Source organism: Astyanax mexicanus, chromosome 21 (genome assembly GCF_023375975.1).
Source record: "Astyanax mexicanus isolate ESR-SI-001 chromosome 21, AstMex3_surface, whole genome shotgun sequence".
NCBI lineage: Eukaryota > Metazoa > Chordata > Actinopteri > Characiformes > Acestrorhamphidae > Astyanax > Astyanax mexicanus.
This window is the reverse complement of record NC_064428.1, coordinates 14,982,242-15,054,330: the sequence shown is the minus strand read 5'-3', so window position 1 is coordinate 15,054,330 and position 72,089 is coordinate 14,982,242. Positions and strand designations below refer to the sequence as shown.

Below are 72,089 nucleotides of genomic sequence, written 5' to 3'. Positions count from 1 at the left end.
TGAAGCGTATTCCTATAGATTCCATTTAAACAATCTGTGGAAGGAGCTCACTAGTTAGCAGTATTGTGCTTAGTATTGTACTAGATCCCTCTGTTCTGATTGGATAATAGGTAAAATATTCTTTTTCTTTAAATAAGATTTTCTAAATATGATATTGTGTTTTTGTCCAGTGATAGTTTATGCTGATGTATTTATACAATTTGGATTTTGAAACAATTCACCATTGCAATATATTCCCTTTATTCCCAATATATTGTTATATACTGTATTGTAACTCCTGCATTGTGATATATATTGTATTGACAGGTTTTTGTATATATATATATATATATACCTCTTTCTCTCTCCATAGAGGTTAGCAAAGAAGGAATTTGAGTTGGATGGAGGCCAAATGCACACACACACACACACACACACACTTTCACACACACACACACACACACACATACACACACACACACACACACACAGTTTTGAGTGCTGATAGGAGCCGCAGTATCTGAAAGAGCCACAGTGCCCCCTACTGCCCACCCCAATCACTACACAGAAAGAAAAAGAGAGAGAGAGAGGGAATGAGGGAGAGAGAGAGAGACAGAGATGGAAAGAGAGAGAGCGAGGGAGGAGGGAGGGAGGGAGTGAGTGTAGACCCATCTGTGCTGAGTGAGTGTACTGAGTGTCTATCTTTATCATGTTTCATTATTATATATTTAAAGCAAACCTGACCGTTAGTGACGTTTATATAAGACAAATTAAAAAATCACGCACATACACATTTAACATATCATGTATTATAATGTGTATTTTGTCTGATTTGTTTCCCATTTTCTCCCCAATTTAAACGGCCAATCACTCAACCCACTCACTAGTGATGCCCTCCAACACCAGGAGGGTTAAGAAGACTAGCACACGCCTCCTCCTCCTCCTATACATGTGAAGTCAGACTCCGCCTCTTTTTGAACCTCCTTAGCCGAGAAGCATCACAGCGCTAAGAAAGCACTAACTCTCGGAGGAAAGCACATGCAACGACTCTGGTGGTTCTGATACAGCAGCTCACAGACGACACAGTCTTGTGCTGATCCACATCACCCTAGAGTAATGAGGGAACAGAGAGAGCGCCGTCTACTGTACTGTACCCACCCAGAGAGAGCAAGGACAACTGTGCTCTCTCAGGACTCCAGCAGCTGATGTCTACAAGCTATCTCTGTAATACAGCTATTGGTTCATTTTGGGTGTAGCGTGAAATAATAAACCAATCAGAGTGTCTCTGTTGCTCATCATTTTCTTTAAGAGTAGAACCAGGTGAGCTCTGACTTTGGAGGATTGCTATTTTAACGGCGCAGCTACCTGGACGTGTCCAACAAACGCTTCTCAGCAGAGGAAACTGAGCTGCTGGTTGACGCTGTGAAGGAGCTCCAGCAGCTCATTTATTACGGGAACAGCAATGTTATTTTGTTGACTATTCTGTTTATTTATTGTTGATGTAAAATTTGCCAAGATAGCGATGAACGTCTGACAGTTTTTTGGCGTCTGTCTAGGTTGTTTTAATTCAGTCAGTGGAGCTCCTGTGTTTTCTGTTACCAAGATAAAGAAGCAAAACTCCAGAAATGTACCTGAACACACCTCATTTCATAACCAGAACACCACACCCATCAGTGTAGATATATTCAGAAGCTCTGCTGCAATTTAAAAATAAAGGAGTGAAAATATATAGAATGTTGCCAGGGTGTAAGATAGCGATGAGCATCACTGTTTTAGTTCACAATAAAATAAAATAATGATAAAATAAACATTATAGCCAGTAGCAGTTTGTAGCTGCTGTAGTTTTATGTTTTTAGTCTTGTTTTACTACAAAGTTGGAACATGAACATATTAAAAATATATAAAGACATACATTCAAACACATACGCCTACATAGTTACGACAAGTACGACAACGGCAGGTCTCGCTTCTGTTTAAACATGGTTCTGCACTCTACACACACACACACACACGCACACACACACACAATATAACACACACTCTACACACACACTTTACTCAATACACACTCTACACACACACTCTACTCAACACACACACACACAGAGCTCCTGCATTAGAGATGACCACGGACATCACTTCTGCATTAGGATGGACGCCAGACATCTCAGACACACACACTTTGTCTTACACACACACACACACACACACTGTCTTACACACACACAGACACACACTGTCTTACACACACACGGCCATTCTGTCTGAACACTGAATAAAATAAATCCCCCGCATTATCGAGCAGCAGCACAATGCCAGAGACAACGCAGTGTGTGTGTGTGTGAGTGAGTGTGTGTAAGACAGTGTGTGTGTGTGTGCGCCTGCATGGACAAGTAAATTACATGAGATAGCAGGAGTGTGAGTGTGTGTATGTGTGTTTTCCACACGGCTTCCTCCCACGGAACGCAGAACAGTGCTTATAATAAAAAATAAATAAATAAATATGTGAACAATTAAAAAAATAATTACTCAGTAATTAAAAAAAAAAAAAGCCGCGCAAAAATTATCTGCGGAAAATAAATAAATAAATATATAAATAAATATATAAATGAACATAAGCGTCGACTCTGAGCCACTTAATACGCAATCATCACGCAGACGAGTCTGATTATTAAAGCCGGGCAATTTCAGCTCCTAATTTTTTTTTTTATTTTTTTTTTTTGACGTTTTTTATTTATATATTTATTTATTTTTTTAATTTTGTATTTTTTTAGGGGCGTAATCAAGCCGAGCGTCCCCAACGACCTTCCGGCCCGACTCGACTCGCCGCTCAGAGCCGGACCAGCCCGGTTATAAAAAGACCCGCCTCATAATTCTTTAAAAACGCCTTCATCAAATAATAAACCCTTAATAAATGAGACATGGGATGAACATGAATCGCTGCGTGGAGGATGACACGTTGCGTAACGCGCCGCGTCCTGTTTTCTGACGTGACTTCTGCTCGTATGAGACGTGTAAAGTGGTGAAACACGTGTTCGGACCTTCACCGTGCTTCACCCGGCTTTTATAGCCGGAGAGCAGTGGTTTATACATGTTTTAATATCTTATAGCAACAGCCTCAGATCAGTAAATGTAAATGTTAGGACAGAAGCATAAAAAAACACAATTATTATTTATTAATTTATTAATATGCATCCATATAGCCATTAGCCCTGCTGTGCTTTAAAAAACACAGTTAGGAAGGGATAGAAATGATCCAGCCATCAAAAAACCTTATAATAACGTTTAGCAAAAGTTTGGTCTGTAATAACTGTGTAGTTACACATTAACAACTGTGTAATAACCATGTTATTCAACTACTGGTGAAGTTTGATTTTTTAACACATATTTTTATTCATTTTGAACTTGGTACATCATTCTTTCAAACAATGTTCAGTTCAAAAAAACTAGGTTAAAAAAAATGGATGAAATTATTGATATTAAAGTATTAAATAATAATAATAATAATAATAATAATAATAATCACAAAACAGCATTATGTACATCAACTATGCATGTTATCTGGTAAAAGAAGGTATGAATATAAGGAATAGAATAAAAACTAATTAAATTAAGGCACATTCTTATTTGTTAGATGTTAGATTTATTTAGTTAGAAGTCAATGTAAAATAAAATAAATTAAAAAAATATGTATATATTTTTAAATTGACTTCTACGTTAAGAAGTTTTTTTTTTCTTCCCTGTAATACTATACTTGGACATATGAGGTTTTTGAATCACAGTCATGGTAAAAGAAGGGACTGGGAATCCTTACTCATAAAACCAATGGTGTTTAAAATGTTTTGTTTTAATAACTAAACAACATCATTAATAGCATGTACTGCGACCACATCATGGTCTCAAGAATTATTTTTATATATATTTAAATTGCTTTACAACATCTGGATTAACCATTTCTAGTTTGAGTTCTATAAACGGAAGATACATTTGCAGATAATAAAGGAATTACATTCCATGAAGAGAATACCTCGTCAACTGTGAAGCACGGGGTGGATGTATCGTGCTTCTTCATGCGTTGCAGCCAGTGGCATTTACAGTGTCGTCAATATGAAGGAAGCGAGGGAGGAATGTATTTTTAAAAAATACCCACAAATCATGCATGTAGTAAAAAAGAAAAAAGAAAAAAAAATATATATATATGTCTTTATACGGGATAAAGATCTTAAATATACCCCTTAACGCTTTAACCCACTGGAGGCATCAAATGTTCCGGCGCTTCAATGTTTCTTTAGATGTTTTTCAAGGTTTTTCTTTGATATATTTGCAAGAATACATCAAAGAAAAATGAATTATTTTCCGAAACTCTCATCCAGATTTATGAGGCTTTAAAAAGGGTCAATATTAATATTTACACCAAAACTCCATCCCATATTTTACTGGCAAAAAAGGGAATTTAAGATCATTATAACACAATTATATAACAAATAAATCAATAGTATTACATATGTAATCTGATGCTTTTTAATCATTTCCATTATTTAAATAAATTTAAAATATATTTCCAGCTGGTAATTGCACCATGTCCACAATTCAGAATGATTAGACCACCAGAAATAGTTAAAACTAGTTTTATTTTCTTTCCCATGTATATATATATATATATATATATATATATATGTATATATATATATATATATATATATATATATATATATATATATATAAAAAATATATATATATATATATATATATATATATATATATATATATATATATTTTTTTTTTTGTGCAAAATGATGAGTTTTTTGACAGTTCTAGTTTTAGAATAAAGCGAATCAAACCGTCTTTATTCAGGCCAAAAGAGCCTCAGTCTGTGCTTTTAGCCACGGTTTATAAAAGAATAAAACTGTCAGATCATTAAACTGATAAAAGCTGCCCAGCTAAAAATACAAAAAAGATATATAAAATATTAAATCACAGTCGTAGCTTTTCATACAAAGCCTTTTTATGACAAGGTCTCAGACCTGCTTTATCTGTAATTACTAACCTCCAGCTGAATTTAATATTTTAGCTTTATACATCATTTCCTCTAACAAACACTCTGAGATCTGATAATTATCTGATAAATAGATAATCAAGGAGTAAAATAACTGCAAAAAGATAAACCAAGAGGTTAAAAATGTAGAAATGCATATTTATTCAGTTAATAATCTGATTATAATCAAATTACTGCAGTTATCTGATTCTTTTATTTAAGAAAAAAATAGGTAAACATCATGCGCCGATTTCTTAGATTTCTTAGATTGGGATCTAAAAAATATTTTTAATAAATCTGATAATTAGTAATCAGATTTATGTGTCCATGTTTATTCTAGTATGTATTATATACTATATTCAGATGAGATTTTTAAATAAACAGTCTTCGACCACATCCAGCAAAAATACACGTCTATACATTTCATGAATAGAACATCATGCCAACTGTGAAGCATGGGGGTGGATGTATCATGCTATAGAATTGTGTTGGGTTGCAGTCAGTGGCATTTGCAGGATTGTCAGTACGAAAGAAGAGAGGGAACAATGAATTTTTATAAAATACCAGCAAATCAGAGATGCAGTGATAAAACAATATTTTTTAAGAATAAGCTATAAGTAAGCCCTTAGTAAAGATTTTTTTATATATAGTTTATATAAGTTTTTATACATGTTTTAATAGATCACACCAATAAACTGATGCTGCTGAATTCTTACAATTTGTAAAATAAATGTAAAATATAAAAAAATACTGTGCATTTTTTTTACAACACATTTTAAATATTTATTTATATTTATATTTATTTACTGCAAATATCAAACTCTCTATTAAAAAGGCTGAATCTACAAAAAAAGAGGAGGAGCTTCTTCATCAGAAAATTACCTAAAACCCCCCAAAGAACCAGCATTTCTTTTATCCTTCAATAATATCTTTATATTAATATATAAAGTAAAATATAATAATAATAATAAAAAATATATATATATATAAATGTTTTAATCAATAGTATTAAACCAGTAAATTATGCTGTTGATCCCTTACAATTTTTATGATGAATTTTAAATATGTTTTGTAAAATTTAAAAGCTGATTAAAAGCTGTGGTTTGAAAGGGCTAAAATTTTGTATTCCTTTGTATTTCTGACATTTTACAAAATTAAGGATACACATTTTAATTGATTTTGAATAACAGAGGAAAAATATCTGTAAACTATTCATCTTTTGCCCTCTTGTTGTAAAATGTGAAATCTACCATGGCCAACATGTGCTCTTTCGGCCACGCCCCCTCAACGGATGTCTTATTGGACGGTCCGGTACAAAAATGTGGAGACAGATGAATGTCCGGTTCTTGGTCCAGTGGAGCACTTCTCTACTGTGCACTATTGCCTTTTTCCATTGATATTTTTATGTGCTTCTCCAAATTTTACCCAAAAAAATATTTTCAGAAATAAAACCTACTTTAGAAACATAAAACACTTGTGGAAAGTCCTAAAAAAACTGTGCATCAAAGAACATCTTAGAACCTTTACAGGCCTCTCAGAAGCCTTTCACAAAAAATGAGAAAGTAGAAAAGTGCCAACTACGACAGATAAAACAGTTTTAGCCACAATGTTTCAATACATAAAGCTACATCCCAAAGAAAAGCTTTAAAAAGTTGTGTCTGAAATGATGGTCTATTTTTTATATTTAAGTATCGCAGTTGAGACAATGTTACAGGGAAGAAGTTATTTTTTAAAATGTCTTTTTTTATTGGTGGATGTAAAACCTACAATAGAAATATAAAACATTTGTGTAAAGTCCTACAAAAAAAACCAACCCATGAACATCTCAGTACCTTCAGAGGCCTTTCAGAAGCCTTTCACAAAAAAAAGAGTTTTAGCTATAAAACATGTGCTGCTAAGACAGGCAATATACCAATGTGCTGCTAAGACAGGCAAAGTAAAGCCTCTATAGTATCTGAAAATAGTGGTGCACTTCTCTACTCTGCAGTATTGCCTTTTTATATTGATGTTTTTATGTGCTTTTTGGAAAGAAAACCTACTTTAGAAATATAAAACACTTGTGGAAAGTCCTGAAAAAACTGTGCATCAACCCAAGAACATCTCAGAACCTTCAGAGGCCTCTCACAAAAAAGAGAAAGTAGAGAAATGCCAAATACGACAGATAAAGGAGATTTAGCTACAATGTTTCAATATAAAAAGAACAATAGAAATGTTAAATATGAGTTGAAAGCAATATCACAGTAAAGAATTAATTTTTTAAACCATTTTAATAGTATATTTATTTGGATGCGTGTGGGTGTGGCTTAAGAGAATTGCTCATACGCTGCTAAGACAGGCAAAGCTAAACCTCTTATACGTATTATATGACTACCAGAACCTGCTTAAGATTAGCTGAGTGAAGATAGTGGAGCACTTTTCTACTGTGCACTATTGCCTTTTTCCAGTGATGTTTTTTTTTTAATGCACTTTTCTAAATTTGAGAAAATAAATCATTTATGGACCGAAATCGTCCATATATAAAACCCAAGAACATCTCGGAACCTTCAGAGGCCTCTCAGAACCGATGTCTTATTGGACGGTCGGGTATAAAAAGGTGGAGACAGATAGAGAAACTCATAGATATATAAGATGTAGTGAAGAGCCACAGCTTCAGACACAACTCCACTCCATCTTCAGCCTGATACATCACATCCTGTATTCTTCACAAATCACTCAAACCCCCCCGCCCCCCGACAGAGAGGTTGGACAGCGTAGTGGATCAGCAGCAGAAGATGAAGAGTGCGGGAAGCTGCAGGACGGAAAGAAGAAGAAGTCGTAACTCTTCCTCAGCAGATCGGTGATTTTAAAACAATGAAGAGTCGACCCGTTCCCCGGCCTCGCTCCAAATCACCCAGAGACGGGTCAGAGGGTTTGGAACACTGTCCCGTGGATTTAAGAGAGATTACTTCATCCTCATCCCATTTCACTGTTTTTAAAATTAGTCTAAAATAACTTCAACAATTTGAGGAAACCGGTTGCCTTAAAAACGTTAAGTAATGGGAGATGAAAACTTAAGTTAGCATAACTTAGAACATCAAGTTTTTACAACTAAAACCCCTGTGTTGTGGAGCAGAACTGAAGCTGTATCTGCTGACGCACTTTTTTCTTTGTTCTTTCGTGTCGTTCAGCCGCTAGCTCTTCGTTAGCGGTCACGCTCTGACCTCAGATCTGCACTCAGCCGGATATTTTTGGGTGGTGGGGCCGCTCTGAACCCAGCGGTGACTTTAACACTCCTCATTCAGGACACTGGTTCCAGCACAACACCACCCATAACACCACCCAAACCACATATTACCACCCATATCTCCATCCATATCACTATCCATATCACTACCCATATAACCATCCACACCACCACCCATATCACAGACCACACCACCACCCATATCACTATCCATATCACTACCCATAACACCACCCACAGCACCAACTACACCACCACCCATATCACTACCCATATTACCACCCATATCACCACCCACACCATCACTTATATCACCACCCAACAATCACTTATATCACCACCCATATCACCACCACACCACCAACTACACCACCACCCATATTAACACCCATATTACCACTCACACCATCACCCACACCACCACTTATATCACCATCCACACCATCACTTATATCACCACCCAACCATCACTTATATCACCACCCATATAACCACCACACCACCAACTACACCACCACCCATATTACCACTCACACCACCACCCACACCATCACTTATATCACCACCCATATCACCACCACACCACCACCACCCATATTAACAACCATATTACCACTCACACACCACTTATATCACCATCTACACCACCACCCATAACACCATTCATATCACAAACCACATTACTATCCATATCACTACTCATATCACCACCCACACCACCACTTATATCACCACCCACACCACTACCCGTATCACCACCCATAACACTATCCATAACACCACCACTTATATCACCACCCACATCACTATCCATATCACCACCCATAACACAACCCACACCACCACCCATATCACTTTCCATAACACTACTTATATCACCACCCACACCACCACTTATATCTCCACCCACACCACCACTTGCATCTCCACCCACACCACCACCCGTATCACCACCCATAACACTATCCATAACACCACCACTTATATCACCACCCACACCAACACCAATATCACCACCCACATCACTATCCATATCACCACCCATAACACAACCCACACCACCACCCATATCACTTTCCATAACACTACTTATATCACCACCCACACCACCACTTGCATCTCCACCCACACCACCACCAATATCACAACCCATTTCACTACCCACACCACCACCCATATCACCACCCACACCACCCCTTGCATCTCCACCCACACCACCACCATATATATATAGACCTTACAACAGCTTTTACACTTGTGAATTGTAAATTTCTGATAAATTTAAAAAGATAAAAGGTAATATTCTTCCTATAATTAGTCTCAAATTCTCTAAAAATTGGAAAGTCTCCTGTTATGTTGCAGAAATATATTGACCTGTTTAAAAAGTATAACCTTAGCCGGGCCTTAGCCTAATTAATGCACTGAACATATAATTGGAACATGAATAATTGAATGTGTTTATATTATGTATGCTAATATATGCTAATATTACTCATATACTGTTCCAGTCAGTTTGGCTCTGTAGTGACAACAGAGGCTTCAAAGGGTACAAATTTAAAATGTAATTTAATTTAATCGAAACAGGGGCCAAATTTTATTTATTTATTTATTTGTTAATGAATAAATCATGGCTTGTATGGGATATTTTTTATTTACACCAAATTGTAGATTATATTAATACTAATTATTGTAAAGATGGGAATATATTCTTTTGATCTGATGTTGGAACGTTAAACACAGTTAAACATTGGTCAGTTTAACCTGAGGATATTTCTGTTGATTTTTACAGTTTAACACAACAAGATTACTAATAATTATTTTCAGATTTTACCAAAAGTCTCTTAAGATATTATTTTCTTATTTTTTAGGTCATTGATAACATAATGAATAATTTATATTTCAAAATATATATATTTTTATTTTCCAATTTTCAGTTAAATCTCTGCAGTAAAGAGCGAATATAAAGTATAAAAATAGAATTAATGGTTCTGAAAATATAAAAAATAGAATAATTTTTATATATAATTAGTTTTCCAGACAAGTATAATAAATTTTAAAAATTGAGATTTTCCATTTAAAGGACATTTTAAATGTAGAACTAGGTTTGATCCTTGTAAAGAGGATAACTTTAGTGGACAATATCCACTTTAATGCCTGTAAAAGTCTAATAATTTATTTAAAAAAATATTCAAGAATTTAAACAAATTATTTTAGAGGTCTGTCTTCTTAACACTTTTAGTCTAAAAAGAGTTCAGAAATCAATATTTGGTGGAATAACCCTGATTTTTAATCACAGTTTTTTTCATGCATCTTGGCATCATGTTCTCCTCCACCAGTCTTACACACTGCTTTTGGATAACTTTATGCTGCTTTACTCCTGGTGCAAAAATTCAAGCAGTTCAGTTTGGTTTGATGGCTTGTGATCATCCATCTTCCTCTTGATTATATTGCAGAAGTTTTCAATCTGGTAAAATCAAAGAAACTCATCAGGTGCTCCCTTATTTTTTTCTAGAGCTTTAAATGCATAGCTTTTGCTTGATTACCAATAAAACAACTTTCCGATTTTTGAAAAACTGACAAGATTTTAACAAGAGCACATTCAGTTCAACAAACATCTCTTAGCGTCAATCAAATTCTACTAAACTGACCTGTTGCAGGTTTGACAGTAGAGGGTGAAATATTCTCCAGTGAGATCTAAAAACCAATGTGGGCTTTGATATTTTTGCAAAAAAAAAAAAAAAATCTGTTTTATGGATGCAATGCTGGTTCTTTTATGGCATTCAACAAAAAACAAAGCAAAACTTTATGTAGCTCACTTACGTTTAAATGCACACAGCAAATTTCTGGAGTTTAAAAAATCTGGACACCAAAAATGTGTGAAAGTGTTCAACTGTGTTGAGTTGAGTTGAGGGGAAGTCTTTGGTGGTGTAGAGTTTATTACAGAGTTTATTGTAAGGTGTTGAGGGGCGTGACTGAACTCTCTAATGGGCGTGTCCTCCAATCCAAGCTCATGTGTAGCTGATGTGTTGTTGGCTATAAGAGCAAGTTACCATCTTCTGCACTGTTAAGTGTAAGTAAGTTCTGGTAATGCTCTGAGAACTGCAATGCAGGATTAAAGTTGCCATGCAATGAAAAAATAGTAGCACATAATAAAGTACTGATGCTTTTTTGTTGTCATTTTTACTCCTAAATGTTGCAGGGTTTTAAAAAATGTTACTATTTTTTAATAATATTAGTTATATAACACAATTTTTTACATTAATTGTCAACAATGTGAAAGAGTTTATTGTAAAACTAACTTTAGCAGCTGAGAGCTGTATATTTTACTCTAGATGGGAACAACAGTTCAGATTTGACTTCTGAACAGAGTTTAAAGAGTTAAAACTCCCAGAAAAGACTTCCTTTAACTCTGTCTTGGAGTGTACTCAATAGTCATGCATATACACTTATAATGAGTCAATATTAACTCTCAGGGAGTTTATTCTCAAAAAACAGAATTTGCTGTGTGCAGACATTTATGGGATTTTAAACCCGTGTTTTTTTGTTTTTATTTAGGTTGCTTTTAAAAAACACCTTATCGCTGTGGATTTCAGAGACTCGATCTGCAGGAATCTGGAGCTCAAACAGAGCGGGAGGATATTAGGTAGACGGGGTTTGCTGTGGCTCGGTGTTCATACATAATTTGTCACCCATTTGACATAATGATACAGAACGACTCCTCACCCCGGCTTTCAAACAAAGGGCATCCCGCCTCTGTTTAAACACTCCGACAGATAAGAGCGGCGCAGCGAGAGTGCAAACAGAGTAATAATCGTGCGGCGGCGGTCGCGGCGTTCAGCAGTTTTGTAGGACGCCGGGGCGCAATAAATAGAGCGGCGCGCCACCGCAGCAGAACTGCGTCCCCGAGGAGGAGGCGCGACATAAACACTGGCGAGATCCAGGGTTTATTCCGAGCAGGAAAAACAAATCAAGGAGGTAAACAGCGACGCGATCTTTCCATCAGACCCGGAGAACGAAGCTCCTCAACCTGCCAAATGAAGGCTAAGCTCCGTTTTCCCCCACGGCTCCAGGCCTTCCATTAGCCATCGTGATTAAACTAATCAACAGGCTCATTGATGCCTGTCAGATAGCATCTCTGCCTTCTCAATTAGCCAGCTCTCCTTGAACTTCATCATGCACGAGGCTGGTCGCACATCACCGGCGCCCCAAGGCCCCCCGGGTCCACCAACCGCGCCCATCCACCCTCACGCAAACCACCCCACTGAAAAAAAAGCTGACATTTAAATTAATCGGGAGGGTAATGAAACATTGCGCCCATCCCCGAACCCTCGTCACTTGATTAAGAGCGCTATTCTCGGCCGGGAGAGTAGCGCATGTTTTATGTTTTATGCCTTTCCCATGATGCAACATGGCTAATGCATTCGTCCATTAGTCTTTCCTGTTCCTGTTGGCGCCATTCAGGGTCACCTCCACCGGCGAGACGCCGCGTAAACACGGGCCGAGCGACCGGTGACTCAGAGCAATTAGCGAAGGGCAGATTTGGACGGGGGCCTCGCATAACCCGAGTGGCGAACGGCTGGCGGTCGAATTCACACGATCCCGCGTACGCCAAACTGTACAGATGGGCAGCAATCATTGCACATTATGTTTAATGGAAATGGTCTCCTGGTCTTCTGGTCACGGGCTGGCAGAGCTGGGCTTTATAAAAAAAAGCTGGCCATTTAAAACCCAAACGTGTCCAACATATGACCTTAAAATGCAGATTCATTAATTCAGGTGCAGGTGCAGGTGCGCTCGTTAAGCCCTAAATGCACAGCTGTTTCATTCTTTCACGGCTCATACAGTACATAACTCATACTGAATCATTAATGACCTGCAATTTATTCTACTTATACAGGAAAAAAGTATATTGGGACACCTGTTCATATAAAGAATCTCATTCATTGCCTTTTGTAGTCTTGAAACTCAAGGATTCTAAAAAGAAACAAAATTTCTTGGTCGTCAAAACAAAAACAAACCAAACTAAACCAAACCAAACGAGTCCAATCAAAACCAATCCAATCCAAACTCAATGTTTCCAAAAAGAAAGAGATTTTACTTGTTGTCTCTACTATCCAAAGACATTTTTCTATGAGCTTTTAGAATAGAAACACTGCAGTTAGGATTTGATTGATTGCATTGCAGTGCCAAGAACATTTATGTGTATTCGGTCCCACTTTACAGTAAGTGTCTCTAATACAGGTGTAGTTACACATTAACAATCCATGTAGTCATGTACACTAAACCTAACCAAATCAAACCAATTCAATCAAAACCAAGCCAAACTAAATCCAAACCAAACCAAGCTAAGATAATCTAAGCTAAGCTAAGCCAAACCAAGCCAAGCCAGGCTAAACTAAGATAAACCAAGCCAAACCAATCCAAGCCAAGCTAAAATAAGCCAAACCAATCCAAGCCAAGCCAGGCCAAGCTAAAATAAGCCAAGCCAAACCAAGCCATACCAATCCAAGCCAGACCACGCCAAGCTAAAATAAACCAAACCAAGCCAAGCCAATGGCGAAGCCATTAGGTGTTTCAATAAGACCGTTGACTTAAAAATGACCTTAAGTGCATTTACATATTGATTAGTAGTTCTGTTAATCAGTGTTTATTACAGTTTTTAGCAAGAACCTGATTGTTAGTCTTAATTCCTTAAACTCCACATCTTGTATTTCATTGCAAAATTCTAACAGAATGAAAAATGTCAAGACAGCGTGCATAAACACTCTGTAAAATGCACTGCATTTTAGTGAGATAACATCCTTCAGACATAAGTTTTCTATTTCATTCACACTGTTGGATATTTTATTGTGTATTCATCTAAAGGATAAGGCCAATTTACTATAAATCCAATGACCTTGAGAGCGTTCACATATTGATTATCAGTCCTGCTAATCGATGTTAAACACATGTTTTATCAATAACAGGGTAATAACATTTCAGTAACCTCTGCAAGAACCTGATCGTAGTTAAAATACCCTAAAATTGTGACTCTATATACTGTATTTCATTGCACAACTCAACCACCAAACCAATCCAATCCCATTTATCACATTCTTTAGCTGGAGGATTTCAACCACTTCCATTTATAACTCCGTTCTGGGTACAGTTTTGAGGGTTAAGGGTAAAAAAGAGAAATGGGATAAAGGCTTTAAGGTGTTTTTTAATAAAAAAGGGGTTATATTCTTCTCCTTCGCCCCTTTAAGCACAGCGAGGAACTCCATTAGTTCTGTCAAAAACCTCAAACCGAACACGTTATCCTCCGGAGACGCGAACCTGTCAAACGTAGAGGGACACGCATCGCCAGTTTCCGCTCCCTGAAGGATCCGGACCGTCCCCTTGCCGATCACCATCCTCCCTCAATTAATCACACCACAATCCAGCGCCGGCGTCTCGGAGATTAACACCGTGTCGAGGTCTGTCCTGTCTTAATAGGCCTGGTGGCTTTTTCTCAGCTCTCTGATTCATCCCCCTCCTGTCCTGCAGCCGCCGGTCGCTCGGCAAAAGCCCTCCGGTGCTGCCTCTCGCTTTGCTGCCACGGCTAAAAAAAGCCCTGATCTGGAATAGAGCCCTGCAGTGGGAGGAGAGTGAGGCTCTTCATCATCAGGAATGAAGGCCGGGTACCTGAACCTCTGCCCCCAAAACTCAACACCCTCATTTTTACCTCCCGCTGGAGGATTTTTCACTCTGTATTCCTCAAAAGGATCAGGCCAGTTGACTCAAATTCGATCTGACTTGATCGACTATAAAGAAAATGACCTTGAGAGCGTTCAAATATTGATTAGAAGTCTTGCTAATGGATGCTCAACACAGATTTTTTTATCAATAACACGGTAAGAACATGTCAAGAACCTCTGCAAGAACCTAACTGTTAGACGGAATAACCTAAAATTGCAACTTAAAATACTGTATTTCATTGCAAAATTTCAATGTTGATCAATTCCCAACAAAACTAAGATAAATTTGGCCCTAAAATTGACAGCAGAAATGAATGTTCAGAGTGGTAACACATAATCACTACATTTAACAGCATGTATATGGATTCTTTTACAAATGGTTCTGACATTTTTCTCATTTTCACTCTGTTGGTCTCCTGGAATGCAATAGATTAAAAATGTTGAGTTTCAGGTTTAGGTTATTCTAAATTTGCATCTCTACATACTGTATTACATTCAAGAATTTCAAAAGAAAAAAAAAATTCAAGACTGCATGCATTAATGCTGATTTTGATCAAGTACCAGCAAAATAACCCTGACCATTGTTCAAGCAACGATTGGCAAGATAACAAACTCTGAACATTCATTTTATCTCTTTGTATTCCTCAGGCTAGTTGACTCGAATTCAATCTGACTTGATCGACTATGAATCAAATGACCTTGAGAGCGTTCACATATTGATTACAAGTCCTGCTAATGGTTATGCAACACAGGTTTTTATCAATAACAGGGTAAGAACATGTCAAGAACCTCGAGAAGAACCTGATTGTGTGGTGATTTTGATGAATTCCCAACAAAACTGAGATAAAACTGTCTATTATCCTGATCTTCAGTTTATTATTAGTCAAAATTCCCTAATATTTGCAACTCCACAAACTGTATTTCATTGTTTGAAAGAAAATGACCTTGAGAGCGTTCACATATTGATTAGAAGTCCTGCTAATCAATGCTCAACACAGATTTTTTTTATCAATAACAGGGTAAGAATATGTCAAGCACCTCTCCAAGAACCTTGTTGTGTAGTGATTTTGATGAATTCCCAACAAAACTAAGATAAAACTTTCCATTGTCCTGATCCTTACTTCATCTTTAGTCAAAATACCCTAGAATTTTATCTCTAGCATATTGTATTTCATTCCAGAATTCCAAAAGAATATAAAAAAATGTAAAGACTGCATGTAGAAATTATTATGATTATTTTGATCAGTAACCACCAAAACAACCTTGACATTGTTCAAGAAATGATTACCAAGATAACAAACTTTGAACATCAATTTTTACCATAAACACTCCATTAAATTTAGTGATTTTCATGAATTCCCAACAAAACTAAGATAAAAATGTCCCTTGTCCTGATCTTCAGTTCATCATTAGTCACAATATCCTAAAAAATACACTAAAAACATTCATTTTTACCTCGCGCTGGAGGATATTTCATTCTGTATTCCTCAAAAGGATCAGGCCAGTTGATTATTGATTATCAGTCCTGTTAATCAATGCTCAACCTAGGTTTTATCAGTAACAGGTTAAGATCATGTTAAGAACCTCTGCAAGAACCTGATTGATAAACGGAATAACCTTAACCTAATAACTTGTGAATAAACTGCGACTCAACATTTGTATTCTATTTAATTCCAGGATTCCAACAGAATAAAAAATGTCAGAACAGCATACCATATACACTCTGTTAAATGTAGTGATTCTGCACTACCACCAAAACAGCCTTGAAACTCTGAACATTCATTTTTACCTCACATTACCCGAGCTGGACTGTTCGTTGTTAGTCACAATATCCTAAAATTGAGACTCAACGTACTGTATTACCATGCAAAATTATAAAAAATGTCAGAATAGAATCCATAAACACTCTATTAAATGTAGTGATTTTGATCAATTCCCAACAAAACTACTACAAAATTGTCCATGTTCATTGTTAGTCAGAATACCCTAAAATTTTGTCTCTAGACTAAACCAAGCCAAACTAATCCAAACCAGACCAGACCAAACCAGACTAAAATCAGACCAACCAAACCCAACTCAACCCAACTCAATCCAAACCAAACCAGACTAAAACCAAACCAGACCAAACCAACGAAAACCAAACTGACCCAGACTAAAACCAGACCAGTCCAAACCAGACCAAACCAGACTTAAACCAGACCACACCAGACCAGACCAATCCAACCCAAACCAGACTAAAATCAGACCAGTCCAAACCAACCCATACCAGACCAAAATACCGTAACATTTTGTCTCTACATCTTGTATTACCTTCCAGAATTCCAATAGAATAAAATAAAATATCAAGACAGCATGCATAAACACTGATTTTGATCAGTTGCCACCAAAATAACCTTGACATTCTTTAAGAAATGATAAGCAAGATTACAAACTCTAAATATATTTTTTTACCTCTTGCTGGAGGATATTTCACTCAATTTCGCCAAGTTGACTCAAATTCGATATAACTTGATCGACTATAAAGAAAATGACCTTGAGAGCGTTCACATATTGATTAGAAGACCTGCTAATGGATGCTCAACACAGGTTTTTATCAATAACAGGGTAAGAACATGTCAAGAACCTCGAGAAGAACCTGATTGTTATTCAGAATAACCTAAACCTGTAACTCCACATTCTGTATTACATTGCAAAACTTCAATATCAGAACAGAATCCATAAACACTTCATTTTAACAAAGATAATGTCTATTGTTCTAATTCTGTTTAATTCCAGAATTTCAATACAATAAACAAAAATGTCAAGGCAGCATGTATAAATGCTAATTTTGATCAGTTACCACCAAAATAACCCTGACATTGTTCAAGAAATGATTGGTAAGATTACATTTTCTGAACATTAATTTTATCTCTCTGTAAAATTTGACTCTGTAGTTGACTCTAATTCGGTCCGACTTGATCGACAATAAAGAAATGACCTTGAGAGTCCTGCTAATCAGTCCTGCTAATCGATGTTTAACACAGGTTTTTATCAATAACAGACTAAGAACATGCCAAGAACCTCTGCAAAAACCTGATCGCTAAACGGAATAACCTTAACCTAATAACTTGTGAATAAACTGCGATTCAACATTTTTATTATTTATTAACAGAATAAAAAATGTCAGAACAGCATCCACATACACTCTGTTAAATGTAGTGATTCTGCACTACCACCAAAACAGCCTTGAAACTCTGAATATTCATTTTTACCTCACATTACCTGAGCTCGACTGTTTGTTGTTTGTCAGAATATCCTAAAATTGAGACTCGACGTACTGTATTACCATGCAAAATTACAACAGTATAAAAAATTGTCAGAAAAAAAGCCATAAACACTCTATTAAATGTAGAGATTTTCATCCATTCCCAATAAAACTACTACAGTCCAAAATTGTCCATGTCCATGTTGTTAATAAGAATACCCTAAAATTTTGTCTCTAGACTAAACCAAACCGAACTAATCCAAACCAGACTAAAATCAGACCAACCAAACCCAACTCAATCCAAACCAAACCAACCAGAATAAAACCAGACCAGTCCAAAGCAGACCAATGCAATCCAAACCAAACCAGACAAACCCAACTCAATCCAAACCAAACTCTACATGCTGCATAATATTCCAGAATACCAATAGAATAAAAAAAATTAAAGACTGCATGCATAAATGCTGATTTTGATCAATTACCACCAACATAACCTTGACGTTGTTCATGAAACGGTTAGCAAGATAACAAACTCTGAACATTCATGCATTTTTTACCTCCCTCTGTAGGATTTTATATTCTCTATTCCTCAAAAGAACATGGCCAGTTGACTCAAGTGATTATCAGTCCTGCAAATCAATACACATCACAGGGTTTTATCAATAACAGGGTAAGAACATGTCAAGAACCTCTGCAAGAACCTGATTGTTAGTCAGAATAACCTAAACCTGTAACTCCGCATCTTTATTCAATTTCATTGCAAAATTCTAATGTCAGAACAGATTCCATAAAAACTCAATTGCCAACAAAACTAAGATAATGTCTATTGTCTTGATCCTCAGTTTATCGTTAGTCAGCCCTAAATACCCTAAAATTAGGTGGTAAGTGATCAAAATCAGTGTTTATTCAGGCAGTCTTGACATGTTTTATTCTATTGGAATTCTGGAAGGTAATGGACAATATGTGGAGTCTTAATTTTAGGATATTCTGACTAACAATAAACTTCTTTGATAAAGTGTTAATGGATTTTGTTCTGATATTAAAGTTTTGCAATGAAATACAGTATTTATAGTTGCAATTTTAGTTTATTCTGACTAACAATCAGGTTCTTGACATGTTCTTACCCTGTTATTGATAAAAACCTGTGTTAAGCATCGATTAGCAGGACTGATTATCAATATGTGAACACTCTCAAGGTCATTTTCTTTATAGTCGATCATGTCAGATCGAATTCAAGTCAACTGGTCTGATTTTTTTGAGGAAAACATGAAAAAAATGAATGAATGTTCAGAGTTTGTTATCTTGCTAATCATTTCTTGAACAACGTCAAGGTTATTTTGGTGGTAATTGATCAAAATCAGTGTTTATTCATGAAGTCTTAATATTTTTTTATATTCTATTGGAATTCTGGAATGTAGTACAGTATGTAGAGTCACAGTTTTAAGGTATTTTGACAAATGATAAATTGAAGATCAGGACAATTGACAATTTTATCTTATTTTTGTTGGAATTTGATCAAAATCAATGGATTTAACAGATTGTTTATGGATTCTGTTGTGACATTTGTATTCTGTAGAATTTTTGCAGTGTAATTGAATATTTCTTGGTGTAATACAGTATATGGAGTCATAATTTTTGGATATTCTGGCTAAGAACAAAGAGTCTAGCTCTGATAATGTGAAATAAAAATGAATGTTCATATTGTCGATCAAGTCGGATCAAATTTGAGTCAATTGGCCTGATCCTTTTTGGGAGGACAGTTAAAATATCTTCCAGCAAAAGGTAAAAATGAAGGTTGTTTTGATGTTAATTGATCAAAATCAGTGTATATACATGCAGTCTTGATATTTGGTTATTCTACTTAATTTTTAGAATAACAAGAACCTGATTTTCAGTCAAAAGACCCTAAATCTGTAATTCCACATAATTTTATTATATTTTACTCCAGGATTCCAACAGAATAAAGTAGAAATTAAGGACAGCATATGCCAATGCTCTCATTAGTAGACTTAAATTTGATCAGAGTTGATCATCTATTAAGCAAATGAGCTTGAAAATGTTTAAATACTGATAATCAATTCAATACTGTGTTAATAAGAATAGAATAGGAACATTATCAGAGCTTGACTCTTCATTTTTAGTCAGAATACCATAAAATGTTGACTCTATATTATTACACCTAGAAATACTGTATTACCCTGCAAAATACAACATAATGAAAAATATCAGAACATAATCCATAAACCCTCTGGTAAATACAGTGATTTTGATCAATTTCCACCAATATAACCTTAAAATTAGAGAAAATCAAAAGAACATGTCAACAACGGTTGAATAGTACTACTTCCGGCGCCGACGCGAGTGGCTGCCTGTTCCAGTAGCTCCGTCCTGCTGCTGGATGCCAAGAATTTCCCCCCGGGGATCAATAAAGTATCTATCTATCTATCTCTATCTAGAAATTGATCCAATTGATCGACTTTAAAGAACAAGACCTTGAGGGTGTTCACATATTGATTAACACTCTTGCTAATCAATGTTTAACACAAGTATTAGCAATAATAGGGTAGGTAGATTACCAGAATAACTTATAAAAATATATAAAATATAAGTACAGCATCCATAAACTAACAACAACAACGATCAATGATTTGTATTTGGAATTTGGGAGAAATGTTGTTTATAGTTTATAGAATAAAACAACGATGTTCATTTTACTCAAACATAAACCTATAAATAGCAAAATCAGAGAAACTGATTCAGAAACTAAAGTGCTCTCTTTAAGAGTTCAAAAATAATCAATATTTGGTGGAATAACCCTGGTTGGTTTTTAATCACAGTTTTTTTTTCATGCATCTTGGCATCATGTTCTCCTCCTCCACCAGTCTTGCACACTGCTTTTGGATAACTTTATGCTGCTTTACTCCCGGTGCAAAAATTCAAGCAGTTCAGTTTGGTTTGATGGCTTGTGATCATCCAGCTTCCTCTTGATTATATTCCAGAGGTTTTCAATTTGGAAAAATCAAAGAAACTCATCATTTTAAGCGCTCTCTTCATTTTTTCCAGAGCTGTATAAACATAATGCCTTATGAATGCATTATAATGTGTTATGAGTATGTTTATGGAGTTTATATGTTTATAGAGATGACATTCATAGAAAGTGTCTCCATCTTTTATATATTTCAATTAATGTACCTACATTTTAATAAGTGTGCAAATATTTAATTGTATAATTCATACATTTGAATTTTGTTAATTTTTTAATTTGCGAAATGGTGAAATTTGCTCATAAGATCCAAAATTGTACATCTATCTACAAGATATTTCGGTACCACTTTAAAATACGACTACCTTTATAAAGGGTTTATAAATGGTTTACAACTAGTTTATTAATGGTTACTAATTAGGTTGTAAATTCCTTAAAAATCATTAATAATCAGTTATAACACATACGTAGAAAGGGTAATGGTGACCTGTTGTTTGCCAAATAGTGAACCCACAGCCATCTATATTGTTGCCCTTTCTACGTATGTGTTATAACTGATTATTAATGATTTTTAAGGCATTTACAACCTAATTAGTAACCATTAATAAACTAATTGTAAACCATTTACAAACCCTTTATAAAGGTAGTCTTATTTTAAAGTGGTACCGATATTTAAAATCTAAAATGTATGGATGTATTTCTCACTATTTCTGACTGAATCCCTGGGTTAACTGTTGATTATCCAAACTGCTAATCAATATGTGAATGCTTTTAAAGTAATTTGCTTTACAGTCGATTAACTCCAATCGTACTGTTTTGACAGTAGAGAATGAAAAATCCTTCAGCTGGAGGTAAAACGAGTGTGTGGGTTATGTTACCTGGTCAATCTCAGGGCTGTTTAGTGGTAATTGATCAAAATTGCTGTTTGACAATTAATCAATGATCAGCCCAAGTTTCCAGCAATAATGAAGTCAAAACATGATCCAGATACTCTCTTCATTTTTACACATAAAACCTTAAAAATCCACCTCGAAATACTATTATCCATATAGCGAAGCCCCCATCAGGACTGTGTCTGTGATCGCTCTGTTAAATACAGCAATTTTGATCAATTACCACTGAAATAACCCAGAGTCCAGGTAACATAATCCACACACTCACTTTACCTCCAGCTGAAGGATGTTTCATTCTCTACTGTCAAAACAGTACGGTCAGCTGACCAGAATTTGATTTGGGTTAATCGAGTGTAAAGCAAATTACTTTAAAAGCATTCACATATTGATTAGCAGTTTGGATAATCAATAGTTTACCCAGGGATTCAGAGTACCAATGGGAGAGGAATCCATCCATCCATCCATCCATACATTTCAGATATTAAGAAACATCAGGTAGATAGATGTAAAATTACAGATCAGATTTTTTTTTAAACAGCAAATTTTACCATCTTACAAATAATTAAAAAAAAAAATTCAAATGTATGAATTATAAAATTAAATATTGCACGCTTATCAAAACTTATGTACATTTAATCGAAATATAAGAAGTAGGTAAGTAGGTTTACATCTCTGTAAAAAGCTCTATAAACTCTAAATACTCATAACACATTATAATGCATTCATAAGAGAGCTTTGGTTTGATGATCACAAACCATCAAACCAATCTGAACTGCTTGAATTAATTTTGCACCAGGAGTAAAGCAGCATAAAGTTACCCAAAAGCAGTGTGTAAGACTGGTGGAGGAGAACATGATGCCGAGATGCATGAAAACTAAAACTGTGATTAAAAAATAACCAGGATTATTCCACCAAATATTGATTATTTCTGAACTCTTAAAACTATTTTATGAATATGATCTTGTTTTCTTTGCATTATTTGAGATCTGAAAGCTCTGCATCATTTCTCATTTTCTGTAAATAAATGCTCTAAATGACTTAAATATTTTTATTTGGAATTTGGGGGAAATGTTGTCTGTAGTTTATAGAATAAAACAACAATGTTCATTTTACTCAAACATAAACCTATAAATAGTAAAATCAGAGTAACTGACTGATTTAGAAACTGAAGTGCTCTCTTCATACAAAAACAGACAAAAAACATGATTAAAAAGAGTTCTAAATCACATTAAAGCACATAAAAATAGTAAGAAATTAGCTGTTACTTTGCTGTTACTTAATGGCTCTAGTGCTAGTAGTGTTTTTTTCCAGTGTTTTTGCAGTGGGCGGGGCCAAATTACTGTTTCATTGGTTTATATGCCGTCAAATAAGCCGTGTTATTTGCAACAGAAAATTAAAAGAAATAAAGAAAATACATGATGTTCATTGTAATGGATGCAGGGTCTGAAAGGGTTAATGAAAATGTATGGTTTAAATTTTAGTGGCATTTTTAAGAGATTTGGGTGATGGAAAAGTAAAGCATTTTTCTTTAGAAACACACATTTTGGACATTACATTTTACTCAACTGATCTTTCCCAGGTTTGACAGTAGAAAGTGAAATATATAAAGATCTCAGGATAAATAAAGTATCTATCTATCTATCTATCTATCTATCTATCTATCTATCTATCTATCTATCTATCTATCTATCTATCTATCTATCTATCTATCTATCTATCTATCTATCTATCTATCTATCTATCATCTACCTGACCAGTCAGATAAAATCAATTAGTCTTCAATCTTCCTTCAGAACCAGATCCTCAGTTCATCATTATTCAGAAAACCTTGAAGATAAAACTAGACATACTGTGCTGTTCTACACTGTGGAATTCAATGTTATGAAAAATATCAGGACATAAATGCACAGATTTCGATTCAGTACCACTTAAAAAACCTTTCAAATTGTTAAGAAATAGATTTTAACGAGAGCACATTCTGTTCCACAAACATCTCTCAACAACATCAGGCTTTTAATCACTCATAAATATGCTAAAATAATGAATACAGTCAACTAGAAGTTGTAAACTACACTCTAAAAAACAGAGGTACGATATGAGTACTTTTTTGTACTCGAAGGTACACTCTTCATAATTGTACCCTCAAAGGTACAATATTGGTCTTTACAGGGTCAGATTTATTCCCTCTGAAGTACAAAGTCATTTCTAACAGCAATAAGTACAGATTTGTACCATTTAACCAGCCAAAAGGTACATTCAGTATTCTGTATCACTGTACTAATGAACAGTATATATTTAAATTGCACATTTTTTATTTGAAAGCCAGACAATTTTGTATCATCAAGTTTTTGAGCCATTTTTAGTTGATGACAATGTTTATAATCTTTATAATCTATACTGGCACAAAAACCATGGGTACAAAAAAGTACTTTCACTGAAAGGTACTTTTTTGTACCTCAATATAAGGTACAGCCCCAGCGACAAGCTTTGTACTCTTTTAAGTACAAATCTGTACTTATATTTCTTAGAGTGTACCCTCAGCTCAAATGAAAATGGAAAATGCAAAAAAAAATGGGAGGGGTATTTTAGAAGGGGCACTGGGTGATGTATGGGTTTAGGGGCGGGGCAAGAGGGAAAGCTGATTGGGCAGATTGAGCAGTGTGCCTCTAGATTTCGATCAATTACCACTAAAACAACTTTTAGATTGTTGAAGAATTGATTTTAATAAGAGCACATTCTGTTCCACAAACATGTCTTATCAACATCAACTGAAAAGATGATAAAAATGAAGAGGTCAATCGATTAGAAGTTTAACTAACCCCCTTTCTCCACCTTCAGCTCAAATGAAAATGGAAAAGGCAAAAAAAAAAAGAAAAACATGAGTGGAGTAGTTTGGGAGGGGTCTGGGTGATGTATGGGTTTAGGGGCGGGGTAGAAGTATGGAGATTTTGATCGATTACCACTGAAACAATTTTAAGATTGTTAAAAAATTGATTTAAACAAGAGCACAAGAGATGTTCCACAAACATCTCTCAACAACATCAACTTTTTAACTTTTTTATCACTGGAAAAGAGGTTAAAATGATGAGTTCAGTCGACTAGAAGTTTTAAACAAAATCTTAACTTGTAACTAAAACCCCTGATTTTATCTGACTCCACCTTCAGCTCAAACAAAAATGGAAAAAGCAAACAAAATAAAATAAAAATATAAGGAGTAGTTTGGAAGCAGCACTGGGTGATGTATGGGTTTAGGGGTGGGGCAGAAGGGAGAGCTGATTGGGCAGGTTGTGCAGTGTGCCTCTAGATTTCGATCAATTACAATTAAACCAACTCTAAGATTGTTTAAGAATTAATTTTAACAAGAGCACATTCTGTTCCACAAACATCTCTCAACAACATCAACATCTCAAAAGATCAGGCTTTTTTATCACTGGAAAAGATGTTAAAATTAAGAGGTCAATTGACAAGAGTTTTAAACCCCCTGATTTTATCTGACTCCACTTTTAGCTCAAATAAAAATGGAAAAAAGCAAAAAAAAAAAAACCAAAAAAACATGGGTTGAGTAGTTTGGGAGCAGCACTGGGTGATGTATAGGTTTAGGGGCGGGGCAGGAGCGAGAGCTGTTTGGGCAGATTGAGCAGTGTGTGCCTCTAGATTTCGATCAATTACCACTAAAACAACTTTCAGATTGTTGAAGAATTGATTTTAACAAGAGCACATACTGTTCCAGAAACTACTGTAGATATTCAAGACTTTAATGTAAAACACTTTAATATAAAAAAAATAAAAATATGTCAAGACCCCTGGACCCCGCTGTGCTCTGAACCCCTAATATTATATATTTTTTGTATCAGAATTTGTCAAAATCATTCGGTTATGGAGCCTAAAAGCTGATATGAGTATTAATATAATCTAATTTACCTTTAGACTTTTTAAATGCCTAAAATATATTCAATTGTGTAATTCAAAAATGATCATTTTACCAATGCCTTTTTTTGTGGTGAAATTTGCTTCTTTGTTGAAAGAAATATGTTTTAAAATAATAACTTAATTTTTTTCACATGCAAAAAATGTTTTTTTTTTTTTAATGTATTTAAATATTATTTTTAAGTTTCATTTTCTGACCGGAAATTTTAATGACAAAAAAAAACATAGCCAAAATTCACATTTATGTATTATTCTATTAAAAATTTGATCAACTCAAAAGTCTGCAAAAAGTCTGGTACATTTAATTTAAACTTATATCAGCTTTTAAGCTCCATACTATGAGCTCTGTTAAACAGAAGTCGATCAGAGTTGATTAATTGATTACAGAGCAAATCTTTAAAGCAATCACATATTGATTAACACTTCTGCTAAATCAATATCTAGCATTACACCAATGAGCATTACTGAACCTCTACTAGAACCAGATCCTCTGTTCTTTGTTAGAAGTTAAAATACCCTAAAACTAATTTTAGATGTTATGTTAAATACACTATAAATACATTTTAAATAATAAATAACTAAATCATTAAAAAATTAATTTGGCCAAATTGATTCTGATCCTTATTTTAAAACTTTTTTCCTTATTTTAAAACAAGCATCTCTAAAACAGCAACTTTACAGGAGAGAGAAAAAACCTTCTAACCTTCAATGGAAGTCAATGTATAAAGAGTTTATTTCAGGTCATTTTAAAGTATTTCTATTGGTCCGTTCATCAAACAACTTCAGCACAGTATAAGGATCAGTTTTCTGTTAAAATTATAGGTACCACTTTAAAATAAGACTAACTTTCTAAACGGTTTATGAATGGTTTATTGATAAGTTTATTAATGGTTGTTAATTAGGTTGCAAATACTTTAATAAAAAAAAAACATTAATAAGCAGTTAATAAATATGTGACAAAACATAAATATAAATGACAATGTTTATAAAGCATTTACAACATAATGAATAATAATTAATACACTCATTTATAAACTATTTATAAACCCTTTATAAGGATAGTGTTATTTTAAAGTGGTACTAAATTATGTAGTAAACTAAAAATCCACAAAAATGATACTTGAGATACTTGTTTTTGTTACGCAGCCTGGTTCTCCTTCCACACTACCGGACTCTATTTCCCAGAATTCCCCTGATTATGACATCAATAATAACCCTTCACCTTCACCCAATCACGTTATGCTCCGACGCTCTGATTCACCTGTGTACTAAATTACTTCCGGTTCATTCTTATCTAGATCCTGTATTTAAGGCATCCATTTGTAAACAAACACCGCGAGGTATTGCCGACTTATGTTACATACTAAGCGTTTTCCTGTATATTGTTTTTGCCTTCTCGTTACGACCCTGTTTTCGGATTATCGGTTTATGTCTTTTGTTTTGCCCTTATTGGATTTGTTGTATGGTTGGACTGTTTCTCGGTTTCGAACTCGGACTGTATTTTTGACTACGTCTCTGGTTGTTGGTGAGATCATTGTTTGCTTGGTTATTCTGTTAGCAGAACCTGTTAGCCTTCCTGCTAATAAACCTGTCTGTATTTTTAACTCGGCTCGCGTCACTCCTCTCTACCTGGCGTCACAGTTTTTCATTGGACGGCGAGGATATGAATTGAGGTCAGATATTTGAGGCACAGATATAAAAACCTATTTGGGGTTTCCCACAGGGTGCCCTTTCCCTTCCATCATTAATCAGAGAACTGAGATCACTAAAACTGGGATAATGCACGCAGTATTTCAATGCAAAATTACAAAAGAAAGAAAAATATCAGGACAGTGTTCATAATCGATCTGATAAAAGCAGCGATTTTGATCAATAACCAACAAAACAACCCTAAGATCTGTACAGGAATTGATTAATAAGGAAACAAAACATATCTCAACATTATTTTTACCTCACAATGGCAAATATTGCATCATCTATGGTCAAAACGATAAAGAACTTATAGTCTTATAATTTATTAAATTTATCCTCAAATGTCTTATAAATGTCACATCAATTTGCAATATATATATTTATTATAGCATACTGACGTAATGCAGACTGATTTAAGAAGATAGTTTAGGCACGAGTGAGTGTGATTTTTACAAAAATCTGATTGGAAAACCTCAATTTCGCCTTGAACCACATTTTCAGGCCCCAATGTTTTCCCATTTTGCTGTTGCAAAAGTCGTCTTAATTTTAAAATCTCACAAGTCTTACATTTATTTTTATACCATGTGAATATAGAATATATAGAAGTTCAATAATAGGTTAATAAGAACAGGATTGGGAACATTACTAAACCCTCTACCAGAACCAGAACACTCTCAAAATACTCTAAAATGAATCTACACATACTGTAGTTCAATGCAAAATTCTAATATAATGAAGAATATCAGGACATACTCTCCAAACACTGTTTTAAATACAGTGATTTAGAGTAAATGAAAATGTTTAATTTAGTGCTGGGTTTAAATCAGAACCTTTACCAGAACCAGACCCTCAGTTCATCTTAAAATCTTGAAGCTAAAAATATCTTTAATTTGTCTTAAAATGCTATTAATCCATCTGCAAAATATCATCAAATTCCAAAGACATTTAAACCTAAATACAATTCTGGTCTCTACATTTCCTATCGTTTCAAAATGAAGGCGATGTAGACATGAAGAAGTGTGAATTTGACGAAAAACTGTCTTTGAGATTTTAAATGTTAGTGGGATAGTTACAAGAACTTCTACTAGGTCCAGATACATTCTTCTTTATCCATCTTTAGACAAAAAAGCCCTAAAACTGCATCTCTGAAATTCTAAAATTCCAATGCAATGAAAAAAAAGCAGTGATTTTAAGTAAATGACCTTGAAAGTCTTTAATTCAGTGCTGGATTTTGAAAAATTGGTTGGGAATATTACCAGAACCAGGTCCTTTCTTCTTCTTAAAGTCTTAAATTTGTGTAGTTAAAAAGGCTTTAATTTGTCTTAAAATGTCTTAATTCCATCTTTAAAATGACCTACAATTCCAAAGAAATTGGCTAGATACAATTCTGGTTTCTACATTTCCTACTGATTTTAAGTATGATTGAATTAGGACAATACTGTAGACATGGAGAATTGTCTTAAGTAAATTTTCCAAAGGTCAGTGTTAGAGATTTTAAATTTTAGTAAAATCATTACCTCAATGAGAACCAGATACAGCCTTCACCTTTAGCCATCTTTAGTCAAAAAGCTTAAAACTGCATTTAGAAAAAGGAATGAAAATGTCAGGACAGTCTCTGTGAACGCTCTTTTAAATGCAGTGATTTTCATTGATTCCCACCAAAATGACCTTGAGATTGTTAAATAATTGATAGACCAGGTAAAAAGAGAACATTCTGTTCCTCAAAACATCTCAAAACACCACGTCTCAATCTCATCATATGGCAAATAACAGAAAAATGAAGGAAATCGATGTTTTTAAAAGTGATAAATAAAAGCAGAAGAGAGATCACAGCTTCTTCAGCTGCAGATGTAATTTCTGATTGTGATTTTGAACCTAAAAACATCTCAAAACATCACGTCTCAATCTCATTAGATGGAAAGTTTCATGCCCATCAACTCCACCCTCTCCTGCCCAACAGTGCTCGGCATCACCGGAGTTCTGATTACCTGTCCCTGTCCTGCTTACCTAAACTATATTAACATACTGTTAAAGGAGCACCAGCTCTGAGCATTATATTTCTAAAGTGATTGTATTCAGTATTCTGACCTTTTGCTTTGTTTTTTAACTACGTCTCCCTTTTTGACACTTGTCCTCTAAAAACCTTTGTCAGCCCACTGACTCCACCCTTTCTTGCTCAACATCTGCAGAGTTCTAATCACCTGTCCCCGCCCTGCTCACCTGAATGAAGGACATAGTCTTATCATTTCTATTGTCCTCTATTGAAGCTCTGAGAGTTATATTTCTAATGTGTATTTCTAGTGGTGTTCTCACCATTTGCTTTGTTTTTTAACTACATCTCAGTTTCGCAAATGTGATTTCGACCCTTGCCTGCCTCTTTTGGATTGTGTTTTTTTTAAATATATAAATTAACTTCTAAATGTATTTTTTTATTATATATATATAAAAAAATAATTATATTTTTTTCTAATCATTTTTACTTTTCAATTTACACGGCCAATTACTCAACCCACTCATTGTGCTCTCTTGGGGCTCCGGCAGCTGATGGCAAGCTGCATGACCGGGATTCAATCCAGTCTCATTACCTCATTACCTGACAAAAAAAAAAGAAAAACAAAGGAAATCTATGTATTTAAAAGTGAGAAATAAAAGCAGAAGCGTGATCGCAGCTTCTCCAGTTCCAGATCTAATTTCTGATTGTGATTTCAACCCTTGGCCCTTGTCTTTTGGTTTGTGTTTCATGGAATAAACTGCTGTCTGCTCTTGCATCCAGTCTCATTACCTGTTTGACACAAATAAAAGAGAAAAATGAAGGAAATCAATGTTTTTAAAAGTGATAAATAAAAGCAGAGGAGAGATCACAGCTTCTCCAGCTGCAGATGTAATTTCTGATTGTGATTTTGAGTCTGATTGAGGGAGCTCCGGCTCAGATGCGGCATTAAGATGCAGCAGGAAGCTCACAGCGGATGACTTAGCCTGCGGGTATTACGATCTTGACCCTGTCATTTTCATTCAGCGTAAAGCAGCCGATCTGCCGCTCTGGCTTCGTTGGTGGCGTTAGCGGCGGCGCTCCGGCCGGTACGGTACAGTACCCTCGCTGAGCAGCGCTCGGACTCGGAGCTCCGATCAGCTCTGAAAAATGTCTGAGCTCCACCTTCCCCCATTGATTGTGTTCTGAGCAACTCTGAACATTGGTTACAAGCATGTATTGATTAGCAGCGGCGCTAACGCTCCACCTAACGCGACCCTACGGCGCACTTACAGCTCAGGCCTCGGGGCCTAAGAGGAACCCAGAGAAAACAGAAACAGAAAACCCAACAGTTTCCATCAAATTTCCATCAAATTTCCATCAAGTCTCACAGCTTTGTTCATCACTTTTTTTTTTCCCCCAACAATGACGTACCGTGTAAGAACCTGACATCATATTTATTGATGACATAAACATATTTTGGTCAATATAGTGCAATAAGTGGAAAGCAATCAATCGAAAAAAACAATAAACAAATGAAAACAATAAGGGAAAGAGAATTTTGCGTATAATGCTCGTATAAAAATAGGTGTTCAAACATTAAAATATCAGTATCAGTATTATGTTACACAATTCAACATAATTATTATATTATTACTCTTCAATTCTTTTGTATCATCATTGTTTACGAATTTCTGATTGAGAACAACGTGTTATTAAAATACATATTAAGAATGAACGCACAAATTCATTTTTAATATATAATCATCTAATCGTTATTTATCATTATATTAATAATAGTTCCTCTAATGGTAGCTGGGAAGACCCTGCACAGGCCCTTCTCTCTCTCCATTGATATTCTCGATTCTCTCCATATAATTATAGATTTTTGATTTAGTTTGACTTTTTTTTTCATCGTTTCTTTGCTTTTTTTCCCAAAAAAGTGCAGACAGCATACAAAGACACTTTTTCTTTTGAAATCTTTAAATGAAGCAAAAAGTCAAGTCTCTGTTTGACATGTCGTCGTCGTCGCCGTCGTCGGGGGGGGGTCGGGGGTGTGCCACCGTCGAAAGAAAGCCACTTGTACAATGCAAGCTACAGTAAAATGATCAGAATTACGAACAGAAAGCTGGTACAGATGGGGAATGGTACAGGTAATATCGATGGAGAATCAAATAATGTGGAAAATACATGGCAAAGAGAGTATACCAATAAATACTTACTTACAGACTAGAGCAGAAGAATAGTCCTGCACAGTTAAAGATGCACTGGAGTACAGTTTTTACTGTCGGATGTCGGGTGATTTTTACTTTTACTTTACTCTTTATTCTTTATCTCTCTCTCTCTCTTTATCTGTCTTTTATTCTCTCTCTTTCTCTTTCTGACACTCTTTCATACTCTCTCTCTCTCTTGTGTTTTTTTGAAATATATACATATATATATAAACATTTCTGCGTTTCCTGTCGCAATAGTTCACAATATCTGCGTGATATTATTTATACTCCTGAAAAAAATGGGCTCGGATTAATCTGTACACCTACATTTACGCGTATTCAATCTTCAACTTAAAAAAATAGATTTTGCATCGTCATTTCTGTGTTTTTTTTTTGTTCATTTTTTTTTTATCACAACTCGTGCTTTCATCCTTTCGTTCGTTCATTTATTCGTTTTAGAGAGCTCTTTTTTTTTGTAAGTTGTTTTAGTTGTCGCTTCTGCTGCTGCTGCTGTTTGCTGCAGTTGTTCCTGTAAATGTCGTGTAGCTTTGAAACTTAAAGAAATACAGTTTGGCACACCCCGCTGTAGGACTTGCTTTTTTTCTGTCGTTTGCTTTTTTCGCGTGTTTCGTTCATTTTTTTCCGTTTCCCGTTAAAGAATAACGGTGTACGCTGTTGCCCGGGCACCCTCCAGCTTCAGATGGTACGTCTTAAGTAAGTAAGAGGGTATAAGGGTGTGTACTGTAAGGGGAAGCTTTTTTTTACAGTACAGTAAAGTGTGTATTATTATTGTTAACGGACCATGGTTTAAAACTGGCTAAACGTGGTCTGTTTCTCAAGAACTTCGAGGTAGTCCGGCTCCACTTGGAGTTTCGCCTTTAGTTCCAAGTACTCGTTCCTGTTGGGCTCCACGTAGACAGTACTTGGCGCCGTGCCGTACAGCACAGTCTCGGGATGTAAGTACTGCCGCCTGACGTCGAAATTCGGGTTGTACGTGTACGCTCCAGGACTGGGGTACTTGTACTCGTACCTACTTCCAGTGCTGCTGGGTGTGGCCTTGTCCGGCTCCAGGATCCCTCTGAAGAAATGTTCGGCGTCCTGAACCGTGGACGGCTCCTCCCGAGGCTCGATGGTGCTGACCGTGTAGTTCGGGCTCCGCAAGGTGGGATCCCGCTCGTCTTCGGGCGTATTCCTATAGCTGACCACCTTCAGCTCATGCAAATCGGGGTAATCCTCGACAGCGGTGCCCTCCCTGGACCTGTAGATGGGGTTCTTGCACATGTGGCCCAACGGATGCGGGATGTACTCGTAGACATGGCCGGCGGGAGGCTTGACCTTAGGAACAGACCGGTTGCTGTAGAGGCTGTACTGCAGGTTGAAGGAGCTAACATCCGAGTTGTTGGTGCTGGTGCGGTCACTCTGCGACTTCTTGCGCCGCTTCATGACCACTACAAACAGCCCAGCAGCCACAAACACAGACATAATGAAGACCAGGAGAAGGCTGAGGATGAGCACGGACAGCGGCACGGTGCTCGTAGGGGTGTTGTACCTCAGTGGCATCTCCGTGGTGGTGATCCTGCCCGCCAACGGTTCCTCAGAAGGAGCAACGGTCGAAACGACTATATCCGAATAATCCGGGCACAAAAGCTCAGCAAGGACTCCGCGCATGTCTTTGCCGGCCAGCCTCTTTGGAGTCGCGCAAACGACATCGTTAACCACGGTGCCGGAGTTGAGCTGCTCCAGCCATATTTTCATCCCTACCACGTCGCAAGAGCAATCCCATGGGTTCTCGAACAGATCGATCTGCACCAAAGCCTTCAGCTGGTCCAGAACCCCGCTCACGGGCAGGTTCTGGAAGTGATTGTTGCGCAGGTTGAGTCTGGCGAGCGACAGAGTGGAAAAGATGCCTCCAGGCAAGGTTTTGAGAAGGTTGTTGTTGAGGAACAGCAGCTGCAGGTTGGGCACGAAACGAAACGTACCTCCCACAATCTCCCGGATTTTGTTGTATTCCAAATACAGGTACTGCAGGTTGTGAAGCCCAAAGAACATTTCTGCAGTGAGCCTGTCGATCAAATTGCCATTCAAGTAAAGCCTGCGTAGGCCAATTAAATCCCCGAAAGCCCTGTCCTGTATAAGCGCTATCCGATTGTTTCCCAAGTGCAACAAATCCAATCCTTCGGCTTCCACGAAATCCGATCTGCGCACTATGGGGATGTAATTCCCTGTGAGGTACATCTTTTTGGGATTGTATGGCTTGGGCTTTAGATCCGATATGCTTTCAATCTTCCTCTCCTGGCAGTTGACATTCAGCCCGAGGTCAGAGATTTGCAGGTTGCACGTGCAGGCCGTGGGACAATCCAAAGGCACGGGGGATTTGGTCTGGAAAGCTATGATGGGTCCGTAGTTGTAAGGGTTGGCCGGGATGCGAGTCGTGGGCTTGGACCTGGTCCTGTTGGACTGCCGGGTGCCCTTGGTGGGTCTGGAGGAGGATCTGAGCACGGCCGAGGAAGTGGCCGAGGCTGTCACCACGGCTGGAGTCGTCTGGAAATATCCACTAGTGCTAAGAGGAGGCGGCGGACGCATCTCGTACTCCGAAATGGCTCTTCTGGGACAAAGCTCCTGCTTGGAAACTTCGTCAAGGTCTCGGCCGTGCAGCCGAAAGGGAGTCTCGCAAACGACCTCCCCGACCAACGCTGTGTACGCGATGCTCTCCAGCCAAGCCTTGAGTGCAATCAGCTCGCACGAACAATTCCACGGGTTCTCCTCCAGCTGTAACTCCACCACTTTGTCCATGTGCTCCAGAAGACCGATATACGGGAACATTTTCAGCCTGTTTCCCCTGAGGTCCAAATGGGTCAAGGGCACGTTGCGGAAAATGTTCGCGGGCAGAGACGACAGCAGGTTGTCGTTCAGAATGAGCACGGTCATGTGGTGGAGCCTGCTGAGAGCATTGGGCTCGATGATGCTAATAAAATTGTAATCAATTTGAAGGTATTCCAGACTCTCTAATCCAGCAAATGTATCGTCCCTTAGCACGTCGATTTTGTTGTTGTTCAAGTGCAACCTCTTTAATCCCTGGAGTCCGTTAAATGCCCCGGTCTCCACGTCGGCGATGTCATTGTTGCCCAGATGCAAAATGGTGACTCCGGTGTAGTTAATGAAGTCGTTGACGGACAGCTTTTTAAGCAGGTTGCCCGTCAGCAGGAGGTGGTAGGTGGAGAAATGCACTGGGCTGATTTCCGACAGCCTGACGATGCCCCTGTTCTCGCAGCTGACGGTCAGGATGCCTTCTTTTTCCTCGCAAGTGCACAGATTCCTGCAGATCTCCCCATAACTGTCGTACATCTCCACCAGGCTTAGAGAAGCTCCAACCAGCAGTGTAATCGGCAGTATCCAGACATGCATTTTCATGGGATTGGATGACCCAGATCACTGTAGTGCGGCTGCAGACCTCGGTGTCATCTGGAAAAAGAGAGAGAGAAAGGGGAGAGAGGGAGGGGGAGAAAAAAAAGGCAAATTAGTGTTTTTTTGAAACATCAAAAACATCAACATTTAGGGGGTTATTCTCTTTGGGGATTAAATAAAGCAGAGAGGAGCTGTCAGGGAGTCACTGTACTGCGTGTTGAGCGAGCGAACGAGGCAATGCATCAAGGATTGGAATTACCTTCAGGGTATGCAATAATTACATTCTTTGAATTCGAGAACAACAGTGTGGCGTTGAGCGTTGAACGTTTGAGTATGACCAACGTCAAGTTATGCTTAAGCTTTTATAACATTTAAGAGAGAGAAATGGAGACAGGTTTATGAACTTACTTCTTGCAAAGAGGATAAAAAAGAAAAAAAGACAGATGAACCAGTTCAGAGTGAGATAGATGCCTCCTTCCTTCTTTCTTTCTTTTCTTTTTTTTTTGCCTACCTGAGCTCATGCCAGCCAGTCGGGGTGATTTATGCAATGCTATGGATCACAAATTCACCTTCGGCTCGGCCAACGAGAAAAAAAGCTCACGACGACGAAAAGCGAGACGAGCTAATCGTGTAACAGCAAGACAATGCTAACGATTGTGTGTGTGTATATATATATATATATATGTGTGTATATGTGTGTGTAGTTGGATATATAAATATATCTTGGGTGAGCCTCATTTGGAGAGAAGACAAAAAAGAGAAAGAGAGAGAGAGATAGATAGAGAGAGAGAGTGAACGAAAAAAGGGAGCAGCTAAACATTTTTTCGCTCGGCACTGCGCAATTTGAAGACGCATCCCCCCCTAAAAAAGCCCAAATCAGCGGTTGCAGGGCGGAATCGGGACTTCAGAGCGAGCGAACGAGTGCACGCGAGGAGAACCGGTGTGTGTGTGTGTGTGGGGGGGGGGGGCGTTAGAACACCGGAAAGATCCGTTATTTCTCTGGCAACGGTTCAGAAATGCACGTTAGAAACCTTTAAACAGTGAAAACAACCCTTTAAAAATAGGCGCAAACATGCATTTCATAGCAACAAACACATAAACATTAAACAGTGTGAATAAGAGATTGAGATACGTGCGGCAATTCAACATCCAAGTCTCTCGCGCTCCCTCTCTCGCTCTCTTATTCTCTCTCTCTTTTACTCACCCTGCATATTTCAGTGGTGGTGGTGGGGTGGGGGGGTCCGTTCTTATTGCCTCTCTCGCGGAGGTACATACATACATACGAACGCACGAGCGAGCGAGCGAACGCACGCGCTGCAACCCTGAAAACAGCTTAAAAACAGCGTTAAAACAGCGTTTGAAACAGCGCGAGCTCGCACACAAAAAAAAACCACAGACAGACAGAGAGAGGTCGGTTCTGGAAGGCTCGTGCTCGGCTCCGGCTTGGTGTCGACCGGCTCGCGCGCTCCTATCTCCTCCTTACCGGAGGCTTCTCGCGCGACGTCATCGCGCGCATCTCCAAACAAAACGGGGATTAAAGCGTTTTGTAGGCGCTCGCGTGATTCATGCAAATGAACTCCGTCTCTCTCTCTCTCTTTCTCTCTGTCTCTCTTTCTGGCTCCTTCACGGGCACGCGCGCTCGCACGCACACAGACACTGACACACACTCTATAACAGACACACACTCATACACACACTCTCTCGTGTGTGTATGAATCGTGTGCGTGTATATGAGTGTGTATACACGCATATTTATGGCATATAGATTCCCATACATTAAAAAAATGTATGTAAAAATGTAAAAAAAAAGTATATATGCAAAGAGAATCCAAAATAAAAAGGTATAAAATGTTAATAATAATGGTATCAACACTAATCATGAATATCAAGCCTCTCAACCAATCAAATCGTCTCAAAATATATATTAAATATAAGTTTAAACAAAACAAAACATCTCTCCAATCTCTAAAAAAACCCATTGTCTACTTAAGTATATCACTTATTTTACATACCCAGCTGGGTCATACATTCAACCTTTAATAAACCATAGCTCACTAAAAGTAGAAAATACTATGTTTAACAGATTGTTAACAATAAACTTACTTTTAATATATTCCCACCACTACCAATCTGATTACTGAACATCTGATCTTAAAAACACAAAAATTAAACTAAAACTAAAACTAATAGAATATGAACATGGTGTTTAATTAAAAATAAGTTACTGCAAATAGAAGTAAAAATGTTCCTTTTTTTATTCCTCCATCCAACTGTTTTTAGAAATGGTGATCAAATGTTAAATGATAGAATACTGATTATAAAGGCAGAAGGTTGAGGACGTTATGTTGATTGAACTTTATGTTATGTTGAAAAAACATTTAAAATTAACCCGTTTGAAAGTTTGAAGATGTCGGAAAAATTGTTAAAAGTATTTTTTTCAGTATAAAACTTCATCTGCTTGCCTTAATTAGTGTGATTAATGTAATCAAAGTATAACCCCCTGCAATAAACAAGAACTAAAACAAAATTCAATGTTATGTTTTAATATTATGTAAAGCTATTATGCCTAATATGTTGGTCTTTCAAAAGTAGTAAAGTATTGAAACATTAAAAAAAATGAACATGTATCTCTTATTTTTATTTATTTAAAAATTAGTGATTATCCTGATTGAAGCATTACCTGTTAGAGGTAAGGAACACGATTGCACTAAATTGATAGAATAATTGATAGAATAATTTGCAATGTTGTTAATATTAAAATATTCACACTGCTTTTTGGATTTTTCTGAATTATTATTATTTTGCATATTAATTGGACAGTCAAACATGAATCGGATCGAATTGACCTGAAAAGACCATTGCTGTTACTGACAAATGAACATAACAGGAGGGTTAAATGTTGATTTAACATTGTTTCAATGTTTTATATTTTATAAAATATTTGACCACATTTCTATGTTGAAGGTCGCTTGTGTGTCAGCTGGGTTACATATTCATGCATATATCGGTTTAATTGTTTATCTTTTTATACATTTTCTGGGTCGTACCAATAAAGCAAAGTATCTGAAACCCTTTTCCGAAGCTCCGAGCGAAAAAAGAACCAGCGTAAGACTCTGCCGACAATAGTGCAACTGTTCGGCCGCCAGATCAGCCTGATTCAGTATTCCAGATCCATAGCAGCAGAACTGCATTCGTGGCCAAACTCCACTCGCCCGAGAGCGAAGAGCGCTGGAGGAATCTGATAAACCTGAGCTCAGTAAACTCTATATATAAACCAGAACACCACCAACAACATCATCTGGTTAATGGTTCAACCGAAATAACCAAAATATCTACACTACTGTAAGATATACAGCATCAATAACATCATAATTCTATAGGTCCTAACGTAGAGCCTGGTGGAACTCCACAAGACCAATAAAATCACTTCACTTCAATAGTAAACTGAGGGTTCTAGAGGTTCTAGGGGTTAAGTTAGTCTTGGAGAACATTTTTAGTTAGATGTTAAGAATGTTAAAAGTGAATTAAACTGTCTATAACTGTCTCTCAAAGATCTAAAGAGATCTAAGAAGACATAAATGGATGTACAGGACCATGGACAGCTCCAGTCACAAAATACAGTACATTATTATTATTATTATTATTATTATTATTATTATTATTATTATTTGATTTTTATTTTTTTTTATTATTAGCCTCATTATTAGGGCTCCAAATAATCTGGTGTTTATTTTTTCAGATTAGTTTGATGAATCTTCATTTCAAAAAATGACAGAAACAGCAGAACGTGAGATTTAAATGGCCTTTAAATGCCCAGAGTTTGTTTAAATTTGAAATATTCTATATGTTGTGCTTTAATACATAATACATGTTTTATTTAATAGAAAGAAATAATAAAAAGACATTAAATATCAATAAGATCTCTCTAAATCAATGAGATTTTATGGTGAATTATGGAGATTTTTTAAATGTCTATTTACTGTAAGTAGTCAACAAACGAACACAGCATGTGACTTAAACTTGGGTAAAAACTGTTATTATATAAGAATATTTTTCTGTAGTTTAAAACTGCTGGGGTCAAAATGATCCCAAACATAAAAGGTGTTAGTAAATTTAGTGGTAACAGGAGGCTTAAACAGAAAAAAAACCTAAATATCTACACTACTGTAAGATATAGAGCATCAATAACATCATAGTTCTGTAGGCCCTAACGTAGAGCCTGGTGGGACTCCACAAGACCAACAAAATACCAAATCAATACCAATAAAACCACTATACTCCAATAGTCAACTGAGGGTTCTAGAGGTTCTAGTGGAGAACCTCTTGGAGGTTCTCCACTAGAGAACATGGATGTCTTGGAGAACATCTTTAGTTGGATGTTAAGAATGATAAAAAGGGGATTAACACTGTCTATGACTGTCTCTAAAAGATCTAAAGAGATCTAACAAGACATAAAGTGATGTACAGGACCATGGACAGCTCCAGTCACAAACTATAGTACAATTTTATTATTATTATTATTATTATTATTATTATTATTATTATTATTATTATTATTATTATAAGCTCCATCATTAGGGCTATAATGAGCATCAGGTGATTATTTTTTAAGATTAGTTTGATTAATCTTAACTTCAAAAAATGATAAAAACCGCTGAACTTGAGATTTAAATGGTCTTCAAATGCCCAGAAGATGTTTAAATGTGAAATCTTCACAGAGAAATGATCCATTATTATCATCGCTTATCATATCAAGTAATTGTTTCATCATTCCAGATTATACAGAATAAAAAACAAAATATCAGCACTACTGTAAGATATATCATCAATAACATTATAGTTCTATTGGTCCTAACGTAGAGCCTGGTGGGACTCCACAAGATCAACAAAATATCAAACCAATACCAATAAAATCACTATATTCAGATATTTTTTTGTATAAAGATTAATACCTGAATAGTAACTGAGGGTTCTAGAGGTTTTAGGGGTTAAGTTTGTCTTGGAGAAGATCTTTAGTTAGATGTTAAGAATGTTACGAGTGGATAAAGAGATCCAATAAGACATAAATGGGTGTTTAAGAACATGGACAGCTCCAGTCACAAAATACAGTACAATATTATTATTAGCCCCATTAGTAGGGTTAAAACTAATGAGTATTTTGTTGCTCTTTTAGTCTAATGAGTATTTTTCTGATTATTTTTATTAATCTTAGATAAAAACATTGATTGATTTTGCTATTTATAGGTTTATGTTTGAGTAAAATGAACATTGTTGTTTTATTCTATAAACTACAGACAACATTTCTCCCAAATTCCAAATAAAAATATTTAAGTCATTTAGAGCATTTATTTGCAGAAAATGAGAAATGGCTGAAATAACAAAAAATATGCAGAGCTTTCAGACCTCAAATAATGCAAAGAAAACAAATTCATATTAATAAAGTTTCATAAAGAGTTCAGAAACCATAAAAAATTGGTGGAATAACCCTGGTGGTTTTTAATCACAGTTTTTTTTCATGAATCTTGGCATCATGTTCTCCTCCACCAGTCTTACACACTGCTTTTGGATAACTTTATGCTGCTTTACTCCTGGTGCAAAAATTAAAGCAGGTCAGTTTGGTTTGATGGCTTGTGATCATCCATCTTCCTCTTCATTATATTCCAGAGGTTTTTAATGTGTTAAAATGAAAAAAAAAAAAACTCATCATTTTTAAGTGCTCTTTTATTTTATTTCTCAGAGCTGTATAAATGAAGTTGGGAACATCTGAGCACCATGCCCACTTTCTCAGAAAAACAGAGAACTGTGGACATCTCTGCTGAGCACAATAATGATTTCCACAAACAAGTCTGATCATTATAGAGGAATTCTAAAGAAAGTAATGCAGTTCTGAGTATCATACAAATCTCCTTTATACAATGAAGGAGTATAAATAGATAAAAATGTTATTTCATGGAAAGTCTGAGAACCGTGGGCATCTCCACAAAAACCTAAGAGAGAGCCATGTCCTTCTGACCATCATAAAAAAACTCCTTTATTAAATAAAGGAGCTTAAATAAATTCTATTTAGAATCTCTGAGAAACATGGAACGCTCCACAAACAATTCTGAGCACCATTCCCATTTTCACAGAAACCTGTCAAAAGCCTGTAGAGTGATGTAATGATCTCCACATCATCTATAGAAAACCACCAGGAGCTTCTCTAATGCAGTTCTGCGTATCATACAAATAAAGGGCTATAAATAAACGACATGTGGAACATCTGAGAACTATGTGCCACAAGTATCTTCAAAGAAAAGCTGATCAACATGCCCATCAACATATCCTGAGGAAAACACCACGAGCATCTCCTTTATAAAGTAAAGGAGTATATATATATATATATATATATATATATATATATATATATATATATATATATATATATATATATATATATATATGACAAAAAAGTACATTTAGAAGAGCTGTGGACATCTCAAATAAATTCTAAATACTAAAAGCTCTATGATGACATCATGAAGAACTTCCAAGACAATTGAAAATTACAAATTAGAAACTCTCCTTTATAAAATAAAAGAGTTTAAATAAATTACATTTTGATAAATCTCAGAAGCAAGTATGTTTTATGAAGTCCTTTATCTATTTACATCCCTTCAGATCTTTGTGGAACTCTTTAGATCTTTTTTATATCTCTTCAGTTCTTTGTGGAACTCTTTAGATCTTTTTTTATGTCTCTTCAGATCTTTGTGGATCTCTTCAGATCTTTTTTTATGTCTCTTCAGATCTTTGTGGATCTCTTCAGATCTTTTTTATATCTCTTCAGATCTTTGTGGAGCTCTTTAGATCTTTTTTATATCTCTTCAGTTCTTTGTAAATTACTTTAGACCTTTGTGGGTTGCTTTACGTCTCTTTGTATCATTTTACATCTCTTTACATTTTTTATATCTCTTTAGATCTTTTCATATCTCTTAAGATTTTTTTTATATATCTTTAGATCTTAATAGATCTCTTTACGTCTTTGTGGAGCTCTTTAGATCTTTGTAAGTCTCTTTAGATCTTTTAAATCTTATTTTAGATCTTAATGGATCTCTTTGGAAATTAGTGGATCTCTTTAGATCTTTTTTTATATCTCTAGAACTTTTTACCTCTCTTTGAATCTTTTATATGTCTTTAGATCTGTTTATATCTCTTTTGATCATTTTTCATCTCTTTAGATCTTTGTGGACCTCTTTAGTTCTTTGTAGATCTTTTTAGATCTTTGTGGATCTCTTTATATATTTTTAGATCTCTTATACCTTTGTAGTTATCTAAATATCTTTTTAGTACTCTTTAGATCTTTCTAGATTTTTGTGGATCTCTTTACATCTTTTTATCTCTTTAGACCTTTGTGGATCACTTTAGATCTTTGTGAATCTCTTTAGATATTTTTTTTTTATCTCTGATCTTTTTTTTTTTAGCTCTTTAGATCTTTTTGGATTGATCCACAGTGTCCTTACTGCTTTATCGTCTGTCTTTCTATGTTTCTGAGGAGATAAGAAGAGACTGAAGATGCGTGGAGTCCTTTATGATGATCTGGTTTTCTGTGGAGGTAATGAGACGAGATAATCAGATGTTTTAATGAGATACTCGTGGTTCTCAGATGCTTCAAATGTCATTTATTTATAGTCCTTTATTTTATGAAGGCGATCTCTATGATGCCCTGAATTCATTTAGATTTTCTTTTGTCTCTTTTTGAAGAATTGTTTTTGGAGATGTTCATAGTGATAATTATTTCTTTATAGATGCCTATAATGCTTTTATTCACTGTGGAGAAATATATCATCATTTTTTGTATAAATATCTCTAGACTGGAGCTGTTTATGGTCACTTTATCTCTTTATATCTCTTTGTAATGGAGTCATGGTGCCGTGTTGTCATCCACACCTTCAACATCTATTTAAAGATCTAATCCCAGATTAACTTTCTAACTTATTTTTACTCTAGTATTGATTTTTATGTAAAACTGTTAATTTGGTGATGTTACTGGGATCAGTTTGATCTTGTGGAGTACCAACAGGCTCTATTTTAAGGTTATTTATGCTATTAATGCTATAAGTTGTAGAAATGTAGTAATTTTAAGTGAAGGTGAAGGATCATGAGTTTTCACACTGTGAACCACAGTGTTTTGTCTGAACTCAAACAAATTAAGCCTGTTTAAATTAAAAATGGAATATTTTTCCAAACATTACTCAACTATTTTAAGTTATAACTTGTTATAACTGAGTTTAGTGTTTTTTATTTGCTTCTAATACAATATATTTGCATACTTGGAGTGTCCACCTTTTTTCTGACACTCACCGTCAGTGTGTAGTCATTCCCCTTTATGCTTCCTTAAATAAAAAATGTGTACAGTAGATCATACAGTATATAATAATTAGCTGCCTGGTCTCTACTGTAAGAACAAGCAACATTTTTTTAAAATACAGTAACTCAGACTCTATTGTACTGTTCTCTCTATAGCATTTTATTTCTTTATCTATTTTTTTATGAGTATTTAAAGAGAAACTTATGTAATTCTTACTGAAAACAAAAACCAAAACAGGAAAATTAATTGAATATTTGAAAAAAAAGAGATCACTTAAAAACGATGAGTTTCTTTGATTTTATCAAATTATATAATCAAGAGGAAGATGGATGATCACAAGCCATCAAACCATCAAACTGAACTGCTTGTATTTTTGCAACAGGAGTAAAGCAGCAAAAAGTTATCCAAAAGCAGTGTGTAAGACTGGTGAAGGAGAACATGATGCCAAGATGCATGAAAAAAAAACTGTGATTAAAAACCAACCAGGGTTATTCCACTAAATATTGATTTCTGAACTCTTAAAACTTTATGAATATGAACTTGTTTTCTTTGTATTATTTGAGGTCTGAAAGCTCTTCTGCATATTTTTTGTTATTTCAGCCATTTCTCATTTTCTGCAAATAATAAATGCTCTAAATGACCAATTAATATTTGTATTTGGAATTTGGGAGAAATGTTGTCTGTAGTTTATAGAATAAAACAACAATGTTCATTTTACTCAAACATAAACCTATAAATAGCAAAATCAGAGAAACTCAATGTGCTCTCAATGTTTTCCAGAGCTGTGAATGTTAAGGTTACTGTAATTTTGAGAATCAAAATCATCATTAAGCAATTTTGAGAATCATAGAAGTCTCCTTTTTTTTAAATAAGAGAATATGGATAAATGATGTTTTGGAAAGTCAGAGAACCATGGGGAACTCATTAGAATATCTGATCTTCTGGGAAAGCTACACAGAAATGTTGAGGCTGAGAAAAGATCTGTAGATAAATGAGATAAATGTTGAAACAATGAAAGAGACCCTGGCTGTTTCTGAGAAGATCTAAAGAGATGTAAAGGGACGTGGAGGACCGTGGACAGCTCCAGCCAAGAGACATCAGGCCCATTATACAGCGTTCCAGATTAAAAATGGATGGGTTTTTTTCTCTAGTGAAGATGAGCATCTCTGGCATCTATAAGGGACATATATAACCCTGGTATTAGACTAAAAAGCATTTTGAATGGAGATTTTCCATTTTCCAAAAATAAGATTTAGTCTATGATTCAGCTTTTTATAGGCCCAGGCAACTGACCTATATGGATGTTCAAATCCTTTGAAGAAAATTTTAGGAAACTCAAAAAGCAAAAAGCAGGTCTGAGAATCTCTTTTAAGAAATACCTTTTTAAAAGTATAGTATAAAAACAGGTAAGATATAAAAAAAACACCAAAAAGGATAGCTAAAGCAGTTCTGAGCATTACAGAAATGTTCTTTTTAAAATAAAGGACTAAAAATAAATATATTATGGAGAATTTGTCCAAAGAACATCATTAATATCTTTAAAAATGACTGGCCATCATAGAAATCTCCTTTCTAAAATAAAGAAGTATATAGATCTGAAAAAATAAATAAATAAATAAGATTCCACTTCAGTTTCTAAATCAGTTTCTCTGATTTTGCTATTTATAGGTTTATGTTTGAGTAAAATTATCATTGTTGTTTTATTCTATAAACTACGGACAACATTTCTCCCAAATTCCAAATAAAAAAATTTAAGTCATTTAGAGCATTTATTAGCAAAAATAAAAAGAGAAATGTTTGAAATAACAACAAAAAAAAAATTGGTGGAATAACCCTGGTTGGTCTTTTATCACAGTTTTTTTTTCATGCATCTTGGCATCATGTTCTCTTCCTCCACCAGTCTTACACACTGCTTTTGTATAACTTTATGCTGCTTTACTCCTGGTGCAAATATAATTTAAGCAGTTCAGCTCATTGACTTGATGGCTTGTGATCATGCATCTTCCTCTTGATTATATTCCAGAGGTTTTCAATTTAGTAAAATCAAAGAAACTCATCATTTTTAAGTGCTCTCTTGTTTTTTCTTATTTTTTAAAGAGCTGTATATACAGTATAATGAAGCTTCGGAACTGAAAGCTCCTCAGAAATGTTGAAGCTGGGAGAGGACAGATAGATGTTAGAGCAGCCGGTGACACCATGGCTGTCTCTGAAAAGATGTAAAGAGATGTAGAAGACCTTGGACAGCTCCAGTCCAGAAATATCAGGCCCATCATGCAGCATTCTAGCAGAAAAATGGATGGCATATTTCTCCACAGGCCTCATATCAGGAATGCCTGAGTGGCGTGGAAAGCTCCACAGAAGCTCAGAGAACCACAGGCAGCACTGTGCACATTTACAAATCAGTTCCCTACATCATGATCATCATAAAAAAAAACACTGAGATCAGAATACCATGGATAACTCAGAAGAAGATCTAAAGAGAACCATGGCCATCTTCTAAAATATAAGCATTTGTGAAGCAAATCCAAGCAAAATACAAATCTCCTTTAAAAAAATAAAGGAATAGAACTAAATTCTGGAGAAAAGCTGAGCACAATGCCCATTTTCTTTGGGAATCCAAGGCACTGAAGCACTAACCTAAAGACATCTTCAGAAATTTAGCACCGGAGGCTTCTGTGAAACAATTACGAGCACTGACGAAATCTCATTTTTGAAAACCTGAGATCCCTGAGCATCTCAAGAAACACAAAAAACGCTCTAAAAAAAAAGAGCTCTCAAGAAAATCACAGAGCACCACGATCAAAGACGTTCTGAACATCATGGAAATCTCATTAAAAAAAAAAACACATTGGAGCACCATGAAAAGCCATCTCCAAGAAAAGCAAGAGCGCCACAAAAAACATCTACTCAAGAACATCTGAGCATCATGGACCCAACCTCAGGAAATGCAATTTTTACACATTACAAGTGTCTACTTAGGAAAATCTGACCACCACATCAAGACCTGAGCTCTCTAGATATCCCCACATAGAAATCTGGACACCATGGGCATCAGCTTAAGAGAAATAGAGCATTGTGGGCATCTTTCTGTACTAAAAGCAGCACTGGGCACCATTGCCATCTTTAAAGCAATCATAAGCACCATGGGCAATCTCCACAGAAGATCTTGCCCAAAGACTGTGGGCTCAAAAATGGGCATCTCCACATGAAAACCTGAGCACTGGGGATACTCTATCGCCTCATTGACAGCTGAGCACCATGGGCATCAGCTTGGAAGAAATAGAGCTTCATTGGCATCTTTTTGCACTAAAAGCAGCATTGGGCACCATTGCCATCTTTATAACAATTTGATCAACTACCTAGAAACATCTGAACACATTGGTCATCTCTTTTGGAAAAATTGGGCACCATGGTATCCACAAACCAATTCTAAGAACCATGGGCAATCTCCACATAAGATCTAAAGACTGGGAAATAAAATATCAGAGCATGGTATCACCAAAGAGCACCGTGATATCTTGTGGGCATTTTCTCAAAAAAATCAGAGAACCATGGGCAATCTTGTCATAAAAAAGCTGCCCGACTTTAAACCAATTATGGGTACCAGCTTAAGGGAAATAGAGCATTGTAGGCATATTTTTATACTACAAATGGGTACCATGGCATCTTCACAACAGTTAGAGAACCGTAGGCAATCTAAAGAGGATCTAAAGACTGTATACTCAGAAAAATCAGAGCACCATGATATCTTGTGGGAATCTTCTCAGAAAAATCAGAGCACCATGATATCTTGTGGGAATCTTCTCAGAAAAATCAGAGAACCATGGGCATCTCTTTAGAAAATAAAAAACTGAACACAGAACCCAAATCTGAAGCAATTCTGAGAACCATGGGCATCTCCACATCAAAACCTGAGCACTGTGGATATCTCTTTATTAAAACCTGAGCACCATGGTATCTTCAAACCAATTCTGAGAACTATGGGCAATCTCCAGTCTAGAAAATCTAAAGACTTTGGACTCAGAAATAAAAAATCTGAGCATGGTATCACCAAAGAGCTCCATGATTTCTTGTGGGCATCTTCTCAGAAAAATCAGAGAACCATGGGCATCTCGTCATAAAAAAAGCTGAACACCGTGACTGGTTTTAAACCAATTATAAGCACAGTAGGCATCTCCACAGCAAAACCTGAGCTCTCTGGATATCCTTTAATGGAAGGCTGAACACCATGGGCATCAGCTTAAGAGAAATCAGAGCAGCATGGGCACCTTTTTTTTTTTAGAAAAAGCTGAGCACCATGGCATCTTCAGACCAATTCTGAGAACCGTGGGCATCTCCACATCAGAACCTGAGCACTGTGGGTATCTCCTCACTGAAAGCTGAGCACCATGGGCATCAGCTTAAGAGAAATCAAAGCATCATGGGCACCTTTTTGTACTAAAAACTGAGCACCACTGCCAACTTTATAACAATTTGAGCTTGTTAAATTGAGATTGTCTAAATGAGCTTTAGATACAAAACTGAACATTATGGCCAAATGTGAAGCAATTCTGTAGACCATGGGCATCTGCATATCAAAACCTGAGCACTGGATTATATATCTCCTCATTGAAAGCTGAGCACCATGGGCATCAGATTAAGAGAAATAAAGTATTGTGGGCATCTTTTTGTACTAAAAGCACCAATGGGCACCATTGCCATCTTTATAGCAATCTTTCTAGGAAAATCTGAACACAGTGGGCATCTCTTTAAAAAACTGAACACCACGCCCAAATCTGAACCATTTCTACTCATTGAAAGCTGAGCACCATGGACATCAGATTAAGAGAAATAGAGAATTGTGGGCATTTATAACAATTTGAGCACCTACCTAGAAACATCTGAACACAGTGGGAGAACTCAGAGCATGATGGGCATCTTTTTATACAAAAAATGGGCACCACTGCCATCTTTAAAGCAACACTAATCACCATGGGTATCTGCCTGGGAACATCTGAAGACAGTGGGCATCTCTTTAGGAAAAACTGAACACCATGCCCAAATCTGAAGCAATTCTGAGAACCATGGGCATATCCACAGCAAAACCTGAGCACTGTGGATACTGTATCTCCTCATTGAAAGCTGAGCACCATGGGCATCAGATTAAGAGAAATAGAGCATTGTGGGCATCTTTTTATACTAAAAGCACTATTGGGCACCTTTGCCATCTTTAAAACAATTTCAGAACTTATCTAGGAACATCTGTACACAGTTCAGGCATCTCTTAAGGAAAAACTGAACATCATGCCCAAACCTGAAGCAATTCTGAGAACCATGGGCATCTGCACATCAGAATCTGAGCACTGTGGACATCTCCTCATTGAGAAATAAGAGAAATAGAGCATTGTGGGCATTTTTTGTGCTAAAAGCACTATTGGGCACCGATGACATCTTTATAGCTGAGCACCATGGCCAAATCTGAATCAATTCAGAAAATCATGGGCATTTCCACAAGAAATCTGATTGCATCTAAATTAAGAGAAATCAGATTACATTGGAATCTTTTTATGACAATCTGAACACCACGGGCATCTCCACAGACAAATCTGAGCACTGTGGGCATCTCTTCCTGAAAAACCTGAACACCATGGCCGTCTTTAAAGCAATTCTGAGCACTATAGGCATCTCCACGGATATTCTCAGCACCATGGCCATCTTCTCAGGAGAGCAAACTGAGCACTGTGGGCACGTCTCAGCATGGGCATCTATTCATGAAAAGCTGAGCACTGTGCCCATCGTTTAAGCTATCCTGAGCACCATGAAAAAACCCTACGATGCTGAGCACTGTGAGCTTCTCCCGAGCAAATACTTATCTCAGCACCATGGATGAATCAAAGGATTTACTGAATATCTAAACACTTTGGCCATCTTATCATGAAAAAATAAAGCCTGAGCACTATTTGCATCTATTGATTAAGAAAAAACAAGCATTTTTCTATATTTAAAGCAACATTTAGCAGAAGGTAAAATGCTTTACAGAACATCTGAACACTATGGGCATCTCCACACAACATGTAAAGACTGTGGGCATCCACAGGCATCTGCTCAGGAAAATCAAATTATTGGAAAACAGGAAACTCTGAGCACTATTGGCATATTTTTTGTGAACAGCTGAGGAAGATGCCCATCTTTAAAGCATCTTTACAGAAAAAAATATTAAAACACTGTGGGCAGCATGGTTTCTCAAATCTTCCTCTTCAGGGGAATCTGAGAACCGTGGACATCTATTCATGAAAAGCTGAGCACCATGGAAAAAGCTGAGCACCACAAACGTTTAAAATTTCAGAGCACTATAGGCTCTAAGAAAATCCGAACACCGTGGGCACAGGCAAATTTAGAGCACCATGGCATCTCCTCGGAAAAAAAATCCAATCGCTGTGAGCATCTCTTGATAAAAAGCTCATAAAAAAGCTGAGCGCCGTGCACCAAGCATCCTCAAAGCAATTCTGATCACTGTGGGCATCACCATCATCAGCCTTTTTCTGCTTGTGAAAAATCTGAACTAGAAAAAAAAAAAAACTGAGCAACATCATCATTAACATGATCATGATCATCATCTCTTTAGGAAAATCTGAGCGGCATGAAAAAAAAGAGATGTAAAACCCTGTGAAGAGCTCGAGCTTGAGAGAGAGAGAGAGAGAGAATCTGAGGATGTGGGAAAAGAAGAAGGCAGGAAAAAGCTGTAGATAAATCTCGACACCCACGGACACACATTTCCATATAGGAAAAAATCAGAGCTGCTGCTCTAAAGGGGGGGCGATCTGCTCTGTGGGCAGCTTTTAGAGGCGGTCTGATTAATTAAGTCGAGAGAAAGACAGAGAAAGATCTACAGCAGTAGTGATTTTGGGTTTGTTTTTTTTTTGGTGGGGGGGGGGATTTTTGAGGACCGCGGATAGCTCCAGTGAAACGTGCTTGAGACCTACAGTTACATTATAATTATAGCAGCTCTGTTAAACGGGTTCAGAACCATGTAGAGCTTCTCTAACATAGATTCAGAACCTAAGACAGCTCCAACAAATTGATTCAGAGCCTTAGATGGTTTCAATTAATGGATTCAGAACCTTAGACAGCTCAAATTAATGTATTTAGAAGCTTGGATATCTCCAAAAAATGGATTCAGAACCTTAAATAGCTCTGAATAATGGATTCAGAACCTTAGATGGTTCCAATTAATGGATTCAGAACCTTAGACAGCTCCAACGAACGGTTTCAGCACCACTGACAGCTCCATATGAATTTTTAGGACCACGGAAAGCTCCTTATGTATTTCGGCACTTCGGACAGCTCCTCTAACGCCGTTCCAGGACCTGGGAAAGCTCAAAATAAAGCAACGGGAGGTTTCAGGACCGCTGAAAGCTCATATGGAATGCTTTCAGAACCTTAGATGGTTCCAGTTATTGGTTTCAGAAGGTTAGACAGCTCCATACGAATTTCAGTAGCTGTCAAAGCTGTTTTTTAGGACCACAGACATCTCCATGTTTAGCAAACGAGCGTTTTCACCACCACGGACAGCTCCCATATGAAATTTCAGCACCGCGAACAGCTCCACTGCAGCACAGATAGCTCCACATCGTTAGTGATAAATGGCGTTTCACTCTCATTCACATTCCTCGCTCCTTACCAGGCTGAGCGTCTCCGTAGCGCGAGCATCACGACCCGCGCCGTCTCCCCTCGTCCTCCTCGCGGTATTCCCACCATCCGCCGTCAGAACGCCGGGAGGACGTCTCCACACTCTCATCTGATATCCAGCTTTTTATTTTTCCTCCAGCAGCTGAAGAGATAACGACCAATCCAAAGCAGATCAAAGGAGATCAAAGGTCCGGAAACGTGCAGAAACGTGCCGACGCGTCCTGAAGCATCCGCGCGTCGCCGGATTTCAAAGCGGTGGTGATACGTGCGCGTGAGCAGGCTCCAGAAGGTCCGCGTGAGCCGAGTCCATCATCCACTACGCCAGGCGAGGAACCGGAGAAATGCTGGCTTCCCCCGGCAGACAGCGGCGGTACAGCTCTCTCTACCTCTCTCTCTCTCTCTCTCTCTCTCCCTCTCTCTCTCGCTCGCTCGCTCTCTCGCGCACGCACACACACAAACACACACACACACTCGCGCAGACTCGCCCTCTCGCGCACACACACACAAACACAGCCTTCCTAAAGAGTCTTTATGTCCGAACGGCTTTTTTAAAAAAAAAAAAGCCACAAATCCTGATTCTCATCAGCTCGTATTTGTCTTCTCACTTCGCCTCCCGTCGCTTTTTTAATTCTGATTCGCCGAAGCTTCGTCGGGCTTCATCGGGTTGCCATATCAACCAGCGTTTGGGCAAAAAACAGCCGCAACTTGGGATGTCATTGGCTCGCGCGATTGGTGAGAATATTTTAGCACTGAGAGAGAGAGAGAGAGAGAGAGAGAGAGAGAGGTAGAAAGGAAGAGCGGGGTAGAGAGAGAGAGAAAGAGAGGAAGAGAAATATAGAGAGGGGTAAAGAGAAGGGGTAGAGGGAGGGATGGAAAGGGAGGTTGGGAAAGAGGAAGAGGGATAGAGAGGAAGAGAGGGGTAGAGGGAGATCAGAGAGAGAGGTAGAGAAAGAGAGAGAGGTAGAGAAAGAAAGAGAGAGGGAGAGAGAGAGAGAGAGAGAGAGAGAGAGAGAGAGAGAGAGAGAAAGAGAGAGGTAGAGAGAGGAAGACAGATAGAGAGAGATAGAGAGAGAGAGAGAGAGAGAGAGATGGGGGTGAAAGAGAGAGAGAGAGAGGTAGAGAGAGAGAGAGACCTATAGAGGGCAGTGCGGGGTGATAAAAGAGAGACAGGGTTTTAACGAGTCAGTCTGTCATAGCTCACACACACATACACACACACACACACACACACACACCACACACACACACACACACACACACACACACTCACACACACACACAGTCACAGAGCGTGTTTATGTAATCACTGTAACTATCACATTACTCTGATTGCGTTAAACCCTGAATTGCCTCAAGCTACTCTGTGAAGTATACATGTGGAAACATCTGTGTAAATGTGTGTGTGTGTGTGTGTGTGTGTGTGTGTGTGTGAGAGTGTGTGAGTGTGTGTGTGTGTAAATGCTAGAATTGTACTCAGTGTTTGTTACTGATACTATAATTCTGCAGCCTGATTCATAACCACAGACTGAACAATAACACTGTAATTACTATATACTGACTGTATATATATACAGTGACCATACATAGATACACATTATATACATATAAATACGCACTATATGACCTACTCTAGGGATCTATTGGTGGGTGTCTGTGTCTGTGCAGTGTCTTTGCTATCATAATTATGGGAAAAGTACACCTTGTCATGTACTAATTCTCTTAATTAATCATGGGTGTGGTTAATTATTTTGGGCATAATGTGAAATAATACACCAATCAGAGTCTCTTGCTCGTCATTACCTTTAAGAGTAGAACCAGGTGAGCTCTGACTTTGGCGGATTGCTATTTTAACGGTTACCTGGACGTGTTCAACAAACGCTTCTCAGCAGAGGAAACTGAGCTGCTGGATGATGCTGTGAAGGAGCTCCAGCAGCTCATTTATTACAGGAACAGTAATGTTATTTTATTTACTATTCTGTTTATTGTTGATGTAAAAGTATATATCTGAATACATATCTGAATATATCCACCACGCCCATCAGTGTCGATATATTCAGTGTGAACATCCAAAAATTATCCTTTTTTATCAACCTCAAAATAAATGTTAAACAAATCTACTGCTGTTAAACAGCACTGTCAAATATTTTTCTTCATAGTTTGGATGAGTTTTGTATTAATTAAAATAAAGTTTAGTATTCAGTCTATTTTTAGTAGTAATTTTTAGCATAGTTCTATTTTTAGTAGTTTTTTTAGTATTATTAGTATATTTTAGTATTATTTAGTAGTATTCTTTTTTGTTTTTTAAGTATTTTTAAGATTTTTTAGTTTTGTAATTATTATTCTTGTTTATATTTAGTATTATTTAGTATGTTTTTTTACTTTTAGTACTTTTTTTACTTCTTTACTTTTAGTCGTAAGTTTTGTATTAATTAAGTTTAGTATCAATAAAATATAAAGCATTCTGTTTTTTTGGGTTTTTTTTTTTTTTTTTTTTTTTTTGCTTAATACATAATTCCATATGTTTTTCTTCATAGTTTGGATGAGTTTGATATTCATTTAAATAAAGTTTAGTATTCAGTCTATTTTTAGTATTTTTAGTAGTAATTTGTAGCATTGTTCTATTTTTAGGAGTATTTTTTAGTAGTATTAGTAATTTTTAGTATTATTTATTAGTGTTAATTTATTTTTATATTTTTTGTATTCATAAGTATTTTTCTAGTATTTTTAAGTGTTGGTATTATCATTCTTATTATGTTTAGTAATTGTTTATTTTTTTTAGTAGTATATTTTGTATTAATTAAGTTTAATACTAATTATTAAAATATAAAGTATATTCTGTTTTTTTTTACACTTCTTTGTTTAGTAAATAATTCCATATGTTTTTCTTCATAGTTTGGATGATTTTGGTATTAATTAAAATATAGTTTAGTATTCAGTCCATTTTAAGTAGTAATTTTTCTATTTGTAGTATTTTTTATTTTTTTTTTCGTAGTATGTTTTGTATTAATTAAGTTTAGTTTTAATTCAAATATAAAGCATATTCTGATTTTTTTTTTTACACTTTTTTGTTTAATACAAAATTCCGTATGTTTTATATATCTTGTAACTATAACATATTATTAACAGTTTTCTTCTATTATGTTTTTATATTATATATATATATATATATATATATATATATATATATATATTGGTAATATTTAATAAGGTATTTCTATAAGGATTTCCCGGCTGCTGCTCTATAAGCTCGGCTCGTCTGAATCCTGCTCTCGCCGCCAACCAGCCGGATTAAGGTGATCATGAAAGATTTGAGGATTATTCAACTACTCACTGGAACACACACACATACACACACCTACACACACACACACACACACACGCACATATACACACCTTATTATCACAGATATAAAGTCTTCATCACATTGCTTTAATCAAAACGACCTTGAAAATATGCAGTTATTGATGGGATCAGCGTTTATTCAGGCATTTCCCACTTTTATATAAAAAAAACATAAAGATAAAAACAGAACCGGTGCTGCCTGAGCCGAACCAGAACCACATGTTCTGCTCCAGAATCACCTTAAAATCACCTTTAAATCACCTTTAAATCACCTTTAAAACACCTTTAAATCACCTTTAAAACACCGGTTTACAGGCTACAGTGGAGTAATGGAGTTTATAGAGCAGGAATATTAATCAGAAGCTGCAAACCAATAAATGAATCATGTTAATCATAAAAAGAGCCGAACATAATGCAGAGCGCAGAACGCTTTAGTCACAGTACTAATCTAACACTGTCGTCTAATCAGGTCTAATCATCATATTAAACAAACACTGTTTATATCAGATCATTTCTACAGCATACTGTACTTCATTTAGTGCACTGATAACGTTAACATACTGTAAATGTTCCTCTCCTTCACTGATGTAAACCAGTCATTTCCCTGCAGTAGACCTGTAAAATAATATTGATATGCTCAATATTAATCTAATATAGAGTTAGATTAAAGGTTTAGGATTAGATTTATGGTTAAGAGTTAGATTTAAGATTTAGATTAAGGGTTAGGTTTAGGATTGATTCATGGTTGAGGTTAGGCTTAGATTTAGATTTAAGATTAAAGGTTCGGTTTAGGGATAGATTTAAAGTTTTGGGATTAGAGATTTAAGGTTTAGGTTTAGATTTAAATTTAGATTTAGGGTTATATTTAAGGTTAGGGTTAGATTTGAAGTTAAGAGTTAGATTTAAAGTTCAGGGTCAGATTTAAAGTTTAGAGTTAGATTTAAAGTTCAGGGTCAGATTTAAAGTTTAGAGTTAGATTTAAAGTTCAGGGTTAGATTTAAAGTTTAGAGTTAGATTTAAAGTTCAGGGTTAGATTTAAAGTTTAGAGTTAGATTTAAAGTTCAGGGTTAGATTTAAAGTTTAGAGTTAGATTTAAAGTTCAGGGTTAGATTTAAAGTTTAGAGTTAGATTTAAAGTTCAGGGTTAGATTTAAAGTTTAGAGTTAGATTTAAAGTTCAGGGTTAGATTTAAAGTTTAGAGTTAGATTTAAAGTTCAGGGTTAGATTTAAAGTTTAGAGTTAGATTTAAAGTTCAGGGTTAGATTTAAAGTTTAGAGTTAGATTTAAAGTTCAGGGTTAGATTTAAAGTTTAGAGTTAGATTTAAAGTTCAGGGTTAGATTTAAAGTTTAGAGTTAGATTTAAAGTTCAGGGTTAGATTTAAAGTTTAGAGTTAGATTTAAAGTTCAGGGTTAGATTTAAAGTTTAGAGTTAGATTTAAAGTTCAGGGTTAGATTTAAAGTTTAGAGTTAGATTTAAAGTTCAGGGTTAGATTTAAAGTTCAGGGTTAGATTTAAAGTTTAGAGTTAGATTTAAAGTTCAGGGTTAGATTTAAAGTTTAGGGTTAGATTAAGGTTTAGGGTTAGATTAAAAGTTTAGAGTTAGATTTATGGTTTAGATTTAGGATTATGTTTAAGATTTATGGTTAGATTAAAAGTTTAGAGTTAAATTTACGGTTTAGATTTAGGGTTAGATTTAATGACTAGGATTAGATTTACATTAGTTTAGATTAAAGTTAGGTTTAAGGTTAGATGTAAGGTTTAGGGTTAGATTTAAAGTTAAGATTAAAGGTTAGGTTTAGGGTTAGATTTAAGATGTTGGGTTAGATTTTAGGTTTAGATTAAGGTTTGGAATTAAGGTTTAGGTTTAGATTAAGGTTTGGAATTAAGGTTTAGGGTTAGATTTATAATTTAGATTAAGGTTTAGATTAAAGGTTAGATTTAGAGTAAAATTAAAGGCTTAAAGTTTAGATTAAAGGTTTAGGGTTAGATTTAGGGTTACGGTTTAAGCTTAGATTTAATATTTGGGTTTGGATTTAAGGTTTAGGTTTATAGTTAGATTTAAGGGTTAGATTAAGGTTTAGGGTTTGATTTAAGATTTAGATTAAGAGTTAGATTAAAAGATTGATTTATGGTTGCGGTTAGGCCTAGGGTTAGGTTTAAGGTTTGATTTAGGGTACAGGTGTAATGTAAAGTTTGGATTAAAGTTTAGATTTAGATTTTAATAAATGAGGTTCAACTTATATGGTGCCCTTCTAGAAACCCAAGGACGCTTTACAATTTACATGTTTTGCACACAACCATTTATACTCAGCACTCATCCACACACCGGTGAGAAGCGGCAGCCAATCACGCACAGCATACTCTCAACCGGAAACAACCTCCACCTGGAGGAGGACTGCATCCAGCACTGCAACATTTACCCAGAACAGAGTACTAATCCATACCTGGGCACACAGTCATACATACATTTTACATACACACACACACAAACTTACATACATACAAACATACATACCATACACTTACACATACATGTTTTTGGACCATGTTTGTTTTGGATTGTGGGAGGAAACCGGAGTCCCCACACAGACATGGGAAGAACATGGAAACCCCACCCAGATAGAGACTTGAACCCAAGACCTCTAGTGCTGGGAGGTGACCGTGCTAACCACTAAACCACTGTGGTGCCATATTTAAGGTTTAAAGTTTACATTAAGGATTAGGTTTAGGTTTAGGGTTAGAATTTATGTCCAATAGAATAGAAAATCATTTACATTTATCTAAAGAGTTCAGTTTATAGTACATTTATTTAATAGACATGCGGTTGAATGTAATTTGAATGTTAGTTGAGTCTCTATGGGGCATCTCTAACAGACTATCAGAATATAGAGATACCAAAACTACTGCTCTCTCTCTCTCTCTCTCTATCTCTCTCTCTCTCTCTCTTTAGCCGCGCTCGCGTTCGATTGGTGGATTTGCCCTTCACTACAGTAGAGCGCAGCGGTTAGCCGTTAGCGCAGACCTTTAATGCGATTAGACCGTCGGTCGGCAACTTAAAGATAATTTAATGCATCTCAGCGGCGGCGGCGCTGCGGACGTCACGCCTCCTTACTGTCGCCGCCACAATCAGAGAGGAGGCGGAAGTTGACTTTGGAATTAGCATACAATAGTGATCGGGGAGGGGTGTGAAGGAGCCGGGCTGGAGAAGGTTCCGGGCGCTAAGCGTGCGAGATTTAATACTATTTACACGCACACTACTCCACAGCTCTTCAGCTCTAATTGGAGATGAGCTCTGTTAAATCTGCAGCCAACGGGCAGAGAGAGCAGCGAGAAGTGTCCGGATTCAGCCAGCGCGCGTGTGTGTCGGAGTGTGTGTGTTAGGGAGTGTGTGTGTGTTAGATTGTGACTCTGCATCTGTATTTTTTGACAATATCTTAAAATCGCTGGGGTCAAATCGACCCCAAACATAATACGCGTTACTATTGTTGATAACATCAAATATATATATTTAATTCTAAATGTTTTATATTACAAAACGTTATAACACTTTATAATAACGTTCATTAATATATCAATATAACTAATGATCAGTCGATGTGAACAAAGCAGCATTTCATCAGAATTTGAATACTAACACATGCTCACACATGAATGTGGTAACACTTTCTATGAATGTCATCTCTATTACACTCTTTAACCACATTCGTAACACATTATAATGCATTCATAAGGCATTATAAACATGGCTATGAATATTAATAAAAATCCATAACCCATTATAAACCATGTTTAATATAAATTATGAATTGTGATCATAATACATTATAAGCTATGTTTATAATATGTATGTTAAAATACTTTTACTTGCAGTAAAGAAGTGGGCGGAGCTTTACTGTACACAACACAAGCCTTATTATGTTCACCATGACCAGAAGAAGCTCCGCCCACTTCTCTACTACAATACAGAGTTACTATATTCACTAATACCACTTACAACTTTACTACTGTACACAACACAAGCCTTATTCACCATGTTCACCATGACCAGAAGAAGCTCCGCCCACTTCTCTACTACAATACAGAGTTACTATATTATATTCACTAATACCACTTACAACTTTACTACTGTACACAACACAAGCTTTATTATGTTCACCATGACCAGAAGAAGCTCCGCCCACTTCTCTACTACAATACAGAGTTACTATATTCACTAATACCACTTACAACTTTACTACTGTACACAACACAAGCCTTATTATATTCACCATGACCAGAAGCTCCGCCCACAATTTGAGGGATTGGAGATTGTTGATGTGATGTGATTGCCCACTGTATGTCTGGAGTTCCGCAACTGAACATGTTGAACTTTTGTAACTCTGGCAGAATGGAGTTTTACCCTGATCAAACTGCCTTTAAAATGTTCTAAAACTGAGTCCTCTCGTCTCGTCTCATCTCGTCTCATCTTTTCTCGTCTCGTCTTCTCTGGTCTGTTAGAGAGTGAACAGGCTTTAAACATTTCAGGACTAATTTCAACCAGTGTAGCTATCAAAGAGCACTTCACACGCATTGAAATTCCATCAGGATTCTCAATCGTTGGCCTTGTTGCTCTTAAACCTTTCATTCTTTTGACAAAATATCAGCCTTGAAAGGAGCTCAAGTCTTTCAAAGAATGTTTGGAGAAGAAGAATCATGAACATGAATAAAAAAAAAAAACTATTTATCCTGTATGAGCTCTAAAAACTCCACCATAAACTGTCTGAGAGGGTCAAACCAAACAGCAATCTAGCTAACCTTCTCAAAATAACATTCTTTATTAAAGTATCTATCTTAATAAACACTCCTATACACTAGAATAATAGGAGATATTAGTCTATAAACACCATCAATAATAAACACTCCTATACACTAGAATAGGAGATATCAGTCTATAAACACCATCAATAATAAACACTCCTAAACACTAAAATAGGAGATATTAGTCTATAAACACCCTTAATAATAAACACTTCTATACACTAGAATAGAGATATATTAGTCTATAAACACCCTCAATAAAAACTCATATACACTAGAATAGGAGATATTAGTCTATAAACACCCTCAATAAACACTTCTATTCACTAGGATATCAGTTATTATGAATGTAGAATAGAAGATCTGAGGAGAATCAGGATCAGAACAGTTGAAGGACGTTCTTCAGATGGTCTGACAGGGTTAAGACTCATCATAGAGGATATATATCTGCTCATGCCGTCAAAGCGATGATAACAGGAAGTGACATGTCTCTCTCGGGGCTTCGTGTTTTGATATGATTCATGGTTGGTTGATGATTGAGAGCATGCATGCTATCTGCTGTCCGATGGTCATAAACCCAATGTATGGATCTGATGATATATAGCTGGAGAGCTAATGCAGGTGCTGATGCTAATGCTAATGCTACTGGTGACTAAAGCCTTAAAGGAGATGTTCTCTGGAGGCACCAAAATTAAAGAACCTTAGCTGTAGAGAAGATGCATGACCTGATTAAAGGGCCCATGAACTCAGCTTAAAGAAGTTTAGCCCCGCCCATTAATTCAGCCTATAGCAACTTAGCTCTGCTCATTAATTCAGCCTACATCAGTTTAGCTTCATCAATTCAGACTAGAGGACTTTAGCTCCACCCATTCAGTCTACAGCACTTTAGCTCCACCCATCCATTCAGTCTACAGCACTTTAGCCCCACCCATCCATTCAGTCTACAGCACTTTAGCTCCACCCATCCATTCAGTCTACAGCACTTTATCGCCACCCATTCCGCCCACAGCACTTTAGCTCCACCCATCCATTCAGTCTACAGCACATTTTCGCCACCTATTCTGCCTACAGCACTTTAGCTCCAACCATCCATTTAGTCTACAGCACTTTAGCTACACCCTTTCAGTCTTCATCAGTTTAGCTCCACCCATATAGTCTACAGCAGTTTAGCTCCGCCCATTCCGTGTACATCAATTTAAGCTACCAAAATCTGTTTATTTTCTCAATTCATTCAGCCTAACAAAATTTAGCTCCACCCATTTCCCAATTCAGCCTACAGCGGATTAGCCCTGCCTTTTCAGACTACAGCACTTTAGCACCACCCATTTAACCTACTGCAGTTTAGCTCCATTCATTCAACTTATAGCACTTTTGCTCCACCCATCCATTCAGTCTACAGCACTTCAGCACTTCTACCATTTCAGACTAAAAAACTTCAGCTCCACCCATTTTACCTACAGCAGTTTAGCTCCACCCATTCAGATAATACGTCTTTAGCTCCACCCATTCATCCTACAGTACTTTAACCCAACCCATTTAGCCTTTAAGCTACCAGAATATGTTTTTATCTCAACCTATTCAGCCTAACAAAGTTTAGCTCCACCCATTCATCCTTTAGCAGTTTAGCTTCACCCATTAAGCCTAAAGCACTTTAGCCCCGCCCATTCAGAGTACTGAACTTTAGCACCGCCCATTCACTCAGCTCCCTACTGATGTACAATCCCACGCCAACATGTCGATCTTATAGAAAGTGGATTATTTTGTGGTTTTAATAGAATCATGTGGTTTTTAAGGAACTACATCAACTGATCCACTGTCCACTGAGACTCAGAGCCGTTAGAGAACAAGAGTCCTTTCACACTCTGGTTCTTCTACACTCTGGTTCCTCTCAGTGATGATGTGTAAGAGCAGGACGGGGGGTAAAGAAGATGTAGGATGATGTTCTTGCTCTTCAGCGAGTTTCTCTCTGGTTTATTATTTTACTCGGCCGGGTTTTTCTACACGTCTGGGATCTCTGGGCGCGGAGCTTCCTCCATCTTCTTTAAAAATAAAAAGAGGTCTATATGTTCCAATCAGAGAGAGCCGGCGGCCATGGAGTCATTATTTATCGCGTACGAGGCGCGTTTTATGTCGGGGAGAATCTGGGGATAGAGAGGCGCTGGAGGTGGACGCGGCCGTGGAGGACCTCTATAAATATCCGGGGCCGGCCGGCGTGAGTTTAACCTTCGGCCAAGGCCTCGGCTTTACGACGGCGCATTATCAGCGGCTGTAAACAAGCCGGTACTGTTGCTTAGTTTACTGCCGCGTTTTCACCGCTGCGAATTGAACTAGTTTAACTCAGCGCTTTTCTACCGGCATGGAGCGCGGTGAGGGGAGGGTAAGGGGGAGGGGGCGCCGGGCGCCGGGGTCTCAGCTGGACATCCGGCTTAAATAATAATGAAGCTAAATAAATAGGCCGAGCTCCGTGCGGGGAATGCAGCCGCCGCCTTCCTTCCCCTTTCCTCCGGCGGCGGCCGTGTTTACCGCGACGGGGAGGGAGGGGATGAAATTAAACGTACGGCTAAGAGATTTTCCCCATCGCTGCTCCCAGTGTTTGGAAAGAGCAGGCAGTTAACAGCAGCTCCCTCTCCAGTGAAATCTCCTGCAGTTAAATTTCATTTCTTATGAATTTATTCTGCCAGCGCTCTGTTTAACCCCCTTTCAGCTGCCAGGCCGAGTCCAAACTCATTCCATTTAATCACGGCTGACTCCGAGTTTCACCAGTTGAAGCTGAAGCTGAAGCTGAAGCTGAAGTGGATAAACGGGGCAAATTCTGAGCTTCTGAAGCCTGGAGAAAGTCATCTAAGAACATAAACCTAAACACATAAAGCTTCAGTGAAAGGTCTGCCAAGAACAGGACCGTTGCAACGAGGCAAGCAAACCCAGTAAATACATACTACCAGATAATGTCTGGTTATAAACTGAATACAACAATAAACTGTGGGAGAATCCCTTTAAAACTACAGCAACACTGTTATCAGAATCCCACTCAAGGGGGCGCTCCTACTAGTTACTGGCAGTAGCCAGACAACAAAGTTCGGCAAAATATGAACCTTCAGCAAATCATGAAGCCAGAAAAGAAGTAAACTACAGTGACTCTGTATTGTAGTAGAGAAGTGGGCGGAGCTTCTTCTGGTCATGGTGAACATAATAAGGCTTGTGTTGTGTATAGTCATAAAAAGTTGTAAGTGGTAATAGTGAATATAGTGAGTCTGTATTGTGAGTTTGTGTTATTTTATTGGTGTTTTACTGTAATTCTCTCTCAGTTCTCAGTTTTCAGTATGTACTAGATCTCTTAAGTCTGGTTTGTAGAGGATTATTTTGGGATGTTTTGCTGGATGGGTCTCAGTGTGTTTGATTTATCTGGGTTGGAGCTTCACTCTGAAGAACTGCAGATCTCCTTGGATTTGGTTAAAGAGGAATTCCACTGAGTTTAAGTTTATAAAATGCTCGAGATGAACTCATTTAAAGATGTGGAATTAAACTTTTGCAATGGACTACTTTTTTCCACATGACGCTGCAACTATTGCATATGTATCCATACACTAAATGAATGATTTGTTAGAACAATGGTTTTAGATACTAAATCATCTCAGAAATCTGGACAAACTTAATTTATTACAACATTTAAGTAATGTTTACTGAAAACCTAAATTAAACCAGTAATTGTGCTTCAAATCTTGCGATTAGGAGGAAAAAAAAATTGTATTTAGTTTTGGTTTTATTTTAAAAAGACAGTCGAGTAAAAGAACAGTAAATACCACTTAATAAACTATATTTATGATATTTTAAATCTGATTAATAATTATACTTTAAAAGATAAATATTAGCTATATGAAAAATACTGACAACCAGCTTACAACCCCACTGGAACACCACAGCACATAACTTGGATGCAAGCAACACTTTAGCAACCACTCCAGTACTTATTTATTCCTTTAGAATAGCATAGCACCCATATAGCAACCACTTTTAAAACCATAGCAACCGGCCAACAACCACTTAGCAATTTCACAGTGAATGCCTGGAATACCACAGCAACCAATTGGTAACCACTTAGCAACACTCACTGGGGTACCATACAATCTGAACAGCAACACTATATCAACCACCATGAAAATAATGGCAACCAACTAGCAACCCCATATGAACCCTTGGCCAGCCACACGTAGGCAACCCTCTATCAACTGTCTAGTAATCTCTTAGCAACACAATAGAATCCCTTTGGGATACCATAGCAACTGTCTAGCAACTACTCTGCAAAAGTATAGCAAACAGCTAAAAAAAAACACCACCTGGAATACCTTAACATCCAGCCAACTTTGCAACTTTACAGCAAATGCCTGGGATACCATGGCAATCAACTAGGGGTGTCATGATTTCGATATTGAATTATCGAAAACGATCTAAATAATTTAATGGTCTCGGGCCTCAAAGTCAAAAAGAGGATCGACGATCCCTCCCTCTAAGCTACGCAAGCACGCGATACGCAAACGGCGCAGCACGCTACCCAAATGGTGCAGCACGCTACGCAAATGGTGCAGCATGCTACGCAAATGGTGCAGCACGCTACCCAAATGGTGCAGCAGGCTACCCAAATGGTGCAGCACGCTACCCAAATGGTGCAGCACGCTACGCAAATGGTGCAGCACGCTACCCAAATGGTGCAGCACGCTACCCAAATGGTGCAGCACACTACGCAAATGGTGCAGCACGCTACGCAAATGGTGCAGCACGCTACCCAAATGGTGCAGCACGCTACGCAAATGGCGCAGCACGCTACGCAAATGGTGCAGCACGCTACACAAATGGTGCAGCACGCTACGAAAATGGTGCATCACGCTACGCAAATGGTGCAGCACGCTACCCAAATGGTGCAGCACACTACGCAAATGGTGCAGCACGCTACGCAAATGGTGCAGCACGCTATCCAAATGGTGCAGCACGCTACGCAAATGGTGCAGCACGCTACGCAAATGGTGCAGCATGCTATCCAAATGGTGCAGCACGCTGTAGCCGGACATTTTGACTGCTCAAAGAGCAGCCCTTTCTCCAGAGAATGTGGACGTTCTCATCTCCTTAAAGAAAAATTTTAAAATATAAAAATAACAGTTGTTTTGTCTAGCCTCAAATATGTTAATAGTTTCGGTACCGTAAGGAGCATCTTTCTCTCAGATAAAGTTAATAATATATCTTTATTAAAGTCTTAAAGTCTTATTTTTTATGTTCTTTTAGCTGTTATAGTAGGACAGAGTTCAGTTTGTTAAGGCTCTAATTGGTCTATTATTTTGAACATGACTGCGACGTTAGCTTTGGTTTTTATACTTTTACTGTAATGAGTAACACTCTCAGATGGGCTTCCGTCCTTTTTTTTCTCTTCGCTCTTTAAGTTCTGAGTGAAAAAGGCTTTTGGATTTAGGGAAGAGGCGCGGTGTGGCTACACAAACAGCACTAAAGCAGGGTTTCTTTATATGCGTAACCTATATACACACTGCGGGTTGTGTAACTCTTCCCTAACAGGGGATTTGGAGTCTTTTGCGAGGGATATTACAATATAGCAATAACCCAACATTGTGATAAGCTAAAGGGGGGGAATAATAAATAAATAAAAGTACAGAGGAGCTGGTACAGGGATTGTGGAGGGGGGGGGGGGGGGGGGGTCGAGGCGCAGCGCTGAGCTTAAAGTCGGCGACTCAATAAGGCTTTTTTTTATTTTTTTTGGAAGGCACACCGTACACGAGCGAATACTCCAGATTTTTTTTGCGTGACTCACGCTCCGCCGCGGTGCATGAATAATGCCGAGTCATCCCGTGCTGCGCCCGCGCCGCTAGCGCTGACCTCGTTGCCGCTGTGCTGGTGAAGACGGCGGTGGTTGTCTTTGTCTGAGAAGCTGAAAATAAAGACGGCGAGTGGATTAAATAGTCCCCCGGCGTCTCGGCGCCGCTCCCCGCCGCGCTCCGGCTCAAGGTCCTGAAGCACATAAACGCCCGGCTAATCAATAGGTGCGACGGGATCCGTTCAGGCGGGATGCTCTTCCCGTCCGCTCGGGTCCCGTGGTGCTCTTTTCCTCCCCGCGCTGATTGCAGGCCGTACGTTATTTTCTGAAGGTGGTGATTGCAGAAGGTCGAGACGCCAAAGTCAAGATGAAGAGCAGCAGCAGGACGAGAGTTCGGGATTTACAGCTAAAAAAAACCCTGAAATCTGAGAAAACCGCCATCGCTTTAGTCCTAAAACCATAAACAACATCTATTACTGTATACACGGACCATTCATAACATTTTAATAACACTTATAACATTTAAATAACACTGATATCCAGTATAACATTAATAATATTTTAATAACATTGATATCCAGACTAAAGCTCTAATAATATTAATAACATTTTAATAACATTGATAGCCAGAATGCAGGTCCAATAACATTAGTAACATTGATATCCAGAATGAAGCTCTAATAACAATAATATTTAGCATGCAGCACTAAGAACATTAATAACATCTTAATAACATTGAAATCCACAAATAAAGCAATAATAACATTAATAACATTTTAATAACACTGATATCCAGACTACAGCTCTAATAACATTAATAAAGTTTAGTCTGTTGACAATGACGTCTTCCTTTTCCATTGGCTTCTTGCAAAATCTGTCCCCCAGTGTCCCACACTTTCTGAAAATCTGTCCCCCAGTGTCCTGCACTTTCTGAAAATCTGTCCCCCAGTGTCCTGCACTTTCTGAAAATCTGTCCCCCAGTGTCCTGCACTTTCTGAAAATCTGTCCCCCAGTGTCCTGCACTTTCTGAAAATCTGTCCCCCAGTGTCCTGCACTTTCTGAAAATCTGTCCCCCAGTGTCCTGCACTTTCATAAAAAAATCTGTCCCTCAGTGTCCCGTGCTTTCTGAAAATATGTCCCCCAGTGTCCTGCACTTTCTGAAAATCTGTCCTCCAGTGTCCTGCACTTTCTGAAAATCTGTCCTCCAGTGTCCTGCACTTTCTGAAAATATGTCCTTCAGTGTCCTGCACTTTCTGAAAATATGTCCCCCAGTGTCCTGCACTTTCTGAAAATATGTCCTCCAGTGTCCTGCACTTTCTGAAAATCTGTCCCCCAGTGTCCTGCACTTTCTGAAAATCTGTCCCCCAGTGTCCTGCACTTTCTGAAAATCTGTCCTCCAGTGTCCTGCACTTTCTGAAAATCTGCATCACTGTGTAGTCACTCCCCCATTATTAACATTACATGTGTGCTTTTCTGTCTATATATATATATATATATATATATATATATACAGCCATTTCAGTTTGATATATCTAATAACTGATGGACACAGTAATATTTCAGGATTAAAATGAGGTTTATTGTACTAACAGAAAATGTGCAATATGCATTAAACCAAAATTTGACCAGTGCAAAAGTATGGGCACCCTTATCATTTTATTTTTTTGAATACTCCTAACTACTTGATACTGAAGCACAGAATTGGTTTGGTAACCTCATTGAGCTTTGAACTTCATAGCCAGGTGTATCCAATCATGAGAAAAGGTATTTAAGGTGGCCAATTGCAAGTTGTTCTCCTATTTGAATCTCCTCTGAAGAGTGGCATCATGGGCTCATCAAAACAACTCTCAAATGATCTAAAAACAAAGATTGTTCAACATAGCTGTTCAGGGGAAGGATACAAAAAGTTGTCTCAGAGATTTAACCTGTCAGTTTCCACTGTGAGGAACATAGTAAGGAAATGGACGACCACAGGGACAGTTCTTGTTAAGCCCAGAAGTGGCAGACCAAGAAAAATATCAGAAAGGCAAAGAAGAAGAATGGTGAGAACAGTCAAGGACAATCCACAGACCACCTCCAAAGAGCTGCAGCATCATCTTGCTGCAGATGGTGTCACTGTGCATCGGTCAACAATACAGCGCACTTTGCACAAGGAGAAGCTGTATGGGAGAGTGATGCGAAAGAAGCCTTTTCTGCAAGCACGCCACAAACAGAGTCGCCTGAGGTGTGCAAAAGCAAAAGTACACCTCAGGCGACTCTGTTTGTGGCGTGCTTGCAGAAATGACTTCAGAAATTGGCCACCTTAAATACCTTTTCTCATGATTGGATACACCTGGCCAATCAATAAAATGATAAGGGTGCCCATACTTTTGCACCAGTCAAATTTTGGTTTAATGCATATTGCACATTTTCAGTACAATAAACCTCATTTCAATCCTGAAATATTACTGTGTCCATCAGTTATTAGATATATCAAACTGAAATGGCTGTTGCAAACACCCAAATATTTACAACTAAAATGATTAAGATTAATAGGGGTGCCCAAACTTTTTCATATGACTGTACATACATGTGTCAGGTTTATGTATGTTTAATTGTCTCACTAAAAAAAGTTTCCTCTGGTGATTTTAAGGGAAATGGAAGTTATCCAGGTTCACTTTGTGCACTAGTGAGCGCTCCTGCATTTTCAGAATTTGGACTGGAAGCAGGGCTCTGCAGGGGTGAGCAGATAAAGGTCCTGGTTAATGTGAAGAGTGCTGAACCTCCCCGTGTCTCGTCACTCCCCCTGACCCTGCTTAGCGAGACTCTTAACTCCGAGCGCTCGCAGATCACTGATTGAGTACCTGTTCAGGTCGACTTCCTGTGGTTATTAAGGAGCTCTGATTGGAGGAGCTGAAGCTCCTTTCGGCCCACTTTCACCGGGATGATCCATCTCTCTGTCAACCGGCAGATCCAGCCTCCCGTCACCAGCCGTATATCACCGTATATCACCGGCTCAGATCCGGCGCTTCAGAGCGTGGAGGTCTGCCAGACCTGAGATTTAACCCCTTAAAGTCCTTTAAACACCTTAGACACATTTGTATTTTTAGTAGCCTTTATTAATTTGTAGTGGACAGTATTAATAGTGTTTTAACTGACCAACGAAAGAGTCATAGATCAATAGCAACATTACTCATTGTAGCAGGAACCTCCTCTTTAAAATCTGTATTGAAAGATTTTAAAGAAGAGTTAAAGATAAGAAGAAAATAGGTTCTGATTGGTTATAAAATAAAAACTCTGCCAGTCAATAGTTCTATTGCAGCTCTGTTTGTTTGTAGAGGCGCTCAAACTTTACATGAACCCTTTCAGACTTATATTCCAGTGATGTCTAGGTGTAATGCACATGAAAATGATTTTACACTAACATCCAGTTAAATCCAATTAACTTAAGTATGTAATTGTTTTTTTTTTCAATGTCCATTGAATTGCTGTGAAGCCTGTGTTTAACATTTTTTTTATTTTATATTTGATATCAACCTTTTTATGTCACAAACCATTAAACAATTTCTACACAGTAAACTTAACTTTAAATCATCTAAAATTAGCAAAAAATTACAGCTTAGTATTTTTGCCTTATTGGCTTTAGAGACGATTTTCAGTGAAGTGGGCGGGGCTAAGCTACTGTTTACTTGTCTCGTAAACTTATTCATTGGCTGAATCGTGCTCTATTCTGATGTTATGTGCAACACACCATTGTGTATCCATTGTATCCATGGACACATACTGTAGTTTGAAAGGGTTAAGAGGCAGGAAACGCAAGTAATGAACTCTTGATGAGATCAGCACAGCTGTTAACTGAAAGCATGAATTCCAGGTGATTCTACCTCATATAACTGACTAAAAAAAACATATTCTGGTTTGTTCAACACTTTTTTGTTTACCAAATAAATCCATATGTTTTTCTTCATAGATTAGACGAGTTTAGTACAGTATTAATCTACAATGCAGAACATTTTAAAATAAAATAAAAATGTAAATGGGCTGTTTTTACAGCTTAGCTTTAATATATTGATATTTGTAGAATATATGACTTGTTTCGAAGCAGGAGAACGGAACATATTTATTCTTACAGCAAAGCAGCGAAAGGGTTAAACCCATTATGCTGAAACAGAATTTTCTACAGATATTTAAATCTATGAACATCAGACCCCACCGCGCTGCCTAATTGAAATCATGTCATGTCCAGACGTCAGCACTCATGCAGCACAGCACTGAGATCTTGTTACCAAGCAGATCCTGCAGAGAGCAGATCAGATCCTGTAAAATACAAATACATAAAAAAAATAATAAAACTACAATACAGAGTTACTATATTCACTAATACCACTTACAACTTTACTACTGTACACAACACAAGCCTTATTATATTCACCATGCCCAGAAGAAGCTCCGCCCACTTCTCTACTACAGTACAGAGTTACTATATTCACTAATACCACTTACACCTTTACTACTGTACACAACACAAGCCTTATTATGTTCACCATGACCAGAAGAAGCTCCGCCCACTTCTCTACTACAATACAGAGTTACTATATTCACTAATACCACTTACAACTTTACTACTGTACACCACTCACCATGTCCAGAAGCTATATCCTATAACAGATTACATTAAATTGCTGAATCTATGGGTTTCTATCATTTTCCATCAGTGTTGTAACAGTAAAACTCTGGGTCATTTCAAAAAGCTCCCAAGATACTGATTGAAACCTCCATCAGGTACTCTGGAGGGCTGAAACCCAACACTTCAGGGTTCAGATATCCCTCCCGCCTCCTTAATAAGATTTAACTCCATCCACAGGCCTTTCTAAAGCCACTTGAAGGCCATCTGCTCGAGTAGCCTTTCCACCAGTCCTTCCTGTGCCCGGAGCCAGGAAAGAGCATTCCTCCAGCTGATAAATATTCATGCTTTTCCCATCGATATCTGCGGCTGTTTGAAGGATTCGTTCAATAAAGACGTGGCGCAGTAGAACGCAGTGTGCTGATTGTTAAATAACACTGTCTTTATTTATTATTCTCAGGTAATCACATTTCACAGGCGTTCAAGCAGAAACGGCGATGATTCAATTCTTTCAGGTTTCCTACAAATTACCGTGGTTCTAGAGAGAAATGTTGGGTTCTTATGGCAGAGGGTGCTTTAGAGAGATACCAAGGTACATACTTCAGAGACTTGGGATCTTCCAAGAGATGTCATGGTTCTTCAAAAGATTTACCAGGGTTTTTAGGACAGTTGTAAAGGTTCCTCAGAAAGCTGACAGATTTCCTATGAAGTCTTTTATAGAGTCCCTAGATTTATTTAGACACGACATTACCATGGTTCTTCAAAGATTTTCCAGGGTTCTATAGAGAGTTGTAAAGGTTCTTCATAAAACTGCCAAATTTCCCATGGAGTCTTTCAGACAATACCCGGATTTCCTTAGCTCTGAGGGGTTACCAGGGTTATTCACAGAGCTGTATTGATTCTTTAGAAAGTTGCCATGGTTCTTCAAAGATTTCCAGGGTTTTATAAAGAATTGTCAAGGTTTTTAATAAAACTGCCAAATTTTCTATGGAGTCTTTCAGACAATACCCTGATTTCTTTAGATTTAAGTGTTACCAGGGTTCTTCAGAGAGAGCTGTATTTGTTCCTTTAGAAAGTGTACATGGTTTTTCAAGGATTTCTCTGGGTTCTATAGAGAATTGTGAAGATTCTTCAGAAAGCTGCTAGATTTTCTTTGCAGTTTTTAGAGATGCCATGGTTCTTCAAAGTGTTACCAGGATTCTATAGAGAGTTCCACTGCTTCTTCAGAAAGTTGCCATGGTTCTTCAAAGAGTTGCCATGGTTCTTTACAGAGCTCTTAGGATTCTTTAGAGGGTTGTAATGGTTCTTCAGAAAGTGACCATGGTTTTCCCAGAGCTGCATTGGTTTTTTCAGAAAGTTGTCATGGTTCTTCATGGATTTCCCAAGGTTCTATAGAGAGTTATAAAGATTCTACAGAAAGCTGCTAGATTTCTTTAGCAGTTTTTCAGAGAGTTCCCAGATTTCTTTAGAGTTTCCATGGTCTACAAAATGTTACCAGGGTTCTTCACAGAGCTTTATTGGTTCTTCAGTTCTGATTGTGTAGAGCTCTTCTGAGGGTTGACAGAGTGATTTATTGAGAAGCCCACAGTTTTTAAAGAGTTGCCATTGTTCTTCAATAAGATGCAGTGGTTCCTTAGAGATTTTTCAAAGAGTTACTAGCGTCCTTCATAGTGATATAATCATTAAGATTTTTATATCCTTTATTGATTTACTAGGGTTTTTCACAGAGTTTTTATACAGTCGGCACAACATAGATGCCAGGGTTCTTCATAGGTCTAGCAGTGGTCTTCAGAGACAACAATCGGCAGGTTTCTGATTGTATAGAGCTTTTCTGAGGGTTGCCAGAGTGATTTATAGAGAAACCCACAGTTTTCAAAGAGTTGCCCTTGTTCTTCAACAAGTTGCAATAAATCTTTAGAGAGCTGCCATGTTTCTTATGGTATTGCGGATATTCAGGCGTTTTGAAGAGTTTCTTCACAGAGTCGCCAAGGTTTTTCAATGAGTCACTAGGGTCCTTCAGAGAGTTATAATCGTCATTAAGAGAGTTTTTCAGATAGAGTAGATATACTAGGGTTCTTCACATAGTTGCCATTGTTCTTCGTAGGCTACAGGAAGTCAGCTGCCATCATTTTTCTTATGGAATCTGGTTCTTCAGAGAGATGCCATGGTTTCTTATAGAGAGGGAGTTGAGATTTTCAAAGTGTGGCTCGGCTTGACCCCGTATTCTTCAAGATCAATGGA

The 72,089-nt window shown here is 37.2% G+C and overlaps 1 protein-coding gene across 2 annotated transcripts; it reads right to left on the bottom strand.

The window, feature by feature from the left end:
* Positions 1–31,101: 31,101 nt before the first annotated feature.
* Positions 31,102–51,976, bottom strand: LOC103024053 (SLIT and NTRK-like protein 5). Of its 2 annotated transcripts, none has more exons than XM_007232253.4 (2): positions 51,284–51,976; positions 31,102–35,336 (listed from the first exon to the last, which is right to left on the bottom strand). In XM_007232253.4, exon 2 carries the CDS (start codon positions 35,283–35,285, stop codon positions 32,682–32,684), a length of 2,604 nt encoding a protein of 867 aa, XP_007232315.3. In that variant the 5' UTR covers positions 35,286–35,336; positions 51,284–51,976; the 3' UTR covers positions 31,102–32,681. The 2 variants fall into 2 exon arrangements, with proteins under 2 accessions (XP_007232315.3, XP_015456513.3); XM_015601027.3 differs by lacking the exon at positions 51,284–51,976 and adding an exon at positions 36,484–36,865.
* Between the last annotated feature and the right edge of the window lie 20,113 nt (positions 51,977–72,089).

What these genes read in the sequence shown, in the direction of transcription:
- LOC103024053 (XM_007232253.4), bottom strand. Translation starts at nt 35,285, where the DNA reads ATGAAAATGCATGTCTGGATACTGCCGATTACACTGCTGGTTGGAGCT.